Below are 60,948 nucleotides of genomic sequence, written 5' to 3'. Positions count from 1 at the left end.
GGGTGGTGGGGATCAAAAAATAACTACTGATCAGTGTGAGTAGAAAACCCACTCACACTGATTAGCACTTATTATTTGATTCCCACCACCCTCTGGAACACAAACTAGGAGTCATCAGAACTCTTCAGCACAGACTGTACCCACAAGACTGGATGGAGAAGAGAAGGAACAGAAACACATCAAACGAAGACATGTGGATATCCCAACTGGGCCATTGTCAAAGGCTCAAAGATATCCGAAAAAAAGGACAGAGAGGAGGAGAGCAAGAAAAGGAAGAACAGTGTCATCCCCTACGTGGGTGGGGTATCCGAAAAAACTCAGGAGAATTTTCAGGAAACACCGCATTCGAAATTATTTCAAACCATTCAATACACATAAACAAAGACTGGTCCACCCTAAAGACAAAACACCCAGGCAAAAACAGAGTAAAGTGATGTATGCTGTTCAGTGCAGTAAGGAGTGTACAGACGTATACATTGGGGAAACCAAACAACCCATCCATAAACGCATGTACCAACACAGGAGAGCCGGCTCATCGAGAAACGATTCAGCGGTGCACCTACACCTGAAGGACAAAGGGCACTCCTTTGAAGATAACAATGTCCAAATCTTAGCCAGAGAAGACAGATGGTTTGAAAGAGGAGTAAAGGAAGCCATCTATGTCAGACTGAAAATAACTTCTCTGAACAGAGGAGGGGGACTGAGATTTAATCTGCCATCTATTTACAATACAATTTTAACTTCTGTCGCCAAAAAGTTTCAACCTCATTCACACCTTAACACTGGAGCCTCTGACGGACAAGAGTTGTTAGAGCACCATTCACGGGGAAGAGGACGGGGACAAAAACAGTCCCTCCCCAACAACAGGTAAATACCCGACCATTAATGGAAATTAGCTGCACCTGTTTCTGGTTGTTAACACAACAATCAAGTTTCAGTAGGAGTTCCTATTTAAACCTCGAACTTCACACCAGTCCCCTAGAACTGAAGAAGCTACTCGGATGAGAGGTGAAACGTCTTCTCAAAAACCTCTACAAGTCCACTTACCCTTTTTGAAACCTTTTTTTTTGATATACCATGACCTGGATGACTGAGAACCTTCACAGACATGTGTCTCTGTGTCTTTGTGTGTGTGTGTGTGTGTCTTTGTGTGTGTGTGTGTGTGTGCGTGTTGTGAGGTGGTATGTAGGGGTCGAAGGGAGGGGGGTAATGGTGGAAGGGTCTCAATTCTGTCTCAAGATGTTTTACATAACCCAGAGTGTGAAATCCCCAGAGCAAGCACTAAGGCGACGGTGGCAAGGAAAAACTTCCTTTTCATGGGAAGAAACCTTGAGCAGACCCAAGCTCTATATGGGGGGCAGTCTGCTTGAAGCCGGCTGGGTAGTGAGACAGAAAACGGGTTGGGGCTAAGGGGTCTGGGCAGTGTGAGGAGTAGGGGTTGATGAATCAACTGGTTGACTGGAGGATGGCTCAGGTCTGGTCCCTCCAGTTCTTCTGAAGAATTGAAGGAATCTTTTCCTGAACGACTTCTTTTTGGGTTTCCTTTGCGCCTCTGATATCTGCTCTTCTAAATTGTGAACTCTGTTCATCAACTCATCAGTGGATCTTTGTCTCTCTTCGGTTTGTTCTTGTAGGGAGTTCCTCAAGTTATCTATTGATTTCAGGAGGTCAGACTTTTCTCTTTGCCTGCGGTCTTTTTCCTGAATCAGTTCCTCCTGTGCCTGCTTTAGAGAGGCATTCAACTTGGATGTTGTCTCCAAGTGCTCTGCCAGGAGTAGGGATCTGGTTTCTTCCCACTGGTTTCTTTCATGGTCTAGCTGGTTGTGTACTTGAACCAGCTCAGCCTTCACTTTGGTGTTGTCCTCTACCTGAAGTGCCAGACAAGTCTCGATCTCCTTCATCTTGTTCTGTTCGACTCTGAGGTCTGCTTCCAGTTGAGCAATTCGTATGGAAGAACTTGTTTGCAGTTTATCCTTTTCTTGAAGTTCTGCGGAAAGGCCGTTCACCTCCTGTTTTGCAATGTCTCTTTCATTAGTGAGCAGTTTGTTCAAGTCCTCTGCCTGTCCTTGTTTATAAAGGGATTGTTCTTTCTCCCGGTCTTGCTCATGCATGACTTCCATAAGGTTCTCAACAGACTGTAGGAGTTGGGTCTTTTCCAGTTGCCACTCATGTCTTTCACTGTCATAATTGGCATTGATGTCCTCCATAAGACGTAACTTGTCCACTTCATGGTGGCATCGCTCATCCATTAGTTGGGCTTGATTTCGGACTAGTACAGCCTTAACTCTTCTGTTTTCTTCTGTCAGCACTGCCAGACAAGTCTCTGCCTCTTTTGTCTTGGCCTGCTCCCGTATTACCTCAAATCTGTGAGTAGCGAGCTGAACATTCAACTGATGCACGTATTCTCTTAAACCTGCCATTTCATTTTCCAGTGTGGCTATTTTGTGATCTTTCTCACCCAAAGTTTGGAACTGTTCCAATTCAGAGATCTGAATTAGACCATCTGTGGTCCGATCATGGTCGTTGCTGATGGCAGCACCAGTGTATTTGGGCTGTATAGCAATCTTCAATTCCTCGGCTATACTTTCACATAGCCACTGTGTGTTCTCCTGTTCTTTAGAACAAACAGCAGCTGTAAGTCCTACGGTAGTACGTGCTGTGGGAGCTGTTGAAGTTGAGGGCACTTCCTTAGCGTATTCAGCGATTTCAGCAGCTGTAAGTCCTATGATAGGACGTGCTGCGGGAGCTGTTGAAGTTGAGGGGACTTCCTTAGCGTATTCAGCGATTTCAGCAGCTGTAAGTCCTACGGTACGACGTGCTGCGGGAGCTGTTGAAGTTGAGGGCACTTCCTTAGCGTATTCAGCGATTTCAGCAGCTGTAAGTCCTACGGTACGACGTGCTGCAGGAGCTGTTGAAGTTGAGGGCACTTCCTTAGCGTATTCAGCGATTTCAGCGGCTGTAAGTCCTACGGTAGGACGTGCTGCGGGAGCTGTTGAAGTTGAGGGCACTTCCTTAGAGTATTCAGCTATTTCAGCGGCTGTAAGTCCTACGGTAGGACGTGCTGCGGGAGCTGTTGAAGTTGAGGGCACTTCCTTAGAGTATTCAGCTATTTCAGCGGCTGTAAGTCCTACGGTAGGACGTGCTGCGGGAGCTGTTGAAGTTGAGGGCACTTCCTTAGAGTATTCAGCTATTTCAGCAGCTGTAAGTCCTACGGTAGGACTTGCTGCGGGAGCTGTTGAAGTTGAGGGCAGTTCCTTAGAGTATTCAGCTATTTCAGCAGCTGTAAGTCCTACGGTAGGACTTGCTGCGGGTGCTGCTGAAGTTAAGGGCATTTCCTTAAAGTATTCAGCTATTTCAGCAGCTGTAAGTCCTATGGTAGGACGTGCTGGGGGAGCTGTTGAAGTTGAGGGCATTTCCTTAGCGTATTCAGCTATTTCAGCAGCTGTAAGTCCTACAGTAGGACGTGCTGTGGGAGCTGTAGAGGGGTCTTCCTTAGTATTGGGAGCTACTTCAGGATCTGTGGCAGGTGCAATGGGGGCGGCTACATTGATTTCCTTTGTCTGGTCAACGGCTTCGTCCCTTTGTCCCTGCAGTGTCAGTGTGTCATACTCCTCCTGGATGTGTGATTGAATGTTCGGTGGGTTGACCGGCGGAGGCAACAAAATATTTAGTTCCTCGTCTCTTCTGGACCGGGCTGCTGTCTTGTCCTTCCACCGTAGTTGTCTCTTTTGGGTGTGTTTTGCAACGCTGGGCTGCATTGAAAAGGATCTGTCTTTTCTTTGGGCCATCACTCTGTTGTGTGGCTTTTGTACTGTCATGAATGATGTGTTTCTCGGCATTTTAAAATCTGGTCGCTATTTATGGAGAAGGTCTAGTTGACTTTCTTTACCGCTTTTGGATATCTATGGATTGCAAATACCTAATGGAATATTTGGTTCGCTCACGTTGTCTCTTACTGGACTGATGTGGGTGTGGATAAGCAAAAGTGGGATCTCTATATATATGTTTAAAGATCAAAGGATGATGACGTCAGAGCAATGTAAGCGCCACATCAAAGGAATCAACGGAAAGACGCGATGACGTCATCCACGACGTGACATGTGACGTACGTCGCACTCCTGTTGCCATCGTGACCATTAAAAACAATAATAATAATTTAAGAAAAGAAATAAAAAAATCATGTAACGAAAAAAAAAATGCTTATTTTATTCAAACGGGCGAGTTTTTCTCAGAGTGGCCTCCGTGAAGAGGAAGCTCTGCACCGTGGGAAAACAACACGGCAGGTACCTGTTGTATCTTGAAAATGTCCGCTTTTTTTTTTTTTTTTTTTTGTGGAAAACCTGCTGTGATGATGGAAACGCACTCAAACGTCGACCATTGTATATTAGAAGCTCTCATCAAATCTATATTAGATAACTGATATTGATTCATCTTGATTAAACTGAAACGTGGTTCTAACAGGAAACATAATTCCGTCTAAGTTAATCAGTCACACAAGCTTATTAATAAACTACAGACTGAATTGTATCTTGTATTTGACACTTTCACCAGACTTTTTTTTTTTTTTTTTTTTTTTTTTTTTTTCATCTTTTGTAACTTATTTCGTCATTAATGCAGATAACTTTTATTAGCCTTTGATTCATATTGGAATCAATAAGCTTTTTACAAAATATAAACCAACTAATTGTTTCCCTCAGTATTGTTAACTGAATAGTTTAGTTATTAACAAAAAAATAATAATTAAACCTGCTTTTATCTGTATTCAACAAATTGAATATGTCTATCTGTGTTTGTCAGTAATTAATCTTAGGAGGCATTCATTAAAGTCATATGCACATTATTTAATATGAAACTAATTTGGGAGAATGTTTTAGTATGCTGATAAAATATAAAATCAAATCTGTAAGACATGAGGTCAATGTGGAAACACTGGCACAGAGTAACCTCAGGATTTATATATATGCTACACAGGCTACTGTATATCACATAAGAATATCCATATGATAAGAATAAGAATTAGAAAATCTTTATTTGTCCCACAATGGGGAAACTGCAGTTTGCAACAGCATGCAGAAATGACAGAGATGGAATAGATGATAGATATATTGCACAGACTGGTGTTATTACACCATAAGGTATAATAATATTGCACATATTAGGAGTGCTCGTTGTGGAGCCTAACAGCAGCAGGAAGGAAAGACCCTCTGTATCTTTCCTTCACTGCTCCTCAGCTCCACCAGGCCACCGTGCAGGGGGTGGGACTCATCGTCCAGCATGGAGGACAGTTTAGCCAGAACTCTCCTGTCACCCACCTCCCCCACCGAGTCCAAGGGGCAGCCCAGGACAGAGGTGGACTTCCTGATGATCTTATCCAGCTTCTTCCTTTCCCTCTCTGCGATGCCACTGCTCCAGCAGACCACTCCACACAGGATGGCCAACGCCACCACAGAGCCTGCAGTGATTTGTAGTCTTTGTTTTTCCCGAAATCATCATGTGCAAGTGAAGTTTGAGAAGAAATGAGTTAGAAATTGAAATCACCTCACCTCTGTGGCGTTTTGACACATCTATCTTGTTTGGGGAATGACATACAGAGAGACATTTACAATCCAGAGTAATATTATTTTTAAATTTAATTTGAAGAGCTTTCCAACTTTATTTGGAGTACGATCAGGGCTTTGGCATACTGCAACACTGAAGATAAAAACTATTAAGGAGAAAATGTGTCTGCCACATTCACAAAAATAACGCACTAACAAATTGGCTTACGTAGACATTAAAGATAATGGGCAATGATACGGTGATAGTCATACACAATAAAAAAAACAAAAACAAAGCAAAGGATCATTTGTGACCAACGCTACATGCTACAAATCACCACAATGATTAAAAACTAAAGTAAGAAAACAAAATCAACAGAGACAGTGTTTGATCTTTGAGAAAGTAGGTCATGAATTAGTTTCTCTTTTACATACTGGAGCTTTATTTCTGCCCAGCTGATCCCGTGGAGGACACTGATGGAAGAGTTTAGGGCCAGCTACATGAAAACACATGTTTTTCTTTTAGCTGAAGGATTCAGTTGAATGGAGGTGATTAAAGCACAGCTACACAGGTTGTTTAGACATGGTGATGTTGTGAGACACTGATAGAGGTCTTGGACGATGATTGCTCAGACGTCTTATAATCCATCAGCTTTCCTTGTCTTCATGTCAGAGCTTGGATGTGATCATGAATCCTGTGTGTCAGTGCAGGAAGACTCATACAATCCGCCCATAGACAGCAGCCGGCGACAGCCGGCCTCACCTAAACGGAATGCAGCCAACCTTAGACTCAGACTTAGATAAACTTTATTCATCCACAAGGGAAATTGCTTGGTCACAGTAGCAGTAACACTCTTAAGAACCACGGATAAAAGAAAGATTAAATAAAATAAAATAAAAATAAGTAAATAAAACCTAGTAAAATAAAATAGTATAAGCAAAATGTACAGATTAGCATATTAGTATATAGACAAATGTACAAGAAATAGAGATAGAAGAATATATATTATATACACAGGGATGATAGTAAGGTGCAATAGTGTCCATTACCATGACTAACATGGAGTTATCTGTTACAGAAAGGTGAGTTGTTGTACAGCTGGACTGAGAATGGTATGAAAGTAGTCCTGTAGCGTTGAGTGTGGGAGCGGAGCTGGATCAGTCTGTTGGAGAATGAGCTCCGCTGTCCCTCTATTGTCTGGTGTAGTGGATGTGATGGATTGTCCATGATGGAGAGCAGTTTGTCTAGTGTCCTCCTGTCCCTCACTGAGACAAATGTCTCCAACTCACTGCCAATGACATGACCAGCCTTTCGGATCAGTTTGTCGATCCTCCTTATGTCCTTTTTGCTGGTCCTCAGTCACACCTGTGCTTTTCATGTTATGATGAGCCTATTAAACTGTGCTAGTAATGAGTTGCCATAGTAACAGGTACAGCTTCATTAGAGTCCTGTTACTGCAGCAATAACTCATGCAATCGCTTGTGCTTTTTTGTTGTTTTTTTGCTCCTGAATTTCAAAATGTTTGCATAGAAAGGAATTAAGTAATCTCTGTACTGCCGTGTCACAGAGAAGAATCTGCAGCAGCTTTACACTGATAGATGAGCGGCACAGCTCCTGTTCATTACTTTTTCGCCTAAGCAGACATTTTGAAACATCATAGCAAGAAAAGTACATGTTTAAAAGCAATGGCTGCATTCCACCTAGGTGAGTGTCGTGTTGTGCAATCATTCATTTTTGCCAAGGTCACCTGTTCTTTGTTGTTTATTTTTTTTTGTTAGGTTACACAAGTTATTTTTGTACTTGCACATTCATCCTGCTGATTAGTGGGTCAGTGATCCGTTAGCTGGGACAAGACTTAGCAGGTCGGACTGGCGACTGAAAAGAACCTGAAAATGAACAATTATTTGACAATACAGTTTTGAAATTAGTTAAAATCGACTTAATTAAAGAGACTAGAATTAAGACAACTCTGTTCAAAAAGAAGATAAAGCTGCTAATGATGTTAAAGTTACTCCGTATGTAGCACAAATAGAAATTATTTAGCTCTAATGATGAACATTCATTAGTAAACAAGGTAGTCATACATGACCTAGTCACTGCAGTTGAAGAAGCTAGTACTGTCTGAACATCTGTAGCTGTTTGCGCCTTAACATGGACACTAGTACTAGTACACTAACAATCAGAACAGATAGCTCGGACAGAATGAAAAATGCTCTTTTAACTACCTCTATCAGAAACAGGCTGACTTGTTCAAAACCTTTTGATAATCTGTTGAACAGGAAAACACTGATAACCACGTAAATGCTTGATCTCATGGCTTCTCTGTGGAGGGTATAAATACACTCTTTCTTAACATATTTGCATCATGAGGTAAAACGTGGTGTGACGACTTTCCAGGATGACAAACGAGTGAAAAGATAAATGAAGGCCGAATCGGTGTAGGCTGAAAACCTGTGTCCGTCTTGATCATCATTTTCTGTGGGATGAATTTGGTGGTCAGTACAGACGGGGCAATCACTTCTTCACATACTGTACGTCGTTATCAGATCCTTTCACTTAGCGTCATTAACAGTTAAGTTAGACTCTAATCAGAAAGACACTTTACACACTGTGGGTCAGTTAGTCTGAGTTACCTTTTATTAGTGTTATACTGATCTGAGCACGGCTGCTCACAAGGAAAAGTTTGATAAGCATGATGCAAAAAAACAAAAAAAACACCCTAACGTCATTTTCAGTCTCGTAAAATGATTATGACATTCTGATTGATTTTTTTTCCAGGTTAAAGAAAAATATGAAAATAGAGTTGACAGTACATTTAGGCACACTATTAACACATACTGTACACAGATATGCACAATTTTCATTATCATAGATTCATATATACTGGGGTTAAAAAAAAAAAAAAAGAGACAAGCCTTCCTGTATGGAGAGGTGTGCAGAAAGTTAAAGGTGACTTCTCCTCCTCTGTCAATGGGGGCGAAATATTCACCTCCCAGACAAGAGAGACTCCAGTTCATGTCCCCCCCAACTCAGCCAACCGGAGTCCACCAGGGCTGCTCAGTGCAAGCAAGTCACAGCAGACGAGGGGGGTCCATCCAATGACTGCAGCACAGCGGGGCTCCGTTCAGCCAATGGGAGAGGGGCTCCCACAGTTGCTACGGTAAGTGCTAATTAGCAGTGATTCCACTGGTCACAGGACATGGATCTTCTTGTGAACATATTGTGGTGGCATGGGGGCGGGGACAGGCGTGGAAGAGGGGGGGGGGCGTCTTTTCCAGCAGTCAGTTCGCTGTGAAGATCCGCCCACGCTCAACAGGCTTGAAAGCATAAAACGCCACTCGTGAATTAAAAAGAAGCAGTTGATCGAGGTCGCCTCTGAACAAGCTATAGCCCAATGAGCTAAAGCTATTGCACAGAAAAAAAAAAAAAAAAAAGGAACCCCACCGCTGCCGAATCAATACCCAAAACACAGATTCTGCAAGAGTGGGCTGCCAGGGGTTAAGAAGAGAAAATACTCCCTACATACGCACAGAAATAATAAAAATAAATCAAAAACTCCGACTTATAAAACAAGTCCGTAAAATAAAATTAACATTTTACAACAACGGAATGTTAAAGTTGTTGGGGTCAGGAGACATTTCTGGGGAAACGTCTTCTGTTTCTGTTAAAACAATAACTATTTTCAGTATACAATGATTCAAATGCACATGCATTAAAGAAAGAAACAATATTGCACCAAATTAATTCTCTAAAAGTGATTAGGGATATATCTCCGTATCTCTAAGCTGATTTCCTTGTAATGTTCAGTCGTGTGAAGGAGAGTGTCTCTTGGTCAGTATATACTGTATGTAGATTTAAGGCTGGTTCACTAACTCACACTGGCACAGTTTCTGACTGATGAGGGTTGCCTCCTCGTTCTAAACACACACACACACACTCGCGTACACACACACATTCACGCACAGTTCTACACGAGCCAAATACAGAACGGACCAGAGACTACATTCGTAGATAGTGCGCCTCCAAACAATAACGCACAGGTTATTAAAAGGTCGACACCGCATTCTCTTTCTTCACATGATCAGCGATATGAAGCACAGTAATGATTTAGAGTGTCCCAACGTCAAACCAGTACACACACACACACACACATGAACAGCATGAGCTTTGGTCATCACAGGTTATGACAGTAGCATTTAAAAGGGGGGGGGGGGTGTGTGGCCCATTCTTAGAGGGTGGTACAGATAACGCTTTAGAGAGAAAAAAGAGTTGAAAAAAGACGATTTAAAAAACAAAAACCAAAATCATCCTTTTCGACCCATATTTGTTCAGTCACATTTAATTAAAAAAAACAGCGCCTCTTTAACCCAGTGCTATTGACGTTATTTTTTTTTTTTTTGGTTGCCATGAAGACAGAAACAATAATTTTGTACGTTAACAAGTGCTCGTTGCAGCTCAAATGTCGACAGCATGAGGTTAAGTTTGATTACAGCTGTGTGGCCGGTCCACTGAGATGGGAGGACCGCGCCGGCCAATAGACGGAAAGCGGGAAGCTAAGGCAAGGTGTGGGTCTACGCTATCTAGTCCTGCAGCTTAAAAACAATACAGTATTTGTGGTCGGCTTTCTGGACCACGTGAAAGCAGCATCGGCTGGCCCAGGATAAAGCTAGACAACTAAAAAAAATGAGGAGGGGGAGAAAAAAAAAACTTAAACTAAAAGACTGCCATGTTCAGTCTTGGTGCAAATGATAGGGTTTCTGTTTGTGTGTATCACAGAGTGAGAGTAGGGCAGAGTGTGTGTTGTTCAGTTGTCCTGTTCTGCCTTGACAGAATGATCGTCTGGATAATTGGAGTGTTTTCACCGACAGGAGTGTGTGAGGGAAGAGGAAGGGTCGATCACACACACACACACACACACACCTCACCGTTTCGCATCAAGACCCCGCCCACTCTCAGCTCTCAAGTCTCTGTGTGTCTAGTCGGCCCGTGTCCCGCTGCCTCTGTCCTCTCCTGTCACCTCTTGAGGGAGGAGGATTTGAGTTTCTGGCTGTATCTGTGAATCCGGGGGGAGCGGGAGTGCAGCTTGACAAAGAGCTCCGGGAATTTGTACTGAGGGAACATGGTCTCCAAGAAGCCCTCCAGGAAAACGTAGACCAGCCGACGGTTCATGGGTTGGTACTGAAACATGTCGAAGACGCGGAGGATGCCCTTTCTTGTGGTGTCCGCTCCGATGATGTGCTTCAACTCGTCTGAGGCAGAGACAGAAACACAGATGTCAGCAGAAACTCTTGAGGAGGCTGAGAGAAGAATCATGTACGGAGCAGTTGAGTTTGAAAGCAGAAACAGGAGAAGAGACTATGATTGTGCGAACCCATCTTTGCATCCAATCATCCCATAAGATGAACTATCTGGAGACACTTTGTGACTAGGATATCTGTCTAAAGGAACACTACTTAAAAAGTCAAGCAAAGACAAGCTTAGTAAACACTTGAGCACCACTCTGAATCAGAGGTGCAAAATTATTCAAATTTGTTTTTGCCAAATTCACCAGTCTCTATTCATCCTTAGAGTTTTCTCTGTGAGACTGATTAATATCCCTCATGTAGAGCCAAAATGTCCCCTTTAAGCAGCAAGTCAATGAATTAGTGTTGTGTCTTCTTCAACTCATTCGAATGCACCAAGTTATAATGGGCTCACTGCCCCCTAGTGCCAGAGAGAAGAAAACACAAACTGTAATTGTGGTTGGCGAGACCAGCATTTTTAGTGGCGAGCTTCATTATGGGATAGCAGTAGGGCTGCAACTAACGATTATTTTAATAATCGATTAATCTGTCGATTATTTTTTCGATTAATCGATGAATCGGACTAAAAAAAAGGATTAATTTCCAACCCTTTATGCACTTTCTGCTCTGTCAGCTCTGTTTTTGAATAAACAGGTTGCTCCTTGAACATGTCTGAGCTGTTAAAGTAATCATTTAAAAACAAAAACAAATGGACTACCACAAAGAACATACATGTATGCTTTACATCTGCCAAATATATTAAATAAAGTGCACAAATAGATGTGAGCATGTATGTATGGTCATTCAACTCAACTACCCTCCAGATGTGATTTAACATGCATTGAGACATGTCCCAACTTCCTCCATCCAATGTGCCATGTATAGTCTTGTAATGTATTTCAGTGGAATTAAATGGCTTTGAAACACATCGCTATAGAGCTCCAGGCGTCACCTGGCTTTTTTTGTTGACACCGCCATATTGGCAGGAAAACTGAGGAAAAATATATAGAGCCAGTGGTGATTTCAGGCCGTCAGGGTTTACTGCGCACTTTAAACAGTTTATATATCACGGATCCTTATCATGCCCCAGGTGTGCTATTTTCGAGCATTATAACAGCCGGAGGGGGGGGGGGGTCCCCACGCGTCATTTTATGATGATGAAGCAGCAGAGTCTGCAGTTCGCCTCATAACAACTGTTCAACACGTTTCAGCTAATCAACGAAATCGCTTCCTTCAAGCTGTAAAAGCCAGTGTTTTACATGGAGCAGTACCAATTTACGCCACAAGGCGGCGCCTCCTTTGTTTTCATCGCTTAGTTCAGCGTGTGTCACTCTTGTTGCATCCGTCTCTTTTTTTTTTGACTTCCTCCATCTCCGTAATGTGGACGATGGTAAAGGCTACAATCCACCAACGTTTTATTATCTGTTATTATACTTTGTAATAAGCCGTGAGACCTGGCATTATATGGTTCTGTTTAATGAATGTATTGTGCGTAAATCCCTCCACTTCGTCTCCTACCTTGCTACTTCATGTTGAAGCATACTACTAGCAAACCTGGCTAAGCTTCTCTCCAACTTCACGTTACGAAGCCAGCAATCATTAAACTTACATTTTGCCAGTTTCCCAAGTTGACAATGAGGTTCATGTGACAGAAGAAGTCTCGAATCCAAAAGGCATAAATACATATCGCTAACAAACGCTACGTGACGATAAAATCTCCCCGTTTCGCCTGCGCCGTACGACCGTATCATACCCGGAGCATCAACACATTACAAACCAGGCTGAACACTGGATTCCACTTCCAGTACATACTTAGGGCCCGTCCACACAGAAACGCAAAAACGCCGAAACGCATAAGTTCTTCATCGTTTTGGCCTTTCGTCCACACGTATCCTGTAAACGCATTGCCCTAAAACGCACTTTTCTGAAAACGGGTCCCAAGGTGGAGAAATTCGCAAACGCAGCTCTTGCGTTTTCATGTGGACGGCGAATACGGGGAAAACGATGATGTCATCGCCACACCCCCGAGCAGCCTTCCACCTCCCGCGAGACGTCTCGTAACGACATCTACAACAATGGCGGACTACATGCTAGTTTTCATGCTGGAGACGATATTGAGCCTATTAGGGTTACTAGGGCAACATATCATGCTCCTGTGCCACCACGCTGAGCAAAAAAGGCGATTTGTAAACAGCGCTCAAGCTTTATGCGCATGCTCCGCATCTTCCTCTCCATTTTTTGTGAATTTCTGAAACCGAAACAGCGCCACTTATAGGCCTGGAATAGGAAGTAGCGTTTTTGGTCGTGTTGAAACGGACCTGTGTGGACGCGGATATTTCTTGAAACGATGATCGAAAACGGAGACGAAAAAGATCGTTTTCGTACGTGTGGACGGGCCCTTAGGTTGTACTGATTTCTCCGCCTCCGCCATGTTTCAGAACAACGTTAGGGTCTCTCCGATGGTCTTTCCTCTACGTCCGCTCCGCGCTCAACTCAACTTTTTTTTAATACTCAAACATCTCCGTGGCATAATAATCGTGCGACACAACGAATCGATAATGAAATTCGTTGCCAACTCTTTTAATAATCGAATTTTATCGATTTTATCGATTCGTTGTTGCAGCCCTAGATAGCAGTAAGAACAGTCTACACGGAAAGGAGGACTGGGACGAGCCACACTGAAATGACAGATCGGGTGCTCCATATTTCATACCCCATCTCTCCTCAGTCTTCGCTTCAGTAGAAAATCATTCCAGTCCAAAAATAGGATGGACACCTCAAATCAATTATTACTGTTCACGAAGGACACGGACAAGCCACGAGCGAGGATACATAAGACCAGCCTTCTCAGGTGTCTGCTATCAGACTGACACAAGCATCTGTTATTTGTTATTGATTGGATACTGCAGCTGACTGGACTGCTGGCTTTTGCCTGTGTCATTCATCAAAAACTGACATCACTTTGGGTTTCATATCTTCCTGTCATTTACAGCGGGAGGGGACACAGATGCAAGGATAAGATGTGAGGGAAAAGAGGGGACAACCTTTATCATTTGTGCTGTGACGGTATGTTTTAGTTGCACAAAATAGAAAGCTTCAGTGATGAACAGGAAAAAGAGACATCCCCTAATGTCGCCAGGTGGCTGCTGAAGGACTTTCACCTGGCATGATGCCCAGCAGGCTGGTCTTGGCTGCTACTCGCGTCCTCATGCGGATGTTCTTGTCCCGACGGGGCGGGGTCTCAGCTAGAATACCATTGGGCCAGTAGGAATCCCTGTGCAGAGGTGCAGACACTGAAAGTTACTCAAGAATCTTCTGGAGAGTCACAGATCAAGAAAAAAAAAAAAGGGGGAAGAGTTTACCTGAACTTCTTAACGTAGTCTGCTACCTGCTCTGGTGACGTCATGTAGTCCACATGATCCACGATTTTCCTGCACAACAAAGGGAAGCTGATTCAAGTTGTGCTCTTTGGGAAGTTGTGTGGAAGCTTTTCTGAGGCTCATTATGTTGAAGGTGGTCAGTATGTTGGACTAAGGACTGAGTGCTATATCCCATGTTAAACATACACTTGAAACTATCTTTCTTTAACCAACAGACATTCAAGAAAGTTCACAGACATATTTAAGTAGGCATGAGGACCCATTAAGTAATATTTAACTAGGATGTGTACATAATTTAAACATTTCTAACTAGTCTGTTTTACGTGTGCCAATATTTACCCAGCCTGTAAACTATATTTCAGTCAGCTCTGAGGACATTGTGTGCCTCTGACCTGTTGATAGTGTCTCCATATGTAGCCCTGATGAGCTGCTGCAGCAGGTTCTTAATGTTCCTTCGCAACCACTGGTTTTTCTCTTTAAGGTCAAACACCTCGTCCATCAGCAGCAGCATTACACGGAGGGGAATATTATCGTCCACCTGGACACGACAAGAAGAGCATTTAGCGGCGAGAAGATAATAAAAAGAAGAAACACAAAGCAGCCCAAACTGCCCAGTGACTCACACCGATGACTCACATTGTCATCAAGCTGGGCAGAGACTCGACAGTGTTCTGGGTCGATATCAGTCTTAGGGAGGAGAGGAGGCACCTAGGAATAAAGAAGTCAGACGTTGAACTGAACAGCAGTGCAGCAATCAAAAGCTTCATTAATTTACAAATTACTTGTATAAGATCTTCTACCTTGAATATGGACTGTTTGATGTCCTGGCCCAGTCTTTCTGACATGCGGCCCATGTTGTCAGAGACTTTGTTCATGCCCTCAGCCAGACTGTCTGGCAGGGCTTTTACCGCGTTGGACACGTTCCTCATGGAGCTCCGCAAAGGATTCACAAATGTGTCTATCTGATGACGATAAAATAATAGTGGAGAATTGAACATTTAATCAGCAAATGTTCCTTCGACCTAAATGCCAACACTCAAAATTGACTACATTTTGCAGAAAACTACCAAACAACAACCAAAAATTAGAGACCTTCCGTGCAAATTCTCCTTTGCCCTTGCTGTAGGCCTTGTTTTCTAGGAAGTCATAGACATAGGGAATCAGAGTTGGGCAGGCCTTCACCATCTCTGGGTTCAGCAGCAACTGTAACACAAAGACGCACACGAGATATTCCAAAATTTTTTTATTCATAAAATGTTGTCTAAGAATTGTTTAAAATAACAAACACATGAGCCCAGTACCTGTAGGTAAGCATTGAGGTCTTTTTTTCTCTTCTCCAAGAAGTCTCTATCCATGTTGTTGAAAGTCTTCTTCCCTGGCAGCCTGAGGATCGACGCCAGGTTCTCAAACTAAAACATATACATCATTCGTAAGACAATAAAATACCTCCGTAAAGACCATGATTGACTTGTTATAAAATTATTGTTTGACGTCGTGCACACCTGCTCAGTGATTCTCATGTGGAAGTCATGAAAGTCTGAGTAGCGGCGGTAGGTCTTCCAGCAGTCCTCACTTCCGTCTGGGTTGCGCCTGAACACGGTGATGGCGTACAGCGCGTAGGTCTTACCGTGGTCGTTGCAAACCCCTGCAGCACCCCACATGCCGGGGAGACAAGTATCAGCTACCCGACCCGGCAATACATCCACATGGGGATTTGAGGGAGTTGATGGAAGCCAACGAAAGAGTTGAAAAAAAAAAAAGTGTTGCAGGTGCAAAGTGTTGGGGAAGAATAGCAAGAGAAAGAGAGAATGCAGAGCAGGGGAAACGTGATAAAAGAGAGGAAGGGGTGACAGAATGACAGGAAGGGTGGAGGAAGGAAAAAGGAAGAACAGAAAAACAGTGAAGGTGATGGAATGAAAGAAATAAAGAATACTGGAACTGAGTGCAGTGACACAGCAGACGCATGCAGATGAATGGAGGTGAGAAGTTGAAAGAGAAAACATGCAGGGAGGGACTAGTAGGGGGTAAAATAACCCAATAAACACGACAAACTCACACACCATTCAACGTGAAGGTTTAACAAGATCCCACGGCAAGTCAGGAGAATTTTTTCCATACATGTACTCTAAGTTAACATTTCTAAAAATAGTTTTGCTGACGAAACAAAACCTCCAGAAAAACACTTTCTGCTAATCAGTGTAAAGTGAACCAACCTGTGTCGGAGATGAAGGCATGTAGGTGCATAGATTCATCATGGCAGGAGTTGGACAAGTCATCCAAAGACTGAAACCAAAAGAAACAAGTCATTATAAAGTAATAAAACGAGGAGAAGCCATAAAAACAACTACACTTGAGGCCGACATCAGCATTTTAAGTCAATATGAAGTGAGGTGGACTTACGAGGTTTATGCTTCCCGTTGGAGAGCCATTGAAGGATTCTCCGTCGCCGTCATCAGACCCTCTATAGCTCGGCTCTTTCAACATGTCCAACTCTGCCAGCATGCGGACGTAGAGAGGACTCTGTTTGAAGGACGGGTAAAAGCGCTCATCGCGTAGCATCATGTCATACACCTGTGGTGAAGAAAGAGCAGGAATATTAGTCCGGAGAACAAACGACAAGTTCACAAGTATTAGATATGAAAATAGATAAGATGGTTTATAAGACTGTCTATTACAGACTGTTAAAAGTTCGTCTTTAAGGATTCAGCACCTTTCTCTGGATGTCATCAAATATCTCTGGAGTGGGGTCGTCGCATTGTAGCTTCTCCCCCAGCTGTATTACTAATGCCTCATCCACCTGCACCCTGGGAGACGCCTATTAGAGCAGAAGGAGAGCAAATCAAATATACTCATATATAAAATGTAGAAAAGTAAAGTTGGCACATTCTGCTTTTGTGTTGAGCTCATTCATGAATGGAGATGCATGAACACTCCCCCTACCTTTTCAGAGAGGTACTGTTCATAGACACCAAGTGCAGCGGCCTTCAGCAGCCCCTTGGTGGTGGACGGCTGCTTCTGGCCATCTTTCTGCCAGCCCTGCATCACCTCCAGCTGCTGCTGTGCCGTCACCCTGTAACCCTCCACCGTCAGCCAGAAGAAGAGCTCCGCCTGCGCCCCCGCCGCCTGCATAAAGTCTGGATCGACACACAAACGACACTTGGTCCAAATGGTGTGTGTCTACTACTTTGGTTACAGATACATTCACAGTGAGTGGAGTGGTGTCTTCAAATGTAGCACTTGGAGGTCCGGTGAGCCAAAAAAAAGTCCATCAACCGATACACTCTTATGATCTTGAGACCCCACCTCTCTAGTTGTTTACAGTGTTGGAGTTCTAGTGATCCACCCCTATTAATCACAGCTATCTGTTTTTTCTAAATATTTCAAGTAGCAGAAGTGTTAGAATGACAGAAGCAGCTGTAATATTTAGGCCGTTGGCTGTTTTCTAAACTAGATCTGACACGACTTGGCTTAACTCCCAGTTTGGACAAACTACAGTAATCTGATCTGTAGTGGAGTGACCTTTTAAAATCTCTGACGAGGTCATGTGTGACTGAAAAGGAGCACGTCCAACAAGGCAGGTTGGGGTTACAATTTAGAGAGAGACGGAATAAATTAAGGATTATAAAGATGATTAACAGAAATGTTCAGGATTAAGGCCCGTGGATGACCACAGTGACAGTTGGCATGCGTGTGATATGTGATGTGATTGTGCGTTTTTCCGTATTTACCCATAAAGAACTGCAGGGCTATGTTGTGGACGAGGATGTGATCCAGTGGGATAACACACAGCTTGCCAAAGTTGGCTGCCAGCTTCAAGGCATCGACCTCCTACACAACACAGGAACAGGATAAGTCTGGTGCACGGAGCAAAACCATAAAACTAACAACCTGACTTTGAGAGAAGTCAGCTGACACCTCTGCCGACGATGTTTGACCATTGACCAGAATTAACTCTGGTGATGTTTAAACTGGATCCTCCAGTATAAGCACTAGTAGGCTGTGCTGCAGTTTCTCACCTTGCCCGAGTGAAGTCTCTGGATCCTGGTCTCACACACCTTCTTCACAAACAGAAGACTGTTAATCTGGTTCTTGATCACATTGATGTCTAAAGGACGGAGAAACAAAAAGACATGAGGCGCAAGCGGTGCACTTTGTTTTAAAAGGATCATTTTTCTTTTTTTTTTGTGTGCGTGTTTTTATGCAAATAAGAACAAATGAGTGCCCACCATCGCCAGCAGTGTCCAGGGAGCGGAGATACTGCAGCTCCTCCAGCACTTTGTCTTTTACAGCCTCCAGCTCAGCAGGTTTGTCTGTTAACTTCAGGATGTTCATGAAGGCTTCATAGTTGCAGCTCGAGTCTCGAATCTGGACGCAAAATTACATATAATCAAGGAGAGAGAACACACATACCAGTATCTAATTATACTTCTCTCCTGAACACTTGGGACTTCTTCTTCTGTTCTAGGATACAACACTGATACTTCAGATGGGTGTGAGCTCTCACCATCCAGATGACGAACTGATTGATGTAGTCGGGGTCACTCAGCTGGTTGATCAGAGGAAGCAGCACACCGCGCGCTAGCACTTCCTAAAAAACACATTACGTGCACACTCTTCGTCAAGACAGCTTATTCAGGGGGCAAGCTGTTGATAAATAAATGCTCAAGGCTTCATCGTGCTGAATAAACAACAAAGGCTATATGTCATTCTGTGTCTTTTTACTCCTCATAACTTCATCATAGGCCAGTTTGTTCATTCACTCACCCTTAGGAAGTATCTCATATTCTTGTTGTGGAAGTCTCCAGGAGGTAGTAACAGATACAGAAGCAGCTCACACAAGTCCCGAAGAAACCCTGACACACAAGCAATTTGGATTCATAAGCACACATCAGACGGCAACACGTGCGTGCAAAGAGCTCTTCGCGACAGTGTGCAGTGTAAGTGTGTTTACCTTCTTCATCTTTGTTTGAAGTGCACACCACGTCCCGACAAATCTTCCTTTCCATTTCCACCTCGGCCTCAAAGAACGAGTCCACCAGCTCTTCTGTTATGTCTCCTGTTCAGAAAGCCACTGTTATTCTCTGCACTTATGTTCACATCGTCACCGTGGATTTATCAGGGGAAAAAATAAGAGTGCTGCAGTTGCTATGAAATCTCCTCAGAAGATCAACAAACTTCGACTAACTGTGGAATTATCATGTTTACATGATCACGCTGATTGTTAAAGACACGCTGAATCAACAGTGGAGGCATGCCAGACATACTAATCACTACAGTGAATGAGAAAGCACTTGTGTGTGTGTGTGTGTGAGAACGAGTGTGCGTACGTTGCTTGTCCTCTCTGTCGGCGAGGCGATCCTGGGCTTTTCTAAAGACACGTAAATGGGTGGCAAAGTCGTCCACCAGGCGGGTGGTGAAGTAAGGCTGCCAGTCCACCTCCTTGGACCTTGGCACACAGACACAAGTGTAATTAGTTTCAAACGTTCACTATCAAGACAGAAAATATGTGTCAATGTGCCTGCTTTACCTTGTGGAGAACTGGACGAGGGCATTCTGCAGCGTCTGCCTGATCTCCAGTAGGAAGGACTCATCCTCGCTCAGAGTGTAGTACCAGTACTGGATGTAGTCTCTCAGTGCAAACTGGATCACCTGGAGAGAGATAGGAAGTGGAATTTAGTAAAGACAATCCAATGAGTGCTGCAGGAATCAGTTATCTGGAAATTAAATTTGTTTACTGTCAAGATCTCGTAAACTACGAGAACAGATGTTATTGGGTTTAACAAAACCTGTATCAAACAAACAGTCAGAGTAGATCTGTTACATACAATGATTAATTCAAGACATCACATGAATCACACTAACTGTATGAGTTGCTGAAGACAGGAAGCAATTTGTCAAACAAAAGTGAGCTCATGTTGTATGAGAAAAACAGGTAAACAAATCCTTTAAAGTGCCAGAATAATCAAAACCGCATATTCAGAAAGATTTGCACGACTTGCACAATGTTACACGTAGCTGTGTGAGATCTCAAGGTTCACATGCTGCTAAAGTAATAAGTGTGCATTCCCAGACTGGAGCGGAGCACAGAGACACCACGTAGAGGAGTCAGCGTCATCTGACCATCACTAACTGCTGTGTCTGCACTTAACTCCGCCAGCCACGCTGCTTTGCTTTGTTCTTTCACGGTTACTGCGGGATACTGTAGGCAAGAAAAACTGTGACTAACAAAGAAAACTTACTAAGCTCATCTTCTTTGAGCTGAGTCAATCAGATTCAGGCAGCGAGAATACCTCAGCTGTGCAACAGTCTCTTCCTGTTGGTGTAAGTGCGAAATTTTCTGTTCCACTTTCAATTCAGAGAAAGTTTTCAGTTATGTTTTTGGACATTTTATAATCCAAGAAATAATAGATTTAAAAGAAAATCTGCTTGTGTGATGACTGAGAGAACGAGGTGATATTTAAAAAATATGAATATAATATAAAACAACCTTAAAAAAAAAAAAAAAAAGATGTTATGTACAAGAAAAACATTAAACAGTCATTCATTACAATTCAGTAGAGTAAAATCTGAGAATGCCTCTAGTGTGTACCGGCCATAATGTTTTATAAGACGCAGATTTTTTTGATTTTTTTTGTCACATTTTTAGTTGATTATTCACCGGGAGAATAAATGCATTTTGCAACAACGGCCAGCTTGTTTCAATTACCAGACATCCTGCTCTGGATCAATCTATTGACACACACAGGCCGAGGCATATTCCAGGGAAAACACTGCACGGACACATCAGGACGTCATGTAAGATCTGCCTTGTGGGTCGGACAGTGAGAGCCAATATCAGACAAACTGTTTACTCAGTTATGAGTTGTCTTAGATTCTCTCTTTAGCTGTCGTCCAATTTTTATCTATGCAGCCCTTTTTATAACCAATCTGAGTAAATCGCACTTTATAGAATAAAGGAAACAGTAGATGCTTCAAATTAAAAGGAAACACCTCTAAACGGTTCAAAATATTAGGTTTCCTAATTCATATATATTCTAAATGCAGATATTCCACTAGTTATTCAGTTTTTAATGTTTTTGTGAAGCTTAAAGAAGGGGGGAAACCCATCAAGGAATGTGTATAAATCTTAATTCACAAAGAGCACTGGTCATGTGTTGCATCTCATATTTGATCATTTGATAATTCTGCGCTTCCCCATTTTGACTTTCACAGGAAGTCGTGACGCACCTGTTGTAGTGGTTCATCTATGAAACTGGACCCAGTCAGTCTCCTGTCAATCTTTATAGGCTTCCACTCCAGCTTCATCTCATCCAAAGTCTGAAAGAGACAAAAGGGAGCAGTGAGACGAGCGTAACGGAAAAACGTTAATCATCTTCCTAGTTACTTTCAGGCCGACTTTATCGCTAAAATAATTAGATTAACAACTAATTAATTTGATTGCCCGGGCGTGGAGAGAGTGTCTGTGGGCTTGAGTGCGCTTTTACCTTCATTATACCAACGTGTGTGGGCGGCAAGTAAGAGTGCTCGCACTTTTCCAGGTGTTTCTCCGAGTTGATCTTTCCATAAAGCAAAGTGACCGCAAAGCCCCTGGAAAACAGAAGTGAGAATGAGAGAACAGCTGACTGATCAGTCCTATAACAAAACAGCAAGCTTATTAAAAAAAAAAAAGAAAAAGAAAAAGAAAAAGATTGCTTGTCTTGTGGCTCACCCTCCAATGAAGCAGAAGATATAAAAGGCCAGGTAGAAAATGGCAAAGGGTCCAAAGGTGACGAGGAATAATACGACTCCAAGACCCCCCCATCCCCAGATGGACAGACTGGCCTGAAACACAAATAAGAACAAATCATTTATTACTTCAAGCACTTCTGCTTAAAATTCAACTAGTCTGAAGATAACATTGTTGTTTGAGCTTCACTGCTCACTCCACTGCAACGGAATAATAACACTGAACCAGTGGCGCTCTAATAGGGACTGAATCAGGTAATTAGACAGGTGTATAGTGACGTAACACACAGAGCAGAACTTTACAAGAAATGTTGCACAGGAAGAGATTACTTAAGAAGACCCACACTGTGGGGTATTGTTAGAGAGCTTCAGACAAAGACTGTGATCGTGCGTGTGCATATACACGTGTCACGTCCTATGGATTTCCTGTTATTGTCCATGCAGGAAACCCAGCTAACAACTTTGTCCCACTTTTCCAAGTAAGTTACGCTGGTCTCTCAATATTCCCAGAACCTCGCTACCCCAGCGCTGGAAACAGAATTATAAAAACACCAGAAAACTTTTTTTTTTTTATGTCCCTGGAGCGTGTGTGACTGACTGCTGAAGGTTGTTATGTGAAGGTCTGCTATAATGCTCCAAACCCAGCAGTGTGCCAGCCGGACAAATGAAACCAGGCCAAGCATGCTTTAGCAATGTACTTTACGTGGTGTCATGTTTGTAAAAGAGATCCTGAAATGTAAAAACACAGCGTAAAATACACTCAGTTGGTACAATGCATTGTAATCTAACAGCGCTGCACTAAATCTAAGCTTCGTGAAGTTTATAGTATTCAGAGAACTGTTGATGTGTTTTCATTTTAGGAGGCTGTGGTTTGTCGAACTAATAAATTGTATTGTGTTGTACTAATAAATGTTTCTATTAGTTTGACTACCCCATTTAGGCACGGACCAGGCTGAATAACAGTTGTTTAATTCAATACAGTTTAACAGCATTACAAACTATTACTACTCCAAAACGATAATACGGTTGAACTACCACTGTTTACGAATGTTGTAACGATCACAAAGTGCCGTGTACCTAATGAACTGGCAAGGGAGCGCACTCCTCACACTGACTTTGTAACAGAGTCACTGACAGACGCGATGATCGGCAGCGATGATCTTCGGCTGCCCTACATTCATACTTGAGTTCCTTAGATAAGCAGCTCCACTGCTGGAGCCAGATAGGGACAGACAGAGCTTCCTCAGGACACTGACACATTGTTCTCGCTGCCGCGGCCGGCTATGGCCAATCGGATGACACACATTAGACTAGCTGCCAACTGTGTCACATTCGGGAACATGGCCCAGACAGGCTGCTATGTATAGCATGAGCGTTACACACAAGCAGACTATAGAGAATCAGTGTGAATTATTCATAAACATTTATGAAAGAGGCCACAATCGGCATGAATGCACAATTTTGCTTGAGGTTAACACATATCTCAGAAATGGATGCATCAAATGCAGAGAAAGAATTTCCCCATGCAGGATCAATAAAGGAATAATTCTATTCTTTCTATTCTGTTCACTCTGTGGATGACAATGACAAAGGGATTTTATTACCAATCTAAACATAAATGCGTTATAATAAATACATAAAACTTGCATTTTGCTATAATTAGCACAATAACCTTTGTTCGGCATTAATTATTAAGTATTTCGTGATAATTTAAGGGGAAGGTTGAGTCACTGCCAAAGTACACATTAATGTCTCATGACTAAGATGTCCTGCTGAAGTTTTCTTTTTTCATTAAACTAAATTCTGAGAATACTGGGGCTACCCGCTTGCACAGCAACTACAAAATAAGGGCGCGAATGGGACATGCACGGTCCGTGTAACGCTTATCAGTTCAATTTTCTAAACACAAACGGACATTTGGAAAAACAGAAAAATGGATTCAAATATCCAATTTTTCATTTTTTTTCCCGCTTTGACAAATTAAAAGATTGGATCTTTAAACTGCTTTCCCAATTTTCTGTTTTTATTCAGAGGAACAGAAATTTAGAAATTTGCAAAATTGCGTCTGGGCTCCAATTACTCAATTATTATTCTCTATCTCCATGCAAAACTTGTACAATGACGAGATGCTCGCCCCCCTGTTCAGTCCAAAGTTCGTCTGTAAGAAGTTTTGCACTTGCCCGCAAGTACAACCTACATTCTCAACAAGATTTCGGATTATATTCTCGTAGTTATCCAGCGTCGACATGACTGCCCCGAGTCTTAGACACACCCACGATAACTAGCCAGTAGCCAACCAATTCTCACAACCGGCGCAACATCATAGAACTACGTGGATCGAGGGAGAGAATATGGTCCGTGTAACGCTTATCAGTTAAATTTTCTAAACACAAACGGACATTTGGAAAAACAGAAAAATGGATTCAAATATCCAATTTTTCATTTTTTTCCACCTTGACAAATTAAAAAATTGGATTTTTAAACAGTTTTTCCAATTTTCTGAGGATCAGAAATTTAGAAAATTACAAAATTGTGTAAAAATTGCATCTGGGCTCCAATTATTCAATACTGCAATGCTATTCTCTCCCTCGTTCCACGTAGTTCTATGACGTTGCGCCGGTTGTGAGAATTGGTTGGCTACTGGCTAGTTATCGTGGGTGCGTCTATTAAGTTAAAAGCACCAAGCTTACTTACTTTAAATATAGACACTAGGCGATCTCTAGTCAAGTCTGTGCTGGATATTGATAAGCGTTTCACCTGTCGGTGAATGCTGAATGTTTTTGGATCTATGTAGTCAACTTCTAACACGTCGTCCACTTTTGTAACTAACTGTCTGGCTGCAGCTGTGCTGGAGTGGGGGTGGGGCGTAGCTAGCTAGGCGGGAGAGGGAGATAGAGAATAATAATTGAGTAATTGGAGCCCAGACGCAATTTTGCAAATTTCTAAATTTCTGTTCCTCTGAATAAAAACAGAAAATTGGAAAAACAGTTTAAAGATCCAATTTTTTAATTTGTCAAAGCGGAAAAAATGAAAAATTGGATGTTTGAATCCATTTTTCTGTTTTTCCAAATGTCCGTTTGTGTTTAGAAAATTGAACTGATAAGCGTTACACAGACTGAATATCATTGCAGTATTGAATAATTGGAGCCCAGACGCAATTTTTACACAATTTTGTAATTTTCTAAATTTCTGATCCTCTGAATGAAAACAGAAAATTGGAAAAACAGTTTAAAAATCCAATTTTTTAATTTGTCAAGGTGGAAAAAAATGAAAAATTGGAAATTTGAATCCATTTTTCTGTTTTTCCAAATGTCCGTTTGTGTTTAGAAAATTGAACTGATAAGCGTTACACGGACCATGCACCCTAACAATATGAATGGGTCACAAGCGTATCTTGCGAAAATTAAAGGCAAAGGAAAAAAAAGTACTTCACTTTCTGTCCTTCAAACAACAACATGACATAAATAAATAAATACTTTCTCCTTCTTCATGCTCCGTGGTAGCAAACCTCAGCACCAAGCTGACATCAATTAATCTAAGGCTAGCTAATAACTAGAACGGCTGAACGGCCAGATGCACTGAATCAACAGCCCATGTATCTGATAGATCTAATGCTTGTAAGCTGGCTGTGACTCGGTGCTCAGCACTAATTCTTCAGACAGCTCCACGTTGTCACCATGTCAGTGTGAACATCTCCATTCAAACTGTCCGACACCGTTTGTGCTGATCACAGGTCGACCTGGAGCACGATGTGTTACAATAAAGGGTCCTGGTTGGATCAGGTTTCATGAGGCTGGTAACATGCAATTAAACAATGACTTTACTGGCACTGGTCCAGAGAGGACCTCTCAGCTTGTGGTGTCGCTCATCTCCACGCCAGCTGAGACAAAATTCGCAGTAAACCGTAAAAATTAAAAACTGATTATGATGAGTGTCAGCGAGGACCAGCCGACCATGACTTCACCCATTCATTGTAGACAAACAACCGACTTGACAGGCTCTGACACAGTGTAGGCCAACTGGTTTTTAACCTGCAAGTCATTCCTCCAATAGAACAACAGCATCTCTGAGCACGCCTTGGAAGACATGACGCACAGCAGACACGTAGCTTATAAACCTGGTTATGGGAGTAATCAGGTTAAAGCAGGAAATATTAGTGCTTGTATACATGCGGCGCAACAACCTGATTACCCTAATGTACATTTAACAGCTCAATAATCTTTTGAACCAAGGCCAGGCTTACGTTACATAAACATTTCTTTTTGTTGAAAATCTGGACTGAGCACATATAAACAGAGCACTGATTTTTTTATTTTTTCCCCCGTTACGGAAACCAGCTTATTTAGACTCAACATTTACATCTGCATTTCATAGCCACGTGATGCTTTCACAGATTTCCTTGTCTGACATTTATCATTTACATGCACTCTTCTGCCAAAGTGCTTAAATATACTGTATACACTATAGAGCCATGGTCTGCTTATGTACAACATAAATTTAAAGATATCAACTTACTGCAAAAAAGCTGACTAGATCTAAATGTCTTGAGAAAACGCTGATGTCCGTTGCACTGCAAAATATTTGTAAACTGGCCGGGCAACCGCTTTTCTTTCAAGTCATAGCTGGCTAACACAAAGTCAGGGATAGTAGCAGGGCTGGGAGGATAAATGGGGCTTGCCAGCGCACAAGGCCATTATTACAGTTGAACTAGGAGTGTAGAAAGACAAAGGAATGCTATTCAGAGAACAATCTGTCACTTCCCACAAACTTTGACTATTTTAAATACACTCCGCTGCCCTGACATGACCCTTCCAAGGCAACCACTGCATATTATCAGCCACAACTTTGTCACCGTTTACACGATCACATTAAACGTTCATGCAAACAAACAGCTAGACCTGTACTAATATATCTGATCTGTTAAACTTTCACCCACACACCATCGCAGAGAAGGCAGGTGATCCACTTATGGGAAACTTTTTGCAGTCCAGTGCAGTCACCACATGTGTTACCACCAGACTCATGCCCACATCTGACTGTTTCACACACACACAAGCCAACAGTGTGATAATAAACTTGGAGCAGCAAGTAGATACTCATTCTCTTTAATAAACAACACAGACCTCGGTGAGCACGATCTAGGAACACACAGACTTAAGTCAAAGTTTTAGTATTTGTAAGTATAAGGACTGTATCTAGATTTGTTATAGGACTAATCAGTTTCATAACAGCAAGCAGAATAGTTGCTTTAAAGAATATTTTCCTGTGTGTTTTAAACTATAAAGAAATCAGTCAGCATTCATCGTAGTCAGTGGACCCCTTCCGTAAGAAAATATTTGAATGTAATTCATATTGGTAGCGTAGTATGTCTGACGTCAATGGTGCCAGTGAGCAGTGAATGTGGAGGCTATCGCTGTGCCTGTGAATAGAGGTGACGAAAATGTGGAGGCTTGGTTTTGTATGAGAGATGATAACTGACACTCTTGAGTCACTACAGCTTACACGGGGTTTAAAACATGAACCATCTGTTCCGGTGATTAACGCCCAAGCCCATCGGGGATGCACACATCTAAACATCTAGGCGGTTCCTTACGTAAGCCACAATGAATAGAGGCAAATTAATGGAAGCGTGACTTAGCTTCAAAGACCGGCACTGAGATACAACTTTTTATTTACTGTAAAGTCATAATCAGTAGCGTGTGGAGTGGTAAATACGGGCTACAATGAAAGTTTTTTTTACACCAGTGTCAGCGAGCGGACCCTGACATTACTCATTCATTGAAAACAAAACATACACTGAAAAGTGCTTAACTCAACTGATAAACCAGTTTTAGTGAGACTGTTTTTATAAAAAAGGATCACTTGTGTTAATGTCATGCCCAAGGGTCAAGCAGAAAAATATTTACTGTTCATTTTACTTCACTGCAAACTAAAACTTTTTATAACTTGGCTATTTCAATTATCATATCATCAAACCTAGATCTACTTTAAGTAATTAAAAATAGAAAACTGCACATAATCTAAATGCTCATTCGCAGCCACGTTTCAGAGGAATACAATATTGCTGAATGTCCTTGACTTCAGGCACATTCAAATTTGCACACACAGCCTCTTATCAGTTTGGAGATTATATTTTCCTAGATATCCTGGTGCAAACTGGAGACCAGTTTTCTATTTCTGTGACCGACGCAAGGCCACAGGTGCTGAGCTTCAACTGTGATCGGTGCAGTCACTGGGCAAGAGTTTAACTCAGCCCATTAAAGCCGTCCTGTGGGAGAGCCACGTTTAATGTCTGGGAGGAAGAGAAAGTAAGAAGTCATCAGGACCACCAAAGTACAAAGGGCTGCCACATTAACCTTCAGATTAAATCTTAAGAATGCAAAACTTCTATCAAGTAATGATGGATAATTTATGGAGAGGACAGGAAAAATGCCTCATTTAAACTAACTCTGACTAAAATTCATATTCAATGGTGCACTATTAAACTTGCTTGTAGTCATTTTGACTTGGCCTTTGTCCCATTTTTGAAAGTCAGGTTGTGAGGTTGTAATACTGGTTCTCACACAAAAACAACTTTGTCAAAATGTTACTGAAACATTTTCCCCGATCTGTTGAGTTGTCCTTACGCTGGCTGAAACCTCACAGGCACGCAAAACATATGCCGTCATCTGGAGGTGCTCATACTTTAGATGTCAAATCTCCGACAGCCCACACTTAGGAACGACGCAGAGCAGATGCTACGAAGTTTCATCGGCCCACTAATTCGAAACGTGTGCACAGGCTTTATAAACGGGTATCATGTTAACAATATTTTTTATCCAGTTAGCTATCCTTTGAACTGTTGTTTAATAATGCTACATTCACTGTTACCCTGGGGAGAGTGAAGTCAGACGCATGCCTCCTTTGACACAAGCAGAGTCCCACGCTACATCTTTTCCCTTCCTAGTGAGAAGCTGCTCCAGAAAGGGGTGGCTGTTGATTTACATAATTCGCCCAAGATCCACACTGGCTAGCAGGAAGCATTAGGTTAGAAGTGCCCCAACTAGAAATGTAACACTCGACAAATAATAAGGCACACCTACTGCGGGTTGAACCCCTTCCTTTGCAAAGTTTAGTCGCTTTAGCAGTTTAAAGTCAAACGCAAAGTATTCCCTCATACCTGGTGACAAAGCTATTAGTTGGGGGGGGGGTGCGTTTTCTGACTGCAGTGTGTTTGTGTGTTTTTATATCTGAATATTAACACCACACACACGCGATGTTTCTTCTTTTGAAAGTATATCAACAACATGTAGATAGCGGCCAGTATTTGTGTGACAGTGAAGAGCAAAAGGGAAAATAAGGGATCTACTTAAAAGGATTCATTCAAAACATTCATTCATTCATCTTCTGCAGCCGCTTGTCCCGTGAAAGGTTGCGGGGGGGCTGGAGCCTATCCCAGCTCATTCAAAACATACGCATGCTAATAAAATATTACGTTAGACGCTTGTGAGAGAATTCTGAGTAACACATGCAAACTTCATTCTGTCTTAGCGTGACCTAGACCTAGACCTACACACACACACACACGCATCTTGACCTGGGGAGTTGTCGGCTTGTTCGGCAGCAACCTCTACCGAGGGCAGGAACGAAGGAGAGGTGTTCTGGATGACAAGCAGGCCTGATGTGACAGCATGCTGGCCCTAACGTCCACACAGCTTTGAATAAGACAGCTTAATGAGGTTTAGCCAGAGATGATAAAGGCCATGGGATAATACACAAAGCACTCTCAATGCATTCCAAGTTACCACAAACTAAATCGGCACACAAAGGCGAATTTAGAATAGGCCACTTACTCAGACAAGTAAACAGGACGTTGTGTCACGTCTACAGCAAACATTACATAAATGACACTATAATAAAACCACAACATAAAGGATTTAACTTCCTACAACACGTGATAGTGTAAAGCAAAGGCTGTACACAGGTCAGCCCCATTCATTTTTACCACAGAGTTTAACATTGCACAGAAAATCAGTGTTGCCAGTGAGACACGCAGGATCCAGTGCAGTGGCGGCTCAAGCCTGATTACCGTCCTAAAGCTGTACTTAAACTGCTGGAGAGGTGATACCTGCCGCTCAGGTGGGGAGGACAGTCCAGTACGTTTGCATGTCAGCTGATATGGTGGCCTGCAACGTTATCTTGTCCGTTTAAAGTCAGGAAAGCAGCATGCATCACGTGAGAAAGTGCAGCGCAAAGTTACATGTCATCACAAGTGACGCTTCAAATCTCTGCAAGGACCCAACTCATGAGACCGTATTAATATTTAAAGTACAAGCCTTTGTGAGCCAGCTCGTTTGTGTCTGATGGGAGAAGGGGGCTGACGATTTGAGGACTGAATGTCAAGTGTTTATAAACGTCCCAGACTTTCCCAAAAAGCAAAAGTATAACAAGAGGGGAATACCACATCACCACTGTCATTCACAGAGAGCTATCGATGCTTAATAAGCCTGCACAAATGTTTGCTAACTATAGAGTTTGGTAAATAGTGGTGCACTGACAGTGAACCCCGTCGAAAGCAAAAAATAAAAAATAAAAAACTTTCTTTAGCTGTTTACATTATGTTGTAGCCTCTGTGGCCGTCAGACCAGCTAACGCCCAGCTCACCTGTTTCTGTTGTAATGTAGAAATTCGTTGCTGAAGGACCGTAGTCATAATCTAAACGCATACTACATACATTGCCTGTGTCGAGCTAATACCACCGCGGTGTAGATAGTGCGGATGCCCTAAATTCATCGTATTAACCAAGTGTTAACTGTGTAATCCCGGGCGGACTACCATTTATAGCCGACAGCCTTTCTGAAAACACAGCGGCTGCGTGCCGTCCTCTCCCCCTGACAGCCTCAGTGTTTACCTGCGGGCTAATGCCAAGCTAGCCGCTTCGAGCTAACTAGCCGCGTCCACCACTGGGAAACAAACTAATCTAACGACACACGGGCGCATTTCACCGGCAATAACTCACCTCTGCAAACATCGTCTAAAAGGCTGTGCGTGCGGCGGCTCTGGCTAACCCCGCCACATTGTAACACGCGAAGAGGAGGTTATTTTCTCGGTTAAAAACGGTCGTATTCCCAACCTCCGTACTCTCCTCGGAGCGTCGCCATGTTTGAAAGGTTTACGTCTAGGGTGCCCCATCCGTGGACGCCGCCACGCCATTGGCTGGAGAGCGATGACGTCGGCTGCAGCGATAATCACGATTGACTGACCTAAATAAAATAATAGTTCACCAATTTCTGCCATCTCCATCTCAATTAAATTACAACTTAATCCAGAAAACTATATTGTCTCAAATGTTTCAACGTGTTATCATCTCTCTCAGGTTTCCCAGCTGTGACCCACATCATCAGTGTGCAGTCCAATGTACTATAATGATGACAACAGAACAACAGAACAAAATATGCTGTATTAAATATTCAGTAGAATTAGGATTATTATTAAATGATTGGGACATTTAGACTATGCTTTTATATATGCAGCAACAATAGTCATTTGTAATACTTTGCCTCCAAAACATGTATTAGATTGAATTATTATAGTTACTAGTTTCTTTAATAGTGAAGATTTTGTGCACAAGACGTGTGATCTGCTTAAAGGATATAACTTGATCTAGTTTATATACAGTCAATGGATTTGATTTCACGTATTAAACCAAGCAGCAAAATATAAAATAGTTAAAATTAGCTCCATCTTGACTAATTATGACATTAACAAATGGATATGCTTACAAATGGATGCATCTGTATAAAAATATTAAATAATATGGTGTTTACATATTTTTACTCTGTACTGTTCATTACTTTTAAATTTGGTTCTTTAATATTTACTATAAAACGTTATTATAACAAAACTTTTATTTGCAATAGACTGTTATTACTATTAAAGATACCTTAATATACCCCTGAATATGTTATAATTGGAGCATATATGCTGTAAATTATAAGACATGCCCCTGACATTAGCCTACAAAAAACAGAAATCAAGAGTTAAGTCGGATCACATGGCTGACCAGTGGTTACCTGAAAACCTGGTTATAATGCATGATTCATTACACCAGTGGCACCTTCATTGACCTTTGCAAAACCTTATACTACCTGGCAGTGAGAGAGCAGTGGAGAGATGGGTCGGCAAAGAGCAGAGAAAAAGACTCCCAGAGTGACTGAAAAAGGACTGCTAAAACAGAGATCTCCGTGTTTTTCTAGGTCATAATACCTGTCTCCAAATTGACCGAGCTCCAGCTGAGTCGCGCAGCAGGCAAGGTGGAAGCAAAATAAAATCCCTGGCTCTTCCATGACCAAGAGAGCGGAGCGCACACAGCAGGCTTCCCATTCTTTTAGTGCCAAGCTGTACACAAAAGAAAGCTCCCTTGTCCTCTCATGTTTCTTGCGTCTCTTTCGTGCTTCTTCACTCTCTGTCAGTTCATCTCCGTCTGCTGCACAGACACACAGACTGAAACAGACTGCCAAGTTATTACCACTAGACTTTATACCCAGGCTTTATGAGTTGCAAGCCTCTTAGGAGCAAAACATGTGACAAGCTAATTGGCGTTATTGCATCCAGGTCTTTGAATACATCAGGCTATTTCCTGTATGCCGGAACTAAGATAACAGTGGCTTGTTGATGAACCTGTTTGAGAAGGTGTACTCATGTTTTGGTCACGTGCATTACTTTTTAAATAATAATAACAGCAACAATGACAATAAGTTATGATAAGGAACAATGAAAAAATACAAAGGGGATTTTTAAAAGTGACATTGCTGCAAACCGGTCCACTGCACTTTTTGTAAGGGTGTCAAAAAAGAGGTGTGGTGTTTCCAGAAACTGCACTGATGTCAGTTGCAGCTCCTAATGTGCACTGTTGTATTGTTACCACTAGAGGTCACTGCCAACCCATGTTGGACACCTGTAAGGGGCGAGGTTAGGAATGACTAGAGAATGACTAGTTATGATCCACTTAAATAAAACAACAAGAGCAAACAGAAGGCTCTTATGGAATAAAACACTTAGTTCTTACTCTAAACATGCACATATCCGCTTACAGCTAGATATACAGCCCTGCAGATGAACACAAAGCGAGAGGAGAGTAATCATCCGCAAGAAGTGACAAAGAGGAAATTGTAACAGGTCAGAAACTGCTTCCTACTCATCCTCTTGAAACTGCAATCAGAGTTGAATCCAAACACTTGAATCAATGTACTGAGTCCTTACAAACGACGAGTGCATAATCATTCTGACAGTAGTGAGGGATGCTGCACGGAGTTGGAGAGGTTTCTGTGGATTTTTTTTTTCTGTCCTGCATCTCGTTATCTGTGTAACTGATTGAATTTAAGCTGAACTTTCTAACGTGAGTTATGGCAACGACTTGGGGGCAGAGCCTCTTGCCTTACCTGCCCCAACTGCCTTAAGGAGAAAGCTTTCAGCCAAAGAGGTTGTGTGCAGACCATTTGATCAAGCAGCACATTGGGTTGTTTTACAGGAGCACTTCATTTTAAATGCCGTCATGCAATATAATAAGTTATGACACTTGTCACTGCTTTTAGTTTACTTTTGCTGTAAAGATTTATCATAAACTTGTGCATAGTCGTTATTTGACTATAGATCAGACTGGAAATGTGCCATTTCAAGAAATGATTCGACTTATTTCTAGACATTACACACTCTTGCTCTGCTTGGTCAACGAGTGACCTGAGGCCTGGCGTTCATGATGGTTCTGGCCTGGAGGAAGAGGGCCGGTGTGTCATAGTTCATAGGTCAGGAGGTGAACGGTGACAGCGAACCGTAATTTAATGACTAAGGAAATGCAGGATATAGGTCTGTACCTTTGTCTTTGGCTGACAGCTGAAGACATTTGGGAAACGTCAATCAAAATACAAGAAATCATCTTTGTTTTCAGTATGATGTGTGGAATTGTACAACTGAAGTTAAATATTTATACATATACGACCACTTAGGGCTTAAACCATGGCTCCCATGTTGTAGTGTTGTTTTAACAGATTGACAGCAGAGAAGTATCACAAATCCATTAAAATCAAGCTGACCTCAGCCACTGTTAATGTCAAAAAGGAAACTAGTTCTAGTACTCACTTTATCTCATCAAAAAGATACAATTCACACTTATCGCAGCATTACTTATGTTGCACAGCATGCATCCATCCAGCATGCATGGCGCTCTCCTGTGTCGTCTTCGGTGGCACAGTGACATGCAGCAGATTAGGGGTGACACTGGCTAAATGTTTGCAGATGAGGGCTCTCAATATTTAATCACTACGGTAACAAGGGTCACCGGCGCAGGCCAGTGGGGCAAGTAGCCAAAGGGTATTATGTGGCAAGATGTTTATTTCAGAAACCGATGTCGGGTATGTGAATGTGTGCATGTGGCTGAGCGTGAGTACGTGTGTGCATGCCCTTAATTGTTCCTTGACCACTGGCCTGAGGGGGAAGTGTGCTTGGTCACTTAACACAACCCCCCCCCCCAACCTCAGCATAATCCACACAGTCACAGTCTTGGCAAGATGAGGAGAGTAGACGCTTCCTGACGCACAACAGCGCTGTCATTCTAGTCCTGCGTGCGCATTCCTGTGGCCCAGTAGTAGCCATGTCACGCATGCACTACATAAGTTAGATATTTCACTGTGATTGTGGGGGAATATGTTTTTCAGTGAATAACATTTGGTATGACGACGCAGAAAGACAGAAAAACAGAAAAACAAGCCGCATGCCACTTAAGCACGGAAAGAAGACTCCAAAATTACTCCTCAGTACGTCCCAAGAACAAACGCGCATTCTCCAAAGGAACTGTAAAAGTGAGAGAAAGAAGTAACCAGTAAGACAAAGAGGATTTTAACTTTTAAGTTCTGAATACTAACCTTACTTCTACAGTAAGGTTAGGTCATTATGATGTCAGCTGCTGTGGAAGTAGTCTGGGAGTCAGGAAGTTTTTTTTAAACAACAACTGCATTAACTTGGCACTTCTTGACCTGAGTAGAACTTTACCAAGCCTCTCATTTACTTAGTCACACTCACATACCCATGACAGTGAATCTCAGGGCTTGGTCAGTGACACTTTAAACCTAAACAGGAAGAGCCGCCGGTTGAACCACCAAACCTGGAATTAACTGTTTGCTCACCTGAGCCACACCCTCCTGAATTTTTACGATGTTAAGAGAAACATCCTTCAAAACCAATATAGCAGTGTTGAACTGTGTGATGACAATGTAAAAGTTTTTTTAAATCCTGGTCTCACTTCAGTTTTTTAGTGAAAAGAAAGCACATTTCTCTTGTGTAAAGACTTCCTGTGCTGCCTCTATTAATGTGTAGACCAAATTCTAAAAATAAAAGAATCTATTTTCATCCTGTTTTTACCAGACTTGACTTGCTTACTCTAAGAAAAGCGGTGAGGTCACTGAAAGGAGGTTTTACAGTGCTGATCGCCCACATTATTAAACTGGGTGGTTTTATTTTTTTGCGTATTCAGTTTATACTCATAACACCAGCACAAAACTGTTCTCTTTATTCTCTCCCCAAGCCTTTTCACAGTTGCCTTTACACAGTAAAATGATACAGCCACACAGAGAAAAGGTGGATCAGTGTTTCTCTGTTCAAAAGAGTTCAAATAAACCTGCTTTACATCCATTTAGGAAATTCCACAAAAGCGTTGTGGGGATACTGTGGGCAGGAATACCGCAAGTCTTCAGGGAACACCGCAGGAGAATATTTCCCGGAATTTTGGGGCCTGTGCAACTGCAGCAGCAGCTCGTTTCGAGTCCGAACGCAGCTCATTTTGAGATAACGCAGGTAGCAGGGCTTTTTGTCTTCCTGACTGCTCCCCTCCAGGGGACCCGAAATGAAAACAATAAATGGAGAGAAGACGACAAGAGGGGAGCGGCGAGGGAGGAGAAAAATATGGGAGATGAGGAAAAAAGTGCATTTTTCAAACGGTGAATAATTTGTATTGCCTGACGTGATGCTGCGCAGGACCACTTCCTGTAGCTCAGGTTTCAGTCTGTGCGTGAGTGTAAAAGTGCTGTGGGGGGAGGGTCCACTTCCTGCACCCACTCCTGATTTTGGGGGCCTCAGATTTGAGGAAAAGTTGGAGAGAAGACTCAGGAAAAGCAACAATTACTAGCTGGTGACTGTAGACAAACACTGACTTTAAGTGTAAACGGAATACTTTATATAACAGAATGTAAATAATAAAGACCAAATGGGTCTTTACTCGTCATGTCACTCTAACTTGTATTATACACCGATCAAGCATAACATTATGACCACCTTCCTAATATTGTGTAGGTCTCCAAAACATGGGCCTTCTGAGGGTGTCCTGTTGTGTCAGTGGTAACAGCATGTTGTCAGTGGGGGCCTTTGGGTCCTATGGGTTGACGGGAGGGTCCTCATCACCCCACAGATACTTGATCAGTTTGGGATCTAGTGAATTTGGAGGCCAGCTCAACACCTTGTGCTGCTTTTCATGTTTTTTTTTTTTAGTTGTCCCTAATCGTTTTTGTGTGTGTGTCTGTGTCAGGCTGCATCCTGCTGGGGATGGCTGCTGCCATCAAGGTGGGGGTGCCTGGTCTGGTCTAGGTGGGTGGTACATGTCTAAGTAACATCCACATGAATGCCAGGTCCAAAAATTTCCCAGCAGAACATTGTATTGTCACACGATAATCAGTGTTATTTACTTCTCTTGTCGGTAGTTTTAATGTTGTGGCTGATCGGTGGATCAGTATCTAAGCTTCTTTACACGTGTCTACTTGTGTGGGAAAGCGTGAGGAATCGTGCGTTGGTGCGTGTAGGTGCTGATTATATGTGTGGCCTCAGGAAGTGTTACATGGTCAGCCCTAAACTAAACAACCTTGTTCAGACATTATGTTTTCCCTCCCTATAAATTTACATCAAGCCCACCCTTTAATAGTAGAGTAGATATCCCTGTGGTGCTTTTCCTAATAACCGCTGTTTGTCTTAAAGCTACGGAGCCAAGATTTACCACGGTCAAGTTGTGTTCATGTGCAAGGCACTTCCTCTCCCAACCTGTCTGTTTGTTCAGCGCTTTGTTTTGGCTTAGTCTTTCTAAATTAGTTTGTCTCTATTGATTAATTGCCCCCCTTTTTTCTCTCCTCCCCCTTTTATGCTTTGCTGTGTGTGAGTGTGTGTGTGTGTCCAGCTTGGGGCCTGGCAGTGTCTGTCCTGAGGTTTCTGTGGCTGCAGGTAGCGGACCTGTTCACTTAAAACACTGTACCTCTAATGTACTCCAGATGATCCGACTATTTATAACTCACACATGCATATGCTCACGCACACACTTACTCCTCTGACCTGCTGTAATCCTGGCGCCTGGCTTTTTACTATGCCATCATTTCTTGGGACTACTTTGCTGGAAACACGCATGCAGACATACAAACACACAGCGACTCAAACGGTGTCCTTCCTTACATTTACTGTACTTTTGATCTCAAGACCTTTTGGCTCTTTTTTTTTTAAGAGGTGGTGTCACTTTACACTTTTCCTGTTAGTATGCCATAACTACAGTTTATGCATAAGTGTGTGTGTGTGTGTGTATGAGAGGGAGAGTTTGGCATTTGGCACTAACCTTTACCAGGCAGCCGGGGGAAGAGAGTTATGGGGCATTAAGGCCGGTTTTTACAGGACCCCGAAAAAAACACGTTCACATGACACCAAACGTCAGCCTTGTAAAATCACACAACCAACACCTTCTGAGGGAGAGAAGACAGAGAGAGAGGCAGACAGAAAAAATAACACCAGTCAGAAAAGCAAATATAATGTTCTAATATTATACCCCCACACACTGATTCAGAGCACAATTGGCTAGAAAAATGCTGGCCGCCGATAATCTCTGCATCAGCAAGAATTTGTTTTCTTACAGTCCCGGCATCTTTCTCTTTGTCTCGGCGTGGTTTTCTTCGTTTCTTGCGCTCTCCAGAGCCGCGCGCACGAGTCACAGAGTACACAGTGAGGGGTGTTTTTGTATTTGTTCGCGGGGGTAAACAAAAAGAGAAAGAAAAAAAGGGAGGGAGTCTGAAGGAGAGGAGGAGGAAATGAAAGGGGATGTATTAAACTGGGGCGAGGAAGATTACGTGACAGATTAAAGGAGGGAATGCGACGAAGACTAGGAGGAGGAGGGAGAGGTTTGGGATGGGAGAGAAGGAGTAAGGGAGATGTGGAAAGTCAGAAAAGAGACCACCTCAAAGTAATGAGCGAGGCACCGAGGAGATAGAAGTAAAGGAGGTGGAGAAAGAAACAGAGAGAGACCACCCCACAGTGAAGACCAGGGGGAAGGCCGCGGATTTTAACATCTATTTCTCTCCCAGCACAGCTCCCCTTAGACCAACACTGAGGCTGGAGGCGCTCTTATTGCCAAGTCATCCCTCACTCTGACTTTGTGTGTTTGTGTGCGCGTGTGTGTGCGCATACTCGCTCATGACAGGGGCCCCAGAACGCCAGTAAACCACGGCTGTGCTCTGCTTACTGCATTCAACGGAGAAAAACTTTATATAATCCAGGGTGATGCAACACTCTGAGTGTGTTTATCTGCGTGTGTAAGTGTGTGTGCCAGACAAATCTCAGTTACTAAGAGTCAAAACAACAATCCCCTCCATTATTAACACAACAAGGAAACATGTATTTCCCCACTGACGGACACATTTCTGTCACATTTGTGTGAATGGAGCTAAGCTGAGTCTAACAATGCCCTCTCTCTCTGTGGAAATAACACACGATGAGTTGTGTTGTGTGTGTGTGTGTGTGTGACCAGAGGCTTTTCCTCACTGATAGTCCATAGATCAATGCACGATAAGAAAACCAATGTGGTTCTATAAGGTAAACACAGCAAAACCGCTTTAACCTTCATCAACAGACCTCCTGAAGGTTTCCCCATTTTCAGCCAGAATTAAACATTCAGAAAGCTCAAATTTAATAAAGGAACGCTGTATAGGGTTCAGCAAATTAAGTTAGGAGAAAGGGCCCGTGTGTGTGTTTGAATGAGCCATGCTGGTCTTTGATAAAGCTCCTATGTTTATACTTGTAAAGCGGGGCCACTGTGATATTGTCTGGTATGTGGAGAGTTATAAGAGGCTTGTGTTTAACTCAATCTGCAAGATAAACAGCCCCGGGCCAGAGAGCGGAGAGGTTTCATATAAGTTTGCTCCCTCCTTTTGTGAATTCCTCTTTTTCTCACCACTTTATCGGCTCGTTCATTTTAAACTTTCAGCCGTAATCCACAACCGCAATCCCTCTGCTCTCCTCGTGCTCTGTCCATGTATTGGAGGACTGAGTGGGCATTTTTTTAGCGGAGGAGGTGAATGTGTGGGCCCGTGGTCCAGCTGGGGGTCTGCGCATTCTGGGGACAGGGTCAGTTTGGGAGGTCACAGGTCAGGACTGATGGGTGCAGTTGGCACCGACCTGAGGGAATGTGTGTGAGTGAGTGTTCATTATGTTAGTGGGCCAACGCTTCCTCTATCAATCAATGCTTGCTTTAACAACAAGCCTGATTCAGTAGGACATTAAAAGTGATCTGAGATTCTGGCATTATTATTCCTACTAACATCTACGACATGAGAGGAGTTTGTAATGAAAATAATATTTTTACCCATGTATTTTTATTTTAATGCTCACAATTAATGCAAAGTTAAAGCTACAGTGTTGAACTTTTATCTGCCCCCTCTGGCAGTGAGAGGAGTCCCTGGATCCCTTATCTTCTTCCAGTACTCACTAAAGGCCCGTTTAGAGTAGAGTGGGACCTAGACGCCGTAACTGAAATGCGCAGCCTACGCTGGTGCAAGCCATTTATACTAGTGCGCTTGTTAGTCTGGCTTGCCTTGTAAAAAAGCCACCCAAATGCCCAAACGCTAGTCATCTCTGTGTCTTTTTTGGGAGTTGGGTTAACTACTTCCTGCTTCACTTTCCACTTCCTGCTTCACATTTAACAATGTCGACTGAAACTTTTGCCAAATGTTTGTATCCTCCTCGGTTAACCTTTCCTCTATGTGTTCCATCTTTATTGATCCAAAACAATCAATTCAAAAATTGCAGAGATGGGAAAGCTGCCGGAAACGCTAAAGCGGAAACACGCTACTACCAAGTGGACCAATCACAGCCCTTGCGGTCTGCGTCGCCGCGGGCCATAGTTACATTTCTGGGGAGGTGCACGTCAGCTACGGTGGCAGGATCTGCGTAGAGTCTGCACTGTCGCCGTAGCTTCTGTGTCAATTTGACGTCTAAACCGTCTATGAGAAATAAAAACCTCACCAAGGGAAATCTGTGTCTGTCCTTGTTGTCAGTCGCTCTGTTTTTCTTAGTCCTTCCTCTGAACGCAGAATGTCTTATTCATCTGGTGCATCAGAAACTTTTCTTGGACGCCTCTTGTGCTTCTCCATCTCCATCTCCATAGTCCAAGTTGCTATTGGCAACTCCATTTCCATAGCTACAGCTGCTCCCTCTTCATATCTAGCAAACCTGTAGTGTTGGTTCACTACCAGTGTAATAGGAACGTCCCAAAGACGCCTGACTTAATACTCTGGTATAATGTGAAATAAGGACTGTGAAATAAGGCCACTGTTCGGCTTAATCAGCTTTGTGTGAACTCCTTTGGCTTGAGCTTGAATCAGAAAGGAAATTCATTTATAGGCACTACGGCTTTAAGACACTCAGAATTTCAATCCCAAGTGTGGGCTGGATCCTACAATAACTCCACCCTGCTCCAGTTTTTAACATGAAATGTATCTCTAGTCCAAACGATGACAGTACTGGGGTTACCTTTCCAACATTTTACAACATTACTTCTGCTTGTGACAAGAGAACTAAACTGGGGTCCAACTTTGAAGTGATACATGAAGTGTTTGACCCAAAAAAAGAGAAACAATTTTAAAATTAAAAATGTTATTCATGAAAGTGTGTTTTGAAATAGTTTCACATTATCAGAGTCTGCTCCTGGCCAAAATATCTGTACGTGTGTGTTTCTATACGGCATCACAGCACATCTTCTGGAGTCCACCCTCACTTAAACTTCTCAAGCTGACGCACTGAAACGTCAAAGATTTGTTATTTAAATAGAAGCCCAATATAAAGGAAGGGGCCAAAAACCTCCAGAATAAGGAGAATTAAACTGTCACTGCAATAAATCTAAACATGTTCACAATATATCAGTGTCGGTGCCCTGCACAGGCCAGTTCATTAGTTTGTTCCACAACTGACAAGCATTAATGGAAGTTTTTGAGCAAAGTAGTATTTTATTTCACTTCAGAGAATGTCCTCGGGTATGATTACCTTGATTTGAGCTGTCTGGGTCCAAAGCAGCAGATCACGAGTAAAAAGAAACTCTAGCACAGTCATTCACATATACACCTACAAACACACAGTAACTGCTTCAGGTTGAGATGAAACAGATAATTAGCTCTAATGGAAACCAGACCTGCAAATCAACTCTCTTTCTCCCCCTTGTCTTTCTCAGCCCGACTTCCTCCCCCCCGCCTTGTCTTTTTGTGGTGTTGAGGGTTAATGTAAACCAGGGCTTGTTACCCCGTAATGGGGAACTTCACAGGGAGATGGAAGTGAGTGGGACACAATGTTGAAAGAAGCGAATGGAGACAGGTAGGCCTCTGTTAGAGTGTTTAAACACCCCAAACAAACTTGCTTCCGATGTATAGGAGTCAGAAATATATGTTTAGAAAGATTTATAGCTCCTGGCATCATTAAAATACACACAGGCCTGGACCTTTGGCTTTGAGATCAGTTTAAGGACCGCAAGTGCAACGCAAGGAGATATAAACTGTGATTAATGAGAGGGAGAGAGTGTGTCAGTCATCAAAGTGTCTATAAATCATAGCACACTTTAAAATTGAGAGCCAGATGCCTTCACACTGATAACAAGCGGTCATCCCATTACTTTCAAACATCAAAGGGGGGCAGGAGCAGAGTTGCAGGAGTGCAGGAGCCCTCTTCCCCCATCCTTCTCTCTCTCTCTCTGTGGAATGTATTTCCCTGTTCGGTAGGCGTGAGAATTCTCCGTGTGTGTGTGTGTGTGTGTGTGTGTAACCTATATGTGTGTTTGTGTGTGTGTGTGTTTTGAAGCCTCAGAGGTGACATTCCTCCGTGTCAGAGCAACAGCCTCAAGTTTAAGATAACACGGCCACGGTGATCTAAGGGGTGGGAATCGATTCCCCCCCGGCGGCTGTGCCAGGGCTCCAGGTCAGAGCTGATGGCTTTACCTTCCGCACGCAACCCGTGATGCAAAAACACAGCAATGCTCCCATAATCAACTCCTAACAACCCTATGGAGGGATGTGGAGCTCCCTGTAATGAGTCTTCACTGACCTCAGTATCTTTCATCTCTGACTGTTCAGACTAATATTGATGTGGCGCTCTTGCGATACCCTGTATTGGAAGTTTATTCTATGTTAAATTGTGGCCTTGATAGATTTGTCCGGGGCTATTAGACTGATAAAATACGCCTACTCTTGTCCTAACATAATCTAGTCATGCCCTCTTTGGCTTCATCAGCACTTTTTATTTTTGTTGATACTGTATTTGCTGTCTATGGGCAGACTACTGGTCTCTACACAACAGTAAATGACCGTAGTTAAAGGTCATCATACTAGTCCCATTTTTACATCAAACAAAGAGAGTCTCTGTGGAAGAAACTGAATTAAAGCTTAATTTCACAGCGGCTTAATCCGTGAAAGTTCATCCAATGAAAATCAGTCAATCAGTTGTTGTACTATACCTTTGTAAAGCTGTCTTAAACATATTCATTGTGTTTCTGAGCGAATAATCTCTTTCTTTTTCACCAGAATCTCTGGTATTTGTGATTACACAGTCTATCCAGTGTCCATTACGACCCATGTCCACCCCATTTATCTGTCAAAGCTCTTGGGGTACAGCTGCAGCAGCACCTGCAGGAGACTCCCATGCTGACCTGTGGCTAGGAGGACATCTGGGAATATCATGCATGCCTCCCCACAGCTCCAAATTCACCTTGTTCAAACAGACCACCAGCTAATTATGGCTTTCCCAGATCCCCGAGCTCAAGAATCACTACAGAATAAGCCACGGGTATGAGATGTTTTCTTTTGCCCCCTCCGCTTTGGTTTGGTTAACTGGGGATTCACCAGCAACCAATGAAAATAAACTCTCTACGCAGAGACTATGAGAAATGAGTTTGTTTCAAAAAATTTCAAGTATTTAGAACAAGTCTTGCTTGTAAAGATATCTGCCTTCGGGCGTCAGCGCTGCTCATGAAATAGACTGACTTATTTAGTGCAACTTCTTGCTAGAGCTTGAATGAGACAATTAGGAGGAATGAAAGATACCTTCATTTTTTTTTTTTATTCAACATATTTCCAAATATTTACAACACTTCAAATGCTCAGACTCCATTCAGCGTTCTGTGATATCCCAAAAATAAATAACCTTTATTTGAGAGGGGGGAAAGGAATTTCAAACCTGTGTAGAAAAATAAATACAAAATTCTTCATTTTCTGTGAAGCACTGTCACAGGGAATGTGGAATGAATTGTCATCTTTCTCTCATGTTTCAAAACAGAGCAGTTTGTCAGAGCTTGTTTTGTTTTTACAACATTCATAGTCGCAGTGGTCTTTCGTTCTTCATATCCGTCCTGTCTGTCCTAAGTGCTCCCTTGCAAACAGTACAGTCCATGCAAAGGAAAGTATGGAAAGGCTGCTTTCCTCTGAGGCCTGAAAATGAGTGGCTGTGCCTCAGCTCTCTTTGGCCTGTTTCAGTCTATCTGAGGGGCTGCCCTGATCCACCAGCTCTTCATTCTGGATTGTCTGTGAAAGAAAACATACTTTGGTTAAGATGATATCCTATTGTAGAAGTAAATGAATACGTCTTAATGCCATTGTAGGCCATGTGTGCAGTGATTAGGAAGGATGTCACAGCAGTTTCCCTTGTAGCATACTTTGATGGTGATATGTTGTGGGTGTTTTACAAATAATGTGTGTAGTTTTTAGTCTTTGTGGGCCTCTATACACTCTGTTTATAGTGAAAATACACAGACTATGATTAGTAAGGAAGGTTTGAGGGCTGCCATACAAATACTGCAGTAAACCTACTGGAACTTTATAACTATAGGTTATTACTCTGGCTTTTCATCTGAAGGGTCTGTGCGTAAAATGCGCGTGATTATTTTTCCACGGAGCATGTCTCTGCAGAATAAAAAGTGAAAGGAGCTCAGCTTACCGTGCTGACCCATCAACAGCAGCCCAGGCCCTGTTAGTGGGACGTAGTAGACAGGGACCACGCGCCCCCCATCCTCCAGACCGAGAACGCGTAGCTCAGGCGCTCGTGCGCCACGTAGCTGCAGCTGGTCCCCCGCGCGTCCAGCTCGTCGCTCTGCAGGACTTGGCACAGGAAGTCGATGTACCGGGCCGCCAGTTTCAACGTCTGGATCTTGCTGAGTTTATCCGACGGGAGGGTGGGGATGATCTTACGTAACGACGTGAATGCCTCGTTGAGGGACTGCGTCCGTTGCCGCTCGCGGATGTTTGCCATCACGCGCTGCGTCTGTAGGTCATCGAAGGAGCGCGCTGGGCTGCTGCTGGCCTCGCTGCCGCCGCTCCCTGCGCTGCCTCCTCCTGCGTCGCAGCTCTTTCTGCACTTCTTCTTCTCCGGGCTGGGGATCTCCGTGTCTCCCTCTTCTTCTTCATCCGTACTAATTCGCGCTGTCCGTCTTTTTCTCGCGCCTCTCCGAGGAAGCTGACGGTCGGTCTCCTCCTCGCTGTTGCCCGCGCTGTCAATCGGAGAGATGTCGTCTTCCCGCATCGTCTTATTGAAAACTTTTATCTGGCCTGTCTAGGACCGCTACAAGTCCTGATCCAAATCCACTGAAGCGGTTACAACACCAGCAAACACGACAGGTAATAAGGAGGTGGCATGCAGTGGGATGTGGGCTGGCGTTACGGTAAATCTCGTGCGCCACGGAGAGGGAGAGGTGTATGCCAGACTGGGACGACCCGAACTCTTATAGAGGGGAGCGGGCAGGAGGATTTTGGGGAGCGCTGTGATTGGGTAAGGAGGGGTGTAACATAATACTGCAGGAGAAGGCGAGAACTAGCTATGATATTAGACTTTAAGCCATGCTTCTTTGCACAAGATTGGAAGGATGTAGAAGGGCGGTGTTACTAAAGTGTAGCTTTGTGCAAACTCTCCAAAGCCTTGGGGACTAATTATTTCTCTCTGTACCCGCCTAATTAATTTCTACCCCAGATGCACAATGATGTGTTTCTCCTTTTATTATAAATGAAACTGCACAAATGGAGTTCCATATATACAAATTAAACCTATTAATTTCATGTTAAGACACTTTTGCCTCACAATGCAAAGTGGTGTCTTGCTTTAGTTTTCACACACAAGTTTATTTATTATTCATATAACGTTACATATAAAGCTATATATAGTGTTATTGGGTTTAAACGGTAAAGGGAAAGTTAGTTTTGTTTTGTTTTGTTTCGTTTCCTAAACTCCCAGATTGCTGTCTGATTCACTGTTTGAGTCACAATCCATAAAATTACAAATGGAAACTAACAGCTTATTTTCCGAGTCTGTTCAAAATGTGTGATCATGTGGAAATTTCACTCGCCACTTCTTCTTCTTTTTTACTGCAAATAAATCGAAGACAATGATATGAAAGAATTTCCTCCAAGTCAGCTGAAGGGCTTCAGTCTCTCTTTACAGGTTTAGACACTGTCTGAGGTGGGAGCAGTGGTGGCGGTGAAAAACATCAGACCTGCTGAAACTCAGGAGGTTGTCCCAGCAGGAGGTCGCCTCTCGTATAAGCAGGCCTAGGTGTTTATTTTCCCGTCAGCGGCCCCGCGTTGAGGTATGCACTTAAATGGGTCTGACTCCCGCAGGGATGTCGGCATCGCGGCTCAGGTTTAAAAGACGGACCGTCCCAGGGAGTTCTCAGGGCGGATCCGTGCTCACAGCGGGGCCGCTGAAGGCTGTGTACGGCTGGAGCGCAATGCAAATACTGGAGGTGATGAAGATGGACTGAGGAGAGAAGGAGACGCTCACACGCACCGAGCTTGAATGCGCACACATGACCACCTAGCCGTGGAGCCCATACAGTTATAATATCACAGTCCGACAGAAATACCTCGACATGTGGCTGAAACCAGATCTGCCAACCTTTGGAGGTGGTCTGTGGTGTGAATAACCCACTGAGAGACACGCATGCCTGGTCTAGTCACTTATCTCTGCACAAAAACCGGCACTCGCTCATTTCACTCCATAACTATTCCTCTTTCATCCTTTAGTCCAGGACAGGGAGAACACCTCTGCGCGTTTGCCGTTCAGTTTACCCCTCACCTCCATCATATCTCTGACGTAATTTACACCTCAGTGCCAAAGATTATCTCCAGCTTCATGCAGTGAGCTTCGGATTTGTGATTCAAATCCGTTACACGAAAGGAGGTTTGTTGATAAGGCCTTCAAAGGCCAGTGAACCCTCTTCATTTGCTTTTCATTTTCTGCCCCAACCACACCTGTTCAGTCTCTGCGGGACACTCAGGTGAGGTGAAAGACTGTAGCTCTCCAAGGTGCTGAAAATCACAAGCAGGTTTAGAGTTGCATCATATCCTCAGTAAAATTGTTATAATTTATCCAATATCTTCTATTAAATGCAACACATGAAGGTGTTTACCTATAAATAGTGTTTGATGCAGCAATCTGATGTCACAAAATTAGGGCATTTAGGTCATAAAACACGTTAACTTACCATTTGAGTTTATTTTTAAGCAACAATTAGAAACATGTAGACTATTAAATGAAATATTTGGAGGTTATGTCTTTTGCTGGTTTATGTCAAATAAATATATTAATATTAACATGGTGTCACGGATGTAGCCTTTCAACAAAAAAACTAAAAAAAATTTAAAAAACGAACAAAATGTTGTTAAATATCTGCCAATGTTTCTTAGAATAAAGATAAATACTGAACAGTTCACCATCCATTTAAGTCCATGTCGTTTCTGAAATCAGCCTGGCTCAGTCTCCACTGAATAAACGTTGTATTGGACTATTCTGTCTCAAGTGTTCTCTAGCAGGTCCGTCATGAAGGAGATGTAGACGATGGCCAGCCGCAGCGTGTCGATACGGGACAGTCTCTTCTCGTAGGCGAATGTGGGAACCTTTCCCCTCAGTTCATCAAACGCCTCATTCAGGCTAAACATCCGCTTTCGTTCCCGCACATTGGCTGCCTGCCTCTGGACCACGGTGATGATCCTCCTCCGTTTGGACTTGGTGTGACCGTGCGTCCCGCGACAGTACCTCGGCGAGCCCATCACCAGATGCTCGGAGCAGAGCTGCGCATCGCGCACGTCGTCCTCCAGGCCTATGCACCATGAAGACTCGTCTAGCCGCATCTGGTTGTTGGGGCTGGATGGAGCATCATCCACCTGCTGTTTTGGTCCTAAAGCATACTTCTGCGGAAACTCCATCAGGTTCATGTCACCGACAAAATCTAGTAATGTGGAGTCCACTAAGCGGCCCTGCGTCTCCATATTCAGTCCAACTGCAATTTCACAGGGAATATCTCACTTTTATATGTCCGGTATTCAGCCAAAGTATCTAACTTCAACTCTCTCTGGCTATAAAATCGTTCACCACACACAGCATCCCAACAAGTAAATCAGACTTTCTCCAAATCCGGTCACTGCGCGACAGGGTGAGATCCTATTTGGCTCAAGTCCAAGGGCCTTTCCTGCTGTTTTAATAAGTCGCCTATATCACCTCGCAGCGCGACATCTTTCATGTCCTCTCTAGCTCTAAACCGAGTCCATTTCTGCCGTTAGCCAACGATGAGTGGGGTGAAAGGGGCTTTAAAAGGCAGAGAGGAAGCTGGAGGGCCCTGCCAATTGATGCGCTGTCCTACTGGAGGCCCTTAATGAGCTTCTGAAGAACGAGGCTCTTGACAGAGGGTCATCCAGTCTTGTTTGCACTCTCCCCTCTGCCTCAGAGGCTAAATAATGACACTTTTATCACTTAAAGCGGCCAGGGGAAGACCAAATAGAACATTCCCTAACAGTCACTACACGCCAAAAGCTTTTCTGTTGCAAATTAAAGCAAATAACTGTCCGTTCCCATGGCATGCCAGTGTCTACACTGCAGGGACTGCTGAGGAAGCCACTGGTGTCACTGTGGGCTTTAATCCTCCAGAGAAAGTGCTTGGTTATTACAATTGTCAAAACTCCACCATGGTTCAATTTTACATGCAATTTAGGGCATGAGAAATGTGGCTGTGTCATTCTCAGTAGTCAGTATATTATTTTATATTTTTGCCCCACAATATCAGGTTACACCATTTTTTTTTTAAAAGTGTAGCAGAGCATGCACATCTTATTGTAATGTCCAGGCGTCATGCCCAAAATATTCTGGGAAAGGTTTAAAGCGCTTGGATCTTGGAGACTTTTTGAAAAGAAAAAAAAATAATCTCTTGATGTTGAGGTTATGCTGAATTTCCAAGTTTAAATTTTACCCTCACGATCCAAGATGAACGACAACACACACAGATCTGCCTGATAGCTGCATTGCAAGCAGGAATGGGATCATATAAAGATTCTATAAACTGTATAAAAAGATACTTGTGTTGTCCTTTTTCAGAAGACTGCAGATCCCAAAATGAACAATAGGTAAGTTGGTTTGCAGGTCAGAGGTCATTCCAGGCCATGTGAATGTACTAGAACATGAGTCCTAGTTGCGTTGCCTTCACTGATTATAAGTTTAACTGCACTTTAACTCCTTTTATTCACTCCAACTTAAGTGCATCGTGTTCTCCATCTCCCTCTGCTGCCGCTTCCTCCTCTTCTTCTTCTCGCTCTCTTGTTTTCCTGGCAGGCAGATAAACATGATGGGACATTCCGCCGGTTGTCGTGGAAACGCTGAGAAAGCACAGCTGGGCGGGAGAATATGAGGTAATCTCACCCTGGGGCTGCTTGGTAAATATTGGTCTTAAATAAGGAGTAAAACCCCAAAAGAGGCACACAAACACCGACAGCGAGACATACACCTACAGGGGTTTATCCCAATTTAGTCTGAGTCAGGACAGACCTTCAAACAGACACTCATAATGGGCCCCCTTCCCGACCTGCTCTGTTATTAATGGTTACACGGAGTGGAATTAACGCTTGTGGATGTAAACAGTGGAGGTTAGTCAGATAGAAAGTCAGTGTGAAATCAAACCCTCGTCATAATGTCTGGACGTTCACTTCAGGGGATTTGTGCAATAAAACGGCGCTCTGAGCTAATGTCTGCATCATGGCATCCTCACAGTGTCATGAATATCAGTAGCATAGTAGCTTGCATATGCATAGTACAAAGAGCATCTTGGCACTGAATCCCTGTTGGTTAGGAAAGCCAAAGTTGTTAATATTACACGATTGAAGCTGAGGTAGAAAAATGAATTCTTTACACTAAAGTAGCTGTCATTTATTGGACTTTAAATACAGAGATCAGCGGAGAACAGCGCATGTCCTGCTCCAGTGCAGCCCTAGCTGTTCTCACTGTATAAATCAGTCTTCCTAGTCCTCCTCTGGCTCTGTCCTCTGCGTTCTGTGAGAGCACGGCCAAATCTCGCCCAGTGCTGCGACGGTAAATCTGAAACTAGACACTTCTCTCTTGTTCCGTTTCTTTCCTTCGCTCCCCTAGATGTTGCCTCCTCCTCGGGTTTTCCCTCTCTTAACCGTTTCCCTCCACGTCTCCCTCGTTTTCATCGCTTGCTCTCAACACCCTGATGTAACTTACATAAGGACGTTGAGCAAGCTGGTTCTTTCGGTCAGACAGAAAGTTGGTGCCGCTGTACACTGGCTGCAGATACAAGGAACACCATGTTTCTGCAGTACAGTCGTGCTAATACAGCATATTTGAAATTTAGAGAAGGAGGGAGTCAGAGGGAGACAGAGGGAGTAAGGAAGATGTGTTTAACTCTTGACCCATCTGCCTCTTCTTCATTGTGACACTCCGACTCTCTCCTCTTCCTCTCTCCACACCCTAAAGTTGACTCATTGGTCCACTTGTCCCACCCACTACTACATCCCGCCCTCCGATTGGCTGGACACTTTAGCCAGCAGCCAGTCATGGGCTGTTTACACAGCTGGGTGGCCATGTGAAAGATAGGGCTCATGCCTTGGACCAACCCCAATACCACATCATATATCTTCTTAACCTCACACCCCCGTCGCTCCCCCCTCCCCCCCCCCCCCCCTTAACCTACACCTCCCATTCGCCAAACCGCTGCATGCCGTCGGCTCCTCCTTTCTGAATAGCCCTCCTTCTTTTAATCCAACCTCTGTAAAAACCTCACCACGTGGCTTTCTCTACTCACTCTCACCCTTGTCAGCACCTTTACTTGCCCCCACCACCTTCTGTCTGAGTAATGTCTGTGTTTATTTTCTAACAGAGGGTCGCCCACTCTTTACTGTGTGCTTTTGGGGTGCCATGTTTCACTTGTTTCAAGAGTCATATTCTCAAATTTGGTGTATGCTGTAAGACGTTAGCCTGAGAGAGCGATGCCACCCTTTAATGATGACGATAATGACGGTGATGAGGAAAGGAGTGCCTTAAACACTTGTACACTCTTGACATCTTTACTATGTGAGCTTGTTTGGGTTTGTTTGTGTGCAAGTCACAATCTGCTAAATGTACTGTGTCAAAATTATGTTAAATAGGTCTACAAAGATTAGACTTTTTGTCTCCTGGACAGAGTGCCAAAGATAAGCTGTAAAATATGGTCGGCAAAGAAGAGAATTGTCACCTTTTAACCACAGCATCTAAAGATCATCTTATATCCTATAACATATAATTATTAAATATGACATAAGGAACTCTGCTGCACATTGAGCCTGTATGAAGAAGATTTTAGGTGTGGTTTAGGTTGACCTTGCACAATTTGGGACCAAGCTTTTGATGCAAAGGGGCTTAAAAACCAAATGTTATTATTACTTTATGTATTCATCATCAGTATAAATAATGACATTATGAAAGACTTACACCGATCAGGCATAACATTATGACCACTGACAGGAGAAGTGAATAACACCGACCATCTTGTGACAATACAATGTTCTGCTGGGAAATTTTTGGACCTGGCATTCATGTGGATGTTACTTAGACATGTACCACCCACCTAGACCAGACCAGGCACCCCCACCCCATAGCAATGACACTCCTTGATGGCAGCAGCCATCCCCAGCAGCATGCATCTTGACACAGACACACACACAAAAACGGTTTAGGAACAACTCAAAAAAACATGAAAAACAGCACAAGATGTTGACCTGGCCTCCAAATTCACTAGATCCCAAACTGATCAAGTATCTGTGGGATAATCCACAGAGGCCCCCCTCCCCTCAACCCATAGGACCCACTAACAGCATTCTGTTGTGAGACACCACAGGACAACCTCAGAAGGCCAATGTCCATTCTCTGATAGTCACAACTGTTTTGGAGGCACAAGGGAGACCCACACAATAACCTACAGAGGGTCATAATGTGATGCCTGATTGGTGTATAGCCTTAAATGTTAACGCCAGGGTTACGTATGATTTGTTTTTAAATCAGTCTGGGAATCCTTCGGTTTTCATCCGATGATATTACCTCCGAGTGCAGTGGCCACCTTTCCATGTTTCAGGGTTTTAGGTGTAGCCAGAGGATGTCATGATAACAGATAACAAATGTCTAAGGCGCAGACTTCCTGTACTGTGTACCAGTCATTGTTTACAGTCCAACTAGCAACTTGAGACATAAGAATGGAGTGGGAGTTAAGATACAACATCCACGACAAGAGAAATTATACTCGGTTATCAGCTCAAAATCACTACAACAGCTTTGTTTAAGGTATTTGTCTGACAAACGCCATTTATTATAAAAGAATATTCTTTTTCTCTCTGCACACAATGTCTTCCTGCATATGACAAATGCCCAATGAAGCACGGACTGCTCAGAGTTTCTTGAACCACAAACTGAGACTAGAAAACCCCTGACAGAAGCATCTTGTACCTTCACAGAGATGAAGCTCGAGTTGCTATGAGGGAAAAACAAATAATGCATCACTGAATAAACTGACTTTACATCCATAAGGATCTCTTGTAAATGAGTGCATCACCGTTCGCAACAAACGTGTCTGCAGTTTTTAAGTTTAATCAGCTGCTGATTCAACCGCTCAGATCAGCACACTCTGTCTACACAAGAAGTATTTACGAGGTTAAGACCTCAACGACCACCTCTTTGCAACGGCTTTGTCACACTGTAGCTTTTCAATAAGCCTTTAACCACAAAGTAATCACATGTGAGCAACGTTTAGCTAAAGCTTTACTGATGATTTTATTTATTTATTTTTTAAATTGCTCCACTTGGGAAGGTTCGGGGTCGAAGATGAGTTTGTACATGTATTGCGGAAATAACAATACTTTTCTCTTTCCGAATGTGAATGCACAACTCTTCAGGCAAATCAGGGCAGCTGGAACATTTGGTGATTTCCAGTTTTTTCCAGATTTTTGGGAAACCACATGATCATCACAAAATGTGCTTACACCGTGATACGGATTCAAAATAAAAGCGAAAGAAGAGTTAAAGAAGTGTTGTTTTGGAAAACTGCAAACACTGTGCTCCAGTTCATACACACATGACAACGACTTGTACGGTTGCTCATGATGCACCTGTGGCACAGACCGACCCTTTCTCCTTCTGCACTGACTACCTCAAACACTTACTGTATGTCCATAATTTCAAAGCTATACCTTTTCTGACCACAATGGCAAACTAGCATTGTATTTCACATAAAGCTTTGATTATGACAACAGTGATTTATAATGAGTTAGCTCCCCTCAGTGAAACCAGCACGTTTCTCACCGAGAAAAATCTTTAAGCCTTTCTTTTTATGTTAAACATATTCGTCATACGCAGTAATTAAAATCCGTCTGCTTGCCAAAGTCAGCGGATGGTTCCCTGGTCAGGGGAATTTCTTTCAACTTTGCGTCAATGACTTTATAAATGCTTTTCCAGAAATTCGCTCTAATGTACACATCATCAGCAGCGTCGGCCACCCACGTTCCACTCTCCTTTCATCTCTACCTCTCCGTCATCTTTCTTCCTCCCTCTCTCGCCTATGGGTACCTTCAGCCTTGCAGTTTGACAAGGTCGTCATAAAAATATAATAAAATATTTAGATGTGTCCTGGGTATTGTCCTGTAAAGCTACATGACTAAACATGAGATCATTTTTTCCAGACCCAGAAGTTTTTTTTTTCTCCCTCTTGGCTTATTTTTCTGTGGTTTTGGGAGGTTGTGCCTGAAGGCTTGATGATATGCTGTGTGTGTTCCTCTCCTCACCCCTTTCCTCATAATTCCTCTGCACTTTTCTGCTTTTCTCTCGATTTATATGCAAAAGGTATAAGGAGAGATAAAAATACATATTTTAACATCAGTTTGTTTTTCCACAATAAATCAACGTGTTCAGTTAAAGTCTTACATTAATGCATGTGCTCATCTGATTTGCCCTCATTCTTTCAAAATTAGCTTTCTCTCAGCGGCTGATGTTACTATCATAATAGCCGCGAGCAGTTAAGATTAAAACCAAGTGACATTTAATTTTACCTTTTGTCCTTTGCCTGCCATATTTCCTCTGTTTTGGGTGTAGGAGTTATGGTTTGGTCTGAACACTGTCTAGACGCCTATGAGCCTCCCATTACCTCCTGATTATACTGAGCCCTATTAATCTCCCTGGACTGGCCGGCCAGGGTAGACACACACACAAATGCAAGTAGGCAGATACACAAAAATAAAGATATTTTAAGACACGTAAAGATAAATTACGGGGAAAAGTAGGTGTAATAAAAGTAACCAGACAATTGAGAAAGCACAAACAGTTAGGTCCATATACAATATGTCTGGATTCAGATTTTCATTTTAGCTGTTTACCAAAACATAGCTAAGTTACAATTATTTAACGCCCTGCAAGTACTAGACTGTGTATAAAAATGTGTGTGAATGAACCCCTTGTCTAAATATAAGGTAAACATCCTGAAAATATAATCATACCATACATTGTATTAAATATGAATCATGTTGATCATAAACGTGTGAAGACATTACTTACAAGAGAAGAAAAAAAATGTAGCATTGACGTGTACAACTTCTGACAAAGTACAGAAACGCTATATTAAAGACGTTACACATTTCTGGTAGCTAAGCTGACTGAAGTGGATGTGTTATGGTGCAATTGTCCTAAAATTTTTCTCTACGATTAGTTTTGGGGTGCCACAAGGCTCTTTGTTGGGCCCAATCATTCTGTTTTTTTATTTTGTAGATATTTTGTTGTATTTGTTATCATTTATTTTACTCACACTGAATACAGAATTACAAATTTTCTGTAAAGTATGAAACAACTTTTGCAAAGATATAAAATTAGTACTTTTGGATGGAAAAAAATAGCTAATTTTGGAGACATGGTGATTAATAAAGTAGCATTTTATCTTTATAAGTTTTTATAAATATGCTAGGACTTGACAGTTCAAAAAAGTTAAATAAAATTATTTCACAATTGAATAAATAAACATTTTAAGAGATAAGCTTATTGGCTTAAAGGGGAACTCCGGCGCAAAATGAACCTGGGGTTAATAACACATGTGTACCGAGTTCGACCGTTCTCTGGTATTTGTTTTCATGCATTTGTTTTGTTAGTCAAATGTGACCAGTTTCCTTGCAAATCGCTATTTAGCGTATAACGCTAGCCTTCGGGGCACACCTACACATAAAAAGAAATCGCTATTTCTATACCACTAACAAGGCTCACAATATCACCACACTTACACGGTATAACTAGGGTCTCTACATGTAAACCGAAGCATTGAGAACTTTGCAAGTATACAGGCAGTTTATTAAAAAAGGAATACAGTACCGTTCGCGTCGGGCTCGCATATCCAGGCGGGCGCCATCTTGGGGAAACTGAACTGTCTGTTGCCGGAAGAAAGCACTGAGAGCATAGGAAAGAGAGTTCAGTTTCCCCAAGATGGCGCCCGCCTGGATATGCGAGCCCGACGCGAACGGTACTGTATTCCTTTTTTAAAAAACTGCCTGTATACTTGCAAAGTTCTCAATGCTTCGGTTTACATGTAGAGACCCTAGTTATGCTACCGTGTAAGTGTGGTGATATTGTGAGCCTTGTTAGTGGTATAGAAATAGCGATTTCTTTTTATGTGTAGGTGTGCCCCGAAGGCTAGCGTTATACGCTAAATAGCGGTTTGCAAGAAAACTGGTCACATTTGACTAACAAAACAAATGCATGAAAACAAATACCAGAGAACGGTCGAACTCGGTACACATGTGTTATTAACCCCAGGTTCATTTTGCGCCGGAGTTCCCCTTTAAGCTACAGCTGCAGTGCGTTAGCATAGCTTAACATAAAGACTGGAAACAAGTAAGAATACATACAAGCACAAAAGTGTAAACACAACAATTTGTGTGTTTTATGAAGGGTTATGTGCCAGGCTGTTTCTTGGCTGGGAGCTGTAACTTTCAAACGTCTTTTTGTCATCATGAGGCTGAGCGTTAAAATGCTGATAGGCGGATTTTGTTACCACTGGAAAGAGCCACAGAGGCTGCTTCCAGTTGTTGTGCTAAGCTGAGATAATCAGCTGCTGACTATAGCTTCAGTGGTTTTGATTTTTAAAATCAAAAACATTTAGAAAGCCTTTTAAAAGCTGATGCCAGCTTACAAACAGGAAAGTATTACACAGCTTTCAGTTATGTAGTCTACAGTTCCTCAGAATTGGGTTACTTTCTGACTCGGTCCACATCTGCACTGCGACAAACAGAAAAGAAGAAGCCAGATAATTAAATGCTTTGGTCATCCGCTAAAAGTAATATGACTCCATATTATCTGATCTTAACACATGCACTGATGAATCCAAGAGGTATTCAAGATAATAAGCATGTGAAATTGGAAAAACACAGACCAAACACAATTCCCTCGAGCAAAATGGTGTCAGAGGAAACACCCTGTCCGTCGTCGTCAGGGTTACTGAGGGCAGGACTCGGGGTGTCGGGTACCGAGGAAACGAACTAACTATGGGAATCCAGCTCACCGACCAAACGTAACGTTTACTTTTGAGGTTAATAGTGTGTGCGCATGTATATGTTTGTGTGCAGACATTGATCCCTTGGGAAAGAGTTTAATGCTCGGCCCGTCTGCACTCTGTGCAAACACAAGCTATTTTGCCTATGAAAAACAGAGATGCAGCGCAGAGGTGCCAAAAATCTCTCAGAAATGCCTTTGAAAATGCCATAAAGGGATTTCATGGATGTCTGAAGGCCTGTGAGAGATGGGCTCTGCTACGAGCCAGCCCTGCCTGAGCCGTGTTGGGAGGATATATGGCCACGGTTGCACAGCTCTGACTGGTGGAACACTTAACGTTTTATGACCTGCTGCCATTTGGGGCTCTGGGATGGAGCGGAGTGCCGACCACATAACTAATTAGGCTTGGCCAACGGGGGTGTGTAAAGATGGGGATTTGTGGATTGCGGGGTTGTGGATGTGGTGTGTCTGCATGAGCTGAATGAGCGAGTGAGCCTGTGAATGTGTGGCACTGGGTTGTTGTGCGAGTGTGTGTCATGAACCTGGAGAATTGCGTCAGGGCGCCGTTTGTTCTCCATAAAGACTCCACGGGTCCTTTCATGTAGCGGGGGCTTCCAGACCTGGAAACTTTGACACAGGAAGATGGAGATCCACAGCCAACCTATACACACACACACACACACATTAACACACGCACAACAGATACTACTGGTATGGAGGCAGACAGAGGGATATGAAAGGAGAGTCGGGCCCACTCAACAAAAACACAACTTCTCCTGTTGTCTCTAACCCTCCCTCTTCTTCTCTCCATCGGACGATCATGAAGACAAACGACTGATATGAGAGCCCTGTTGCAGGAGGGGGTGGGGGGGTGGGAAGGGTGTCAGAAGTGGAATGTGTGTGAACTGCACACCGCCTCCTATAAATCAGGGAGACAAGCAGGAGGCGAAGGAGGAGAGAGAAAGCAGGGCAGGGGAGGAGGGGCAGTCAGAGCGAGGGAGAGATAGGAGGAATGACAAGATAAATGAGTGTGGATGGAGGGAGGGGGCACAGGTGCAGGAGAGGTGCACCCGGGCCTGGGCTGGAAGTGGGTAAATAAGAGCGATAACACAGGAGGGAGAGGTCATGGGGGGACACATTACAGCAAAGCATCACTTAAGGCTCTCAGATAATTGTCTCAATATCTCTTTAAGATTACAAGTTTTAAGTGTTGAGTGTCAATTGTTTTTAGCTTATTCACAGAATTCTGGGAAATCTGGGAGTGATTGGTAATGACTATATGATTACAGGAACACAGGAGTGTCTTCTGGTGAAGGTCTGTGTAACATGAGTTTTTATCTGTTTACTTTGTGTATGTGTGCACGCCTTTTGTTCCGGGGTGTATTCCTGCTGGAAGAATGAGTTACAGTTCACAGAGTCACTTTATGAAACACTCTAATTTGGCGCACTACTTTCTAATAGGTCGCTCTTTAGAACGTGTAACTAAAATCTTTATCATGAAAGTTAGACGAAGGGATGGTACTTGTGCCCTCACATTAAAAATTGCAATAGACTTTTAGCCTGGATTAGTTGCTAGGCAACCATCAGAGACTCCACAAAGCTAGCGGCCCCGGCCAAGAAATATTTTGAACCCACGATCGTCGCAAAAAGGGAAACTGTTGATCTTATACTTTGGTTCTTGTATCGACTAAACAAATGTGATGTAATAAGAGAATTTGTGATTTTTAGATTTTTAATTTTCGAAGAGAACCAGGTTGGCTGCTTACAGTGTTGTAACTGTAAAGACAATTAATCTCTCAGCAAGAAGGTGAATGAATGATTTTTTCTCAAAGCTATTTAATCAACAAACACTAATGAGTTTATTACAATCAAGTAAGTTTTGAATTCTCCAGTCTGGATTAGTGTTTAAAAGCTGCTGATGTATGGATTTTGCATCCAGACTGTCTGCTCTGACTTGTGGTTTAACAGTCTAAAATCATTCAGTCATTTTTCACCACACGACCACCCAAAAGATGATCGTGTTTTAGTACTGTCTGCACGTTCTAGCACATTTTTAAACCTTTTTTTTGTTTCAATTACATTTGTCACTTCGTAATTACTATTCAGACTGAGATCTGCGCTCTGAAAAGGAACGACAGAGACCTGGATTGGGGGGGGGGGGGGGGGGCTCACTGACAGCAGAAATATACTATCAGGTGTGAGCGACGAAGATGAGCCGGGTTAATTGCGGCTTCTTATCTGTCCTCTTTAGGCAGCTTCCGATAAGCTCTCCGGCTCTTAACACCTAACAGCTAATTAGACTCCCCAGAGTGGGTGGAGTGGGGGGATTTCTCACTATTCATGTGTGTGGAGGTGGAGACGGGGGTGGGGGTAAGGAAAACACTAATGATCTTTAAGATGTCTCTCAACACTTTATCAATTGAGACCCACTGTTGGGAATAAAAGCGTGAGAATAGTGATATATATATTTTTTAATTATTATTCCAACGGCAGGGCTTGAAAACAGACTGAGGAGCTCTTTAAGTTGGATGAAAATCAAATATTTATTTTGCATTTCTTTTGGTTCTCAGTCAAAGTGGATACATCCACTTCCACAATCACATAAAGAGAATAGCAAAGACAAAAGGAGGTGACTAAGAATTCACAACTGTGCCGCTTGTAACTGTGACTGAATATTACGACTCTCACTTCATAAAACGCGTTCCCCTTGCCTTGCAGTTCTAATTAAGGCACTCTGTTTAAGAAGTGTTTGAAGGCACGTGAGGCAAACAAGCAAGCGTCTCCAAGTAGGAGAACAAAAGAACAATGCACAACATTTTAAATCCGTCTCTGCTGGTCATGTTGAACGGACAAGTTTTCCACCTGTGGAATATTGGTGTGCGTGTACGAAGCAGCTTTGCTCCACCATCAGGCAGTATGCTGGAATCGCAATGCAATGAGGAACAGGCTCTCAGGTCTGCTCTGTCCGTTCATTCCCCTGCTCTCCTCATCTTCTTAAAAGAGTTTAAAGGAGCTCAGAAGAAGTCAGGCGCCTTGTTTTCTCAATATTGTGTTAAAATGTTAAGGCACGCCTGTTTATTCCTCCATAAAGCATCATAAACATTGCCGGCATCGCCTCAATTAGTCCACCTGATTTCCACCAGAACATCGATCCACTGTCCATTTTTTTCAGGCAAACTGCTCAATGTCACCTTTTCTCTTCTTCTTGGATTTTTTCGGTTCGGGATCTTCGCTAAAACCTGCGGTTTCATCAACACTAGCTTCATGCTTCCTCTTCTTGTTTGGCTTGTCACTATGGTAACCACTGGAGTCACTCCCGTGGATCTCGGTGCGAGAGAGCGCAATCTCCTCCTCCTCTTCTTTCACGTGTTTCTCCTTTTTCTTCTTCTTCTTCTTCTTTTTCTCACCAGCTTCGTTGCCGTTCACCTCGTCCATTGTTCCGTTCAGCTCCGGCGCTGCGTCGCCGTCCTGCTGGCAGGAGGGCATGTTTGTTATCTCTTCATTTGCCTCCTCCTCTTTGACTTTGTCTTTCTTCTTTTTCTTTTTCTTCTTGGGGGAGTCGACAACAGACTCCTGTGGGATTTGTTCGGCGGTTGCTTCTGTGCCTTGCGGTTCCGGCTGCTCTGCAGGAACACTGGACTCTGAGCTCTCACCCAAAGCGAGCAGCTCCTGCACCCTGAGACACCCAAAGACAGAAACATAATCATCAGTCAAGGGTGTAATCATAAACTAAAAATAAACATAAAAATATGGGCAAAAAAGTAGAGTGTTTAAAACTGTTTTCTTTATTACTTTTCCAGTAACTAGGGCTGCATGTCCAAGGTCGACAAAAAAATAGCAGCACCAGCAAATGTGTCACTATGCAGGATTTATTAAATCAGAATAAAGCTAGAACTGCAACTCATGGTGGCATACTTCCAACACCCAGTTTCCACCCATGTCTGTCCAGAATGTGTAGTGAGGGAGTTTAAAATGCCTTTAGGGAACATTTCACGTCACAGTGAAGTTGACCTTTTGGGTATAAAATGTCACCACAGCATAATTTTATCTTATTATATATTCATGTGAAATGATGTCATAATTGGCGTATAACAATAAGTTATGGCCAAAAACACTATTTGAAGGTGATTAGTATTATCTGGGAACATCATGTGATTAAGAAATTAACCCCTTAGGTCTGAGTTTCACGGGCTCATTTGCACAGGAAAAGCTAATAGGCGCTTTAGAAGCTATGGCGTCAGCGCAGAGCATAAGCAGACCCTAGCGCCGTAGCTGACGTACACAACCCCAGAAATGTAACTACGCGAAGAGCTGTGATTGGTCCACTCCGTAATTTTTGAATTGATTGTTTTGGATCAATAAAGATGGAACACATCAGGGAAAGGTTAACTGAGGAGGTTCGAAGATACAAACATTAATAGGACTTGTCTTCGGCGAAAGTTTCAGTCACCATTGTTGAAAGTGAAGAAGGAAGTGGAAACAAAAATGAACCCAACTGGCAAAAATGACACAGCGGCGACTAGCGTTTGGGTGTTCGAGTCAGACTGACGAGTGCACAAGTATAAATGGCTTGCAACTGCACAGGCTACGTGCCTAAGTTACGGGGTCTATGTACTGCAGTACTCTAAAAGAGCCTTAACTCTGGGTTTTATTCAAATTCATCCTCGGTTATGATGTCTCTGCTACTTCCCACTTCCACTACATGTCAGAGGTAATATTATACCTTTTCTAACTCTAGAATTTTGACAGCTACTATTCTTTAATTGATTTGGATTGACAGAAAACATACACGGGAATATACATGGGAAAAGTGTTAATAGTCTAACCAGTTACCGGTCAGTACCTTGTCTGAGATGGCGAATTATGTGTTGCTTGTAGTTGCTAATATGGCTAGT

At 42.9% G+C, this 60,948-nt stretch overlaps 4 protein-coding genes across 4 annotated transcripts in view; all 4 read right to left on the bottom strand.

The window, feature by feature from the left end:
* Positions 1-8,152: 8,152 nt before the first annotated feature.
* On the bottom strand, positions 8,153-31,058 carry snx13 (sorting nexin 13). The gene is made up of 25 exons (XM_084563180.1): positions 30,924-31,058; positions 21,909-22,021; positions 21,685-21,787; positions 21,428-21,517; positions 19,728-19,849; positions 19,528-19,646; positions 19,152-19,256; positions 18,965-19,053; positions 18,705-18,788; positions 18,427-18,565; positions 18,217-18,305; positions 17,929-18,028; positions 17,141-17,334; positions 16,911-17,015; positions 16,601-16,771; positions 16,414-16,483; positions 15,703-15,845; positions 15,502-15,609; positions 15,293-15,403; positions 15,001-15,162; positions 14,837-14,908; positions 14,593-14,738; positions 14,183-14,251; positions 13,982-14,094; positions 8,153-10,787 (listed from the first exon to the last, which is right to left on the bottom strand). Exons 1-25 carry the CDS (start codon positions 30,933-30,935, stop codon positions 10,552-10,554), a joined length of 2,865 nt encoding a protein of 954 aa, XP_084419306.1. The 5' UTR covers positions 30,936-31,058; the 3' UTR covers positions 8,153-10,551.
* A 12,293-nt stretch (positions 31,059-43,351) lies between these two features.
* twist1a (twist family bHLH transcription factor 1a) lies at positions 43,352-45,376 on the bottom strand. Its single transcript, XM_084562962.1, has 2 exons — positions 44,168-45,376; positions 43,352-43,755 (listed from the first exon to the last, which is right to left on the bottom strand). The coding sequence occupies exon 1, from the start codon at positions 44,747-44,749 to the stop codon at positions 44,201-44,203; it is 549 nt and encodes a 182-aa protein (XP_084419088.1). The 5' UTR covers positions 44,750-45,376; the 3' UTR covers positions 43,352-43,755; positions 44,168-44,200.
* A 1,558-nt stretch (positions 45,377-46,934) lies between these two features.
* On the bottom strand, positions 46,935-48,156 carry LOC311501079 (fer3-like protein). Its single transcript, XM_084562739.1, has one exon. It carries the CDS (start codon positions 47,485-47,487, stop codon positions 47,014-47,016), a length of 474 nt encoding a protein of 157 aa, XP_084418865.1. The 5' UTR covers positions 47,488-48,156; the 3' UTR covers positions 46,935-47,013.
* A 10,349-nt stretch (positions 48,157-58,505) lies between these two features.
* polr1f (RNA polymerase I subunit F) overlaps positions 58,506-60,948 on the bottom strand; it is a 5,077-nt gene continuing 2,634 nt past the window's right edge. Inside the window, exon 4 of the mRNA XM_084563581.1 lies at positions 58,506-59,729. Coding sequence (XP_084419707.1) covers positions 59,222-59,729 — 508 coding nt within the window. The 3' untranslated portion in view covers positions 58,506-59,221. The remainder of the gene's footprint in view (positions 59,730-60,948) is intronic.

The sequence above is a fragment of the Chelon labrosus genome (genome assembly GCF_963514085.1).
Source record: "Chelon labrosus genome assembly, chromosome: 16".
Classification (NCBI taxonomy): Eukaryota; Metazoa; Chordata; class Actinopteri; order Mugiliformes; family Mugilidae; genus Chelon; species Chelon labrosus.
This window is presented reverse-complemented; position numbering and strand designations above follow the sequence as displayed.

Coding starts and splice junctions, on each gene's coding strand:
- snx13 (XM_084563180.1), bottom strand. Junction 19,647..19,727: donor CTCGTCCAGTTCTCCACAAG/GTAAAGCAGGCA, acceptor CTGTGTGCCAAG/GTCCAAGGAGGTGGACTGGC. Junction 14,909..15,000: donor TCAAACAGTCCATATTCAAG/GTAGAAGATCTT, acceptor CTTTATTCCTAG/GTGCCTCCTCTCCTCCCTAA.
- LOC311501079 (XM_084562739.1), bottom strand. CDS start 47,487: ATGGAGACGCAGGGCCGCTTAGTGGACTCCACATTACTAGATTTTGTC.
- twist1a (XM_084562962.1), bottom strand. CDS start 44,749: ATGCGGGAAGACGACATCTCTCCGATTGACAGCGCGGGCAACAGCGAG.